This window comes from Lissotriton helveticus, chromosome 12 (assembly GCF_964261635.1).
Source record: "Lissotriton helveticus chromosome 12, aLisHel1.1, whole genome shotgun sequence".
Classification (NCBI taxonomy): domain Eukaryota; kingdom Metazoa; phylum Chordata; class Amphibia; order Caudata; family Salamandridae; genus Lissotriton; species Lissotriton helveticus.
The window spans coordinates 102223311-102295399 of NC_136073.1; the positions used below are offsets into that span (position 1 = coordinate 102223311).

At 43.0% G+C, this 72089-nt stretch overlaps 1 protein-coding gene across 1 annotated transcript; it reads right to left on the reverse strand.

Moving 5' to 3' along the window:
• Positions 1–17463: 17463 nt before the first annotated feature.
• LOC144797955 (vomeronasal type-2 receptor 26-like) lies at positions 17464–57349 on the reverse strand. Its single transcript, XM_078668760.1, has 5 exons — positions 57092–57349; positions 56321–56409; positions 34588–34819; positions 32000–32123; positions 17464–18386 (listed from the first exon to the last, which is right to left on the reverse strand). The coding sequence occupies exons 1-5, from the start codon at positions 57347–57349 to the stop codon at positions 17464–17466; spliced, it is 1626 nt and encodes a 541-aa protein (XP_078524886.1).
• Between the last annotated feature and the right edge of the window lie 14740 nt (positions 57350–72089).

Genomic DNA, 72089 nt, shown 5'->3' on the forward strand with positions numbered 1-72089 from the left:
CCTTGCTGACCTTGCCACTGGATTCAAGCTAGCCTGGCTGATGATGGCTGTTATCCCGAATCGATCCCAAGATGCTTGTTTCCGGTCCAGGAAAGACATGGCTTGGCAGTTTGGACTGGGCTGTTCCCAAAAAGCACAGGGTCAAGACTGATTTGCATATAGCTGTGTCTGAACTGGGGTGGCGACGTGAGCTAAAGAACGATGGTGGACTGAACCCAGAACTGTGACTGGTGGTGAGTGTCTGAAAAGTTCAGCTCTCTGGCCATCATCTCCTTGTGTATGTTTTGTTCACCCTAAGTTGTCAGGGTATGCCCAGACGTGGGTCCCTTGCTCACTTTGCCACTGGATTCAAGCGAGCCTGGCTGATGAGGGCTGTTAGCCCAAAACCAGTCACAGGATGCTTGTTTCCGGTCCACGGAAGGCAGGGCTTGGAAGTTCGGTCTGGACTGTTCCCATGAGGCACAGGCTCCAGACTGATTTGCATGTAGCCCTGAACATGGGAAGTTAGCTAAGAACGATGATGGATTGAACCCAGATCTGTGACTGCAGGTGAGTGTCTGAAAAGTTTCAGCTCTCTGTCTATCATCTCCTTGTGTTTTCTTTGTTTGCCCTTAGTAAATTTACTCCATTGGTCTGAGACGGACTATGGTTGTGTTAGGGTACCCCTGATCCACAGGCTCGTGAACACTCAAACGCTGGACCCCTTTTTCTTCCTTTGGATTAGAACTTTGCAACTTTTTCAAACTTCTTGACTCCCAGATTTTCACTGGGACCAAATTACTTGCTGTATCTGACCTAGGCTCCTTCACGTTCTGCCTCGAATTGTGTCTCGGTCCCAGTTTACCGTGACCACTGAACTTTGTGCTTCTCAGAGCTATTTTCATTTATACTTTTAGAAATTCTTAATCTGTCACGTGTGTTGTATGTGCTCCTCCAATTTTTTTGCAGCATATTCAGTCTTTCTTTCCCTGGGAGGGGGGGACAGATAGGAACAATAGACCCCAATCTGCCTCCCCAGGGGGCAAAAATCACTAGGCACCTGTGATTTTTTTTAATGGTAGATTTTGGGGTGGGGCAGTCTGATATTGGCATGCCAATATCTCCTCCACATAATTCTACAATCTTCCCCCCAATGAGACACATGGGGACAATAGCCTCTGATCTGCTCTGTGGGGGGGGGCAGAAAGCCCACTAGGCACCATAAATTTTAAGGTATCATTTTTATCGGAAGACTGGAGGGAATGCTGAGTGGTAGGAAATGTGCGCTGTGTGCTAATTTTCCAAACAGATATAGGAAAATGTGTCTTTTTATCTAAATTTGAGATTTTCAGCAGATTCTGGGAAGGAAAATGTTGGGGGATCAATGCAAGCCACACCGCCATAGATTCCCGCGGATGTCTAGTTTTCAGGAATGTGTGTGTTTTTTAGGTTCCACTAGATGTCTCCAAGCCAGGGACTAAAACACAGGTGCCCACCTAACTATCACAAAACCTGGTTTTTCAAGGGGGTCACTGAGTTTTTTGTCCCGGGCTCAGTGGCTATCTAGGGAAACCTACCAAACGCAGACATTTCTGAAAACTAGACACCCAGGGGAGTCCAGGAAGATGTGGGTTGCATAGATCTCCCAACAATTTTCTACCCAGAATCCCCTGCAAACCTCAAATTAGGTTTAAAAATCTAATTTTCCTCACTTTTCTTTGTGGGAAAGTTGTGGGATCACTAGGCTACAAGAAATGTCCTACCACCCAGCGTTCAATCAGGTTTCCCGATAAAAATGGTACCTCACTTGTGTGGGTGTGCCAAGTACCCACGACAGGCATGGGCCCAAAATCACCTATCACAAAACGATCTGCTTTCGCAAGCAGGGTCACCTGGGTTTTAGGCCTCGGCAGCCATCTAGGAAAACCTACCAAACTCACACATTTCTGAAAACTGGACACCCAAAGGAGTTCAGTGAGGTATGGCTTGTGTGCATCCCCCAACATTTTCCTACCCAGAATTCCCTACAAACCTTAAATTTAGCTGAAAAAATCTACTTTTTTCTCACGATTTTTTGTCGAAAGGTTGTGGCATCAACTGGGCGCCTAAAATGTTCAACCACCCAGCGTTCCATCAGGAATCCAAATAAAAATGGTACCTCACTTGTGAGGGCGGGCAAAGTACATGTGACAGGCAAGGGCCCAAAATGTATTGTATAGACATCAAAATTACCATTTACAAAATGACCTTGTTTTGCAAGTGGGGAACCTGCGTTTTTGGTCTCGGGCTCGGCGTCCATATAGGGAAACCTACCAAACATACACATTTCTGAAAACTAGACACTTGGTCAGCCCAGAGATATGTGTGTTGCATGAATCCCCCAAAATTTGCCGTCACATCCTCTACTCAACCCATCTGTTTTCCATGTATAAAGAAATCTCTTTTTGCTTTCAGCCACTTTTATCTTGTACTCAGACTGATGATCTCCATCAATTGAATCATGCCTCATAGTTAAGGAGTTTACAGTGAGGGTATCAGGACCCTAAATATACTAGAGAAGAGTGTAACAGATACTGAATTATGGAGCAACGGCTAAGCATCAGATACTGCTGCCTAGGATTTTCCATTTGATAAGGAACCACCATGACCAAAAGATTGGAACGCAAAAGACCAGGCATCGATGAAGGGTGTATCGTGTATGGATATCATGCTGATTTGAGCAGGATACCCAAGTAGGGCCGCTAGAAGCAATTACTGTAGCCAAGATGAATGGCAACTTAGGGCCAGATGTAGGAAGCCTATTACCAGTGGGTAAGGACTAAAATTAACGAATGTCGGCCGTTACCGACCGGTAATAGGCTTTTCTGATGTAGAGGCCTAAATTAAGGATCCGGGAAGTTCTGTAATACGTACAAAAAGCAAGGCAGGGACATTATCTTGATGAGTGCTTCTCTTCCTAACAAAGAGAGAGGGAGTGCCTTCCATGCTGGAGTATCTTGTTTCAATCATTGTACGGGTGGGGTTCATTTGCAGTTATAGCGGAGCTGGGGGTCAGACGTCAGGTATCTACCCAAATATATAAAGCCCTCTGTGTTGACTTGGATTGGGCAGTCCCTTGGAATGGCGGGACAGTCCCCATGCATTACGTATAGTAGCGATTTGCTCCAGTTAATGGAGTAGCCAGAGAATCTCCTGAAAATTGTGAATATGTCTGCCACTGCTATCAGCGACTTCTTGGGGGCGGGCAGAAACAACATGATATCATCCGCATACAGTGATATGTTGTCCTCCCATGACGGGCCTACCTCAATCCACGTATGACCGGGTCTCTGCGGATCCATGCCACTAGGGGCTCGAACGCTAGGGCAAAGACTAGAGGGAAGAGGAAACACCCCTGCCTAGTGCCGCATCCTAACTCAAAAAATCGCAAATGGTCTGTTATTCACTACAACCTGTGCCTAGGGCTTGGTATAAAGGAGCCTGATCTATCGGGTGAATCCCTCCCCAAATCCCAACTTCTTTAGTACTGCAAACAGGTTATGTTATGTTATGTTATTTTATGTTATTAATACTTATAGAGCTAGCCATTACCCTATCCTCTGTCCTGGCGCTAAGTACTGATTGCCTGGGAAGCATAACATAAGCCTAACAGTAAGAGAAAAGCCAGAAATTAGATCTGGGGCATTTCTAAGTTGGAACGGGAGTTCATTCCAGGCTTTAGCTGCACAATGAACAAAACTTCTCCCTCCCCAATTAGTTTTTTTAAAGAGGGGGGTCTGAACGAGTTTAGATCCAGAGGATCTGAATGTCCTCCCTGGAGTATACCAAGAACATTTCTTCCGCATGAAATCCGGACCAATGCCGTTGACCGCCTTAAAGACAATAGACAGTGCTTTAAAGCATCATCTTAACGGAATAGGAAGCCAGTGAAGTTTTTTAAGATCTCCCTTGACCGAGGTAAACCTTGATGTTCCAGTCAGCACTCTAGCTGCCACGTTCTGGACCAATTGCAACCTGTTCATATGTTGTTTTTGAACATTAAGATATAAACTGTTGCAATAGTCTAGACGCGACATTATGAGTGCTGTCGCCACAGTCCTGAGATTATCTTTGGTCAGGAAGACCTTTATGTTCTTAATAATTCTGAGGACCATAAAACATGCTTAGGTCACCATGTTAACTTGATCTGCCATGGTGAGTTTATTGTCCACGATGATCTCCAGATTCTTGGCTTTCCTAGATGGTTCAGGACACAAACCTAAATCCTCAGGCCACCAATCCGGTGTCCAGACCAAAGGGTTGTTACCTAATTTCAAAACCTCGGTCTTACCCGAGTTTAATTTTAAGCAGTTGGAGGACATCCAGGCTGAAATAGAACCCATACACTCATGAGCTATTCTATGGTGCCGAATGCTATTGTGGCGTCTAGAGAGACTACGATTGCTGGTTCTCTTAACGTGTCCAACTTCCCCATTACTCTATGAAACTGCCGGAGGTTTATGGCTGTGTTCCGGTGGGGATGAAGCCTGACTGGTCGGGGTGGACCAGGTCACGATCACATTTATCAATCGGTTGGCCTGCATATTAGCGAGAATTTTGGGCTCTGCGTTCAGAAGGGAGACGGGTCTATATGATGTACAATTCAGTCTGGCCTTGCCCTCTTTGTAGATTGTGACTATTGTGGCTACACGCTAGTCTAGTGGCAACTCTCCTCGCTCCTTACTCTCCGTGAACATAGCTCTCAGCCAAGGGGCCAATTTATCCGGCTCAAGTTTATACTGCTGAATTGACAGGCCATTAGGACTCGATGCTTTGCCCGCCTGAAGACTTCTAATCCCCGTTGCTATTTCGTCATCAGAGAATTCACTGTCTAAGACTGTTTGTTTCTCAGGTGGCAGGAGAGAAACGGCAAAATCCCTGAGCATTGACTGGGAGTCTTCTTCTGATTGGTGGGTGTGTGCTTCGTAGATACAACTATAATGGGCTGCAAAAGTGTTTGCTATTGCTTGTGGGTCAGTGAGTGTCTGGCTATCTTTATCGATTATTTCCAGAACTAATCTGGATGCCATATCTTCTTTGTCCAACCATGGCAGGAGTTTCCCGGCCTTGTCCCCCAGATTTATACTCTACCCTCCGATTCCCTAGCAAGAGACTTCGCCCTCTCCATTGCTATCGCCTTGTATTAGTCCCTTTTTAGCTGTAGGGTGTGTGTCTTTTCGGGCGTCACCCCCTCCACTAACCCCCTTTCTAGATCAAGGATTGCACTCTCCACATCCACCAGGTCCTTCATTTTGTCTTTTCATTTACCCACTATTAGGGAGAGTGCTTGCCCCGAATCACTGTTTTGAATGCTTCTCACAGTGTCTGGGAGGAGTCGACTGTGCCCTCATTCTCTTGGGAATAGTGATCTATGGTTTCCACTAGGGCCTTGCGTATGGCAGGTTCTCGGCGGAGCCACGGGTTGATGGAGGCCATTCTGCCCTCCCCTTTCCTCCCCAGCACCACCTGTGTCCAGACAGGGGAGTGATCGGAAATACCTCTTGCCAGATGTCTTATTTCACGGATATTTGTCAGCTGTGTGGAGGGGACGACAATGTAGTTGATTCATGAAAAACTGTTATGTGCCCCGGAATAAAATGTGTGTTGGATACTATCTGGCTGGAACACTCCCATGTATCAGCCAAACCAAGCACTTCCAGAAAATCCAGCAACCATCTCGCCCTGTACCAGTGTCTCGTGGGGGACTTCTGTCTAACTCTCCAGAAACAACCAAATTAAAATCTCCTCCTATTAGTAACAAGCTTTCCGGTAGTGAGAGCAGCACCGTTCCAAGCTCCTTGAATGTGCGGGCCTGCAGTTCCGGTGGGACATAGACTGACAAACAGGTGACCACACACCACTCCCACTGCCCCATGATGCCTATATATCACCCTAAGCCATCTGCCCAGGTAGATTGGATCATGAAGGGAGGGGAGTTGCGCACCATTATTCCCACCCCACAACAACCGGTGGTAAAGCCAGCAGGTGCCACTAATTTATAACCCCATTTGTTTAGTGCCCTACAAATATGGCCCATCAGATGGGTCTCCAGATGGAAGACCATCTCTGGCATTTGCCTCCTGTTGTATTGCAACACCACACTGCGCTTGATCTTGTCCCGCAACCCATTTACGTTCCATCTCAATACCTTTAGATTGCAGACCTCTTTCATGTGTAATTAGGTAGTCCATAACCGTCTTCTCTCCCCATGTAACAGTATTCCTCTGTGCTGATTCAAAACATACAAAACACACACCTTTAACCCAATAACAAAAACCCCCCTCCCTGCCCCCTGCACTTTGGGCTCCAACCGGTCCATGTTCCTAACTTGCAGAGTGCCTGTCGCCCAACGTAAACTAAAAGTAGTAATGTGGGTGTGTAAGAATCGTTCCGTTCCTCCCCCCCCCCCAAAAAAAATACAGAAAATATCTCATCTGCTCTTCAGGATGGTGAGTCCCACGATCTGTGCCTTGCTGGGCACTGCTGAACTCCTTAACAACGTCTGTCCTCGTGTCTTGAGTCGTAGGGCTCTCGCCGCTGCTGGAGGCCATAGAATTACACCAAGGATGTACAGTGTCCTAGTCCATTAGCTATGTTATGGCTGGAGTAGCGCATTAGTCCACAGTTCGGGGGTCACACTCTCCAACCAGTTTTCTGCCGAATCCGGGGTGTCGAAGAACCACGTTTTACCATCGCTTTCGACTCGCAGTCGTGCGGGATACAGCATGGCGTATTTCAAACCTCAATGTCTCTGAGCTTCTTCTTTACCCCAGGAAAGATCTGCATTGCCGCTGTACTGCCTGCGTAAAATCGGGAAAAAGTAAATAGTTGCGTTGTCATACTTGGCCTGCCCTAGCGTTCTGGAGGAACACATCCCTGTCGTGGTAGTTCAACACTCGTGCAAGCATCAGCCATGGAGGGGGGCTCCCGGTTTTGGCCGCCCATCTGGGACTCAGAGCACTCTTTCTATAACAAAGAATTTCAAGAGGCCTTTAGGTTGAAGGTGTTTGAGTATGAGTTCCTCAATGAATAGGTCAGGGGTCTGCTCCTCTGCGCTCAGACTCTCCCGAAATGCGCATGTTATTGCGATGGGTGCACCCCTGGTAGTCATCAAGTTTACTTACCGCAAACTTGCAAAAGGTTTGCAGCTACGGTATTTTGGTCTGCAACTGGGAGGTGTCGTCGACCAGTCTCGTTGTAGTGATTTCCAGTTGTTTGACCTTTTTGCTCATTTGCGCCAGATTCACTCATATTAGTGTTACGTTGGTGGATATCACGTCCGTCATCTGCTCCAGGGACAACCTCACTCCAGAAATGGCTCGCATGATGTCTTTAAGCACGGGCTCCATAGGGTTGTTGTCCGTTCCACTGCCTGTCTTATCCTTGGTCTGCTGGCCCTGGGGCAAGGCCTTCGGGCACGTGTAGCGATCCAATTTATTTTGCTGGACCGTTCTGGACTCCTTTGAGTTCGACATTACGTTAGGGTTCTGCTTCATCGCAAGGGTAGTTACAGGTAGTGCCTTTCGTGATTATTATTATTATTATTTTTTGCATTTGTATGGCGCTCAGCTACCCATCAAGGGTTTCCCTGGTTTACCTCCACTGCTCCCCTCACGCTGGCGGTCTGCACCCTCTAGGCCCGTGAAGTCAATGTGCTTGACCCCTCGCAGTCAGTCACAGTGAGTGAGGGGTTCCAGTTCTACTGTTCGTTCTTGTAGGCCATGCCGCACACTCACTTCTAGGCCTCAAGTGGAAGTGTCCTGTTTACCTTCCCCCCATTTTTCGATCAATCACCTTCACTTTCTCTCCTTGTTCCGCTTGCCTTGCATTCATTGCTGGGTTCGCCCCAGCCCCTCCGGGGAACGGGGATCTTGCTGGTAGATGAAGCAGGGATATTTACTCCGGTGGGCCGAGGTGAGCCGGGGTTGGGCTGAACGTCCCCTGCGCAGTTGCAGGCTCTCTGGTGGCACTGAATGCGGCACTCGTTTTTCACACTGCACTCACGTGTGGGAGGGCGAATGTGATCTGGGTCTTAGTTCAGGGCATGTCCAACGGGACCGACCCGACTGTCGGGGCTCGCTCTCAGCCGGCACCACCGTTCGTCGTCACATCAGCGGCCGTTCCCGTTACTCCACCACCCGGCTGCAGAGCTCATGGAGGTCGCCGCCAAACTTTGACGAATCTCCAATGTGCTTGGGCGCACAGCCACAATGAAGGCATCGGCATATTCAGTATATATTCCAGTGCTTGGTTGCAAGTTTTGGGATCGGATATTAGTGGCGGATCAATGCGGGGAAGGGGTTTGTAGACAGAGCTCATCTAACCAGCGGCCGCCATCGATTGCCACTTGGCCACGCCCCCCAGGCTGCACACGTTTTGTTGGCAACATGTTTATTTGCTTCCCAAATATATAGCATGGGTTTGTTTCTCATTGAGAATACAGTCTTTGTTATTATTCGAGGAGTCATATCTAACACTAGTGGATATACTTGTACTGTATAGACGTGAGACTCCAATAAAAATATGGTATTAGAAGTATTAAAAATAACAACAACATCCAAGTTGCTAATACATTCCTAGACACTGTTCTGCTTATTTATATTTCTCTGTCAGCAGTGTCATGCTGAGCTTTCAGATGTAAATGCTGACAAAAACGCACTATTGGGCATATCTCTCCATTGATATGTGTCAGAGGGCTGGGAAAAAGTTTTACTGAAGTAAGGAGCCAGCTTTAGACAATGGAAGCACCCCCAAACTAGTAGGAGGAGCAGGATTCTTTTCTTAAAGTCACATGAGCATAAAAAAAAATCAGTTTTCCTGAATTAAAGAACAAGCAGAAGTTCTATTCTCCCAGAGATGATGTGAAAATTATCAGAGATTTTCAGACTGACTTGTGAGAGGCTTGTATGTCACAAAATTGTGTACTGAAAAAGTGTCATTATTATTCTGTCCTAAATATCATTTACAAAAATATAGTTACATTCATTCATTCATTTCAAAGCTTTATTCGACTTTTAGTCATAAAAGCAAACCTCCTAACCATAGTACAATAAATACTAAGCATAAAAAACAGTTCATTAAAACCATATTAAACAACAAAAGTCGAATGCTGATAGGTTATAAAATATGTATACATACATTTTAAAAATTCATTAGAGAAGGTTATAAAAGAACAGGCAAGATTAAAAAAGGGGCAGTTGATAATCCATATTAACTAGTAGGCTTTAGAGCACGTAATCTTATTACCCACGCCCAGGCCAAAAATTTTGCTACGCCTATTACCAGTGTTGTAGAGGAATCAGATGTTAAAATTCTAAGGGCTTGCGAACAACAGCGAGTGCCCATATTTTTACAAACTGGTTTTAGCCACTTTCGACGAGGGGAAACATACAAAGGGCAAGAAAAAAGCAGATGTGCAATATCCTCTATTTGATTTTTACAATGATCACAGTAAGCGACCTGCAATGAAGACCAGTTATGTCTAAAAGCATTCACTGGAAGTGTTCCCACGCGAAATTGAAAATATAATTTCCTGTCAAATGGACGTTCAATTAAGTCCCAATATTTTTCATATAATGGAAGTTGTTTGGTGTCCAAAAAGCGTGATGACAGGGTAGATTGCAGGCCTTTGCGATACAATGTAGCATATACCGAGTCCCAATAGATGTCCTTCAGTTGCTTTTTTGTTGGGAATAAGGCGACATCCTTATTGCCCCACAAATAGTCTAGGCCCAGTTTCCCCAATGTACCCCGGAGCTCCTTTAGCCAGACAATGCAGTGAAAACGGTCAAAATTCACAACGTCAAAAAAAGCTGATGCATAGTGACTTAACTCTGGGGTTACCATTAGGCGCCTCCAATACAACAAAGGACGTAGGTGAGCAATGTCTTCAATATTTCTCCTGCCTAGTTCCATCTTTAGTGGGATTATGGGGGTACTTTGTGGGGCCCCAACAAGCCCTCGCAAAAATCTATTTTCCGCCCGCCCCAAATCACCTAAGGTTTGAAAATCCCCATAACTCAGACCCATATAAGCATGCGCTCAGTACCTTCATACTATAAATTTCGAGTGCACAGTTAATGGGTCTTGTCAAGGATGTGTTATGTTTAATGGAAACTGCACCTGCTAGCTGGTTAAATTTTAGGGATGCCATATTAATATGTGATTTCCATTTCATATCATGTTGGAGAATAATTCCTAGGTAAGTAAAGGCATCTACCTTTTCCAGTGGTTCGCCCTTGAATTTTATCACCCCCTTGAAAGCCGATTGGGAACTTAGACACATACATTTAGTTTTACTAGTGTTTAATTCCAGACCACGACTGTCACAGAAGTCCCCAAAAGCGTCGACCGCTTTCTGCAAACCACTGGGCGTACGTGATAGTAAGAGCGTATCGTCCGCGAACATTAGTACGGGGACGTGTACACCTGCTACGAGTGGAGCATCGGTTGGGGATTTATTTAAGTGCTCCACAATTCCGTTTATATAGATTGAAAAAAGCGTTGGGGCCAGGACACATCCTTGCCTCACCCCCCGTTCAACTGGAAAAGGGGCCGTCACTTCCCCCTGTTTGCCCCACCTTATTTTTGCAAAGTTATTTTCGTGGAGGTGGACAAGTAAAGTAAGGAGCTCTCTGCTAATTCCCACATCGGCCAGTGTTTCCCACAGTTTTTCTCTCGGGACCAGGTCAAATGCGGCTTTTAAGTCCACAAAGACTGCGTACAATGTGCCATTTCGGAGTGTAACATTTCTCCAATAAATGACTAGGAAATAAAAAACTTGGTCAACACTGCTAGTCAAAGGGCGAAAACCCGCTTGGTATGGCGACAATATGTTATGGTCTTCGATCCACTGCTGTAATTTATTCTGGACCAGTCGACCCATTATTTTCTGCGCAGTATCAATTAGGCTAATGGGTCTATAATTTTTTGCCTGTGTTATATCCCCCTTTTTGAATATAGGGATAATTTCAGCCCCTTTCCACGAGGCTGGGACTTCTCCACCCATAGCTATTGCATTAGCCAACCAAGTAAAATATGTGCACCAAGAAGACCGGTCTGATAAAAAAACATCTGCTGGGATGCCATCCATGCCTGGTGCTTTTCCGCATGACACGCAGTCCAGTGCCAGGCTAACCTCCTTTTCAGTAAATATTTGATCGTTATAAAGGACAGTTTGGGGGAGAGATATGGATGCATATCTCGGGTTTCTGGCATACTGGGGTTGAAAAAAATCATTCCAGCCTTCCTGTGACACATGATTTTGTGGTTGGGCTGCTACCCCACCTCTATTCCATTTAACCAGGGCCCAAAACCGCTTTGAATCTTTGTTAGAACAGGCCTGTTTTAGCTCGATCCAGCCCTCTTCATCCCAGCGCCTCTTTGATTGCTTTTGTGTCAGCCTATAGATGTCTCTTGCCCTTTTAACGGCTATAGGGTTTCCTATTTTCAATTCTATACTTAATTTTTGTCTTGCTAATCTACAGCTTTTATCATACCAGCCTTTAACGGCTTGGTATTTTTTAGGTACAGTTGGGTCTACTGTTTTAACGAAAAAGCTTTGGAGTTTATTAAATAAATTTTTGTGGGCCTCCATCATGTATTCCACGAAGTTAGAGTTCCCATGGTGCATCTTGATAGCGCTAACCTCTTCTTTTACTAAATTTTTCAGATGTTCTAATTTTCTTTCATCCCCTAGCAACGTTCCCCATTTCAGATGTCTTTGATTATTGGAACACACAACATCTTGTGTTACCATCTGCTTATTATTTATGGGTACATTAGATTCTTGATAGGGGTGAAATATCATATACAGAGGATGGTGGTCACTCTCCAAGCGTAATACAACTGCCATGTCTATTAGTTTGGACCATGCTCTTACATCGATTAAAAAGTAATCGATCCTGCTAGTTGCACGACATTGTCGAAGGTAAAATTCCCTTTCAGATCAGATTGTGTCCTCCCGTTCGTGGCTCTTAATCCTCTGGAGAGGCAGAGACTCTTTATCCTGATAGCCGTAGCACTCCATCTTTTTATGGGAGGAATCTCTAGTTGCGGTATTCCCCATCTACTGTCTTCCTCCGCTGTTAAACTTCTATCCTCTTCTCCCAGGGGCTCAAAGGTTGAATTGAAATCACCACCTAAATAATATGGGAATTAGGTGGAAGGGTTTCAACATCTTGTTCTAATGTTGTAAAAACTTCAGATGGGATACCTGTACCAACCCCCCTAGCATAGAGATTGTACAAAGCTACCTCTTGGCCATTAGGCCATCTGATGTTCAGTGCTAGGATGTCGTTGGATATTATATGCCTTTGTGATATGGTGCAAGTTAGTGCTTGGCGGACCCATATCAACAGTCCTCCAGAGGGACGCCCTTTTTCTCCTCTAGCTGCAGGTTTATAGAAGTTTAAATACCCCATACGAAATACTGGGTTAATTGACCAAGTTTCTTGCATCATGACTATGTCATGTCTGTCAATATACTCCACCCATTCGGGAGTTTCAAGCTTACTCGCTATTCCTGCTACATTCCAAGATATAAAAGTCAATGGTCGTTCTCCTAGAGTTGGACCAGGTGTTAATGTCACCTCCATATGTTCCCTGGGGTCCATAGTTAGCAATTCCCCCTGCTCAGGGCTTATCTCATCCCCAACTGTTAGGCTGATATTAGTTGGACCATCTGGCCCTGTTATAGGTATATTGCTGTTTGGATTTATAGTGACCTTATGATCTAGTACTGGATTTTGTATATGTTGGTTTAATGATTTGTCTAGTTGACACATTGAATGAGTCGACTGATGTTCCACTATTAGTCCTTTATCTATTGTAAGTCAGTCGCACTCGTTCAGATTAGACAATGCTGAAAATCTATTATCTAGGTTTAACCCCCATACATTAGATGGACCCTCCCTTGTTCTTCTACTGGCCACTGTAGACCATTTGGTTCGCAGAACACTCGGTTTTGATGCCAGGCCTTTCCTATTGTAGAAAAAGTCCAGGGAGAGTGGGATTAGTTCTGCCGTTCTCCGTTGAGGAGGGAATAGATTGTTCAGAATTTCTGGCAAAACTTCGGGGCTTTTAAGGTTCACAACCACACAGTCCCCAGAAAATTTCTTGGTCCCGCTCCCTATCCATTTTACCCGTCTTGCAGTTAGCAAATCTTCTGCCAGCTTATGTTTACCCCCAGGACACATATGCATGTTGTTGCTTAACCATTGAAGTGCCTTATTTAGTAATGATTCAGGGTGTTCTATCTGCCCTGTATTTAGAGGGGGGACATTGGCGAGTACCAGAATAAGGGGTGAAGCTTCTACAATTAGCTCCACAGGATTATTTTCTGGATCGGATCCCTGTAGTGTCCAATCCCCTGTAGGCTCTATGGGGACAGCACCAGGGAGATTAGTTTGTTCCGGACCAGGCTTCTGATTTTCCTGCTGAATTTGTGGTGGCTCTTCTACACCTGAGCTTGCGCTTTCTAATGGAATTTTTTCAGCCAATTTTTCTTTAAGCATTGTCGGCAATTCCTCCACTCTATCATTTGTTATTTTTAAATTGGCCTCCATTTTATTTATTTTAGCCGTGAGGTGATCAATTTTTGACAGTAAGGGTTTTACTAGCTGACTTAACTTAATGTCCAGCATGCCCATAAGTTTTTTTAGTATGCCATCATCCCACCCACGGCTCACATCTCCTTCACTTACATTCCCATCTACGATATTCTTGTTTGGCGGGGTAGCTGGCCTTTTCCTACTTGACCTTAACCCTTCCCTTTTTGAAGAAGTCTTAGAAGTCACTTTTGTTACTCTCGGAGCAGGAACAGGGGGTGATGGAGAGCTGGTATCTATTACCTCCATGTCTGGGGCTAGGTCATGCATAGAGACATTTAAAGGGCCCGGTATCGTTTCCACATTAGTAGCTAGATTTTCCTCAAGTGACACATTTTGTGATAGCCCCACATCCGGCCCTTGTGGAGCTGAGGAGAAGTCAATTGGGGTATCCAGAAGAATTAAGTCTGTTTGTAAGTTCTCATTTTGAGGCAAAGTCAAAGGGGTACCAAGACCCAACGAGGACCTCCGTTCATGGTTTATTTTTTCAACAACTTGTACCAGGTAGTTATCCATGGTATTGGCCGGGGCGATGAAATTCCTTCCTTTAGACATTTAGGTAACTAGTAACTGGTAATGTTCCTATTAACCTTGAACCCAATATAATCAGTATAGTCAATAGAAATCAAACAGGCCTCGTTACCTTCCGGTGTGACTCTCCCAAAGGACCTGGTTCAAGACAGGCTTAAATGAATAGTATGGAGCGATTTTTAAAGACTGAAGGTAGGTCATATATCCAGGTTATCTTAATGATGGCTCTTGTCTCCAGTGCATTAGATGACAGGGGGGTGGCCCGTCCCGTCACCCTAGGACCCCTGAGGGCCACAGAGGGCCCGCCCTTTGCCCGGGCTTCGCTCCGGGCGTCCCGCTCGCGTCCCGCGAGGCTGTGGTGACGTTGTTTTTATGCGCCTCCTGGCGCTTCCTCTACACGTGGACCCCAGCAGGGCTTCTGGGTGTTGTAGTCCCGCCCCTCGCCGGTCTCCGCTCAGCGGCTCCCGCTTTAGGTGGTAGAAGCGGTGGAGCGGCGGGAGACTGGCGGGTGGGTCCGCAGAGGGCTAGGCAGACACTGGACGTTTTTTGCTGATGCAGAAAGAGAAACACAGCGAGATTTGGCGCGACAGAGCAGGAACAGGAAACCCACAGTCAAAGGCGGTGACGCTGTTTTTATGCGCCTCCTGGCGCTTCCTCTACACGCGGACCCCAGCAGGGCTTCTGGGTGTTGTAGTCCTGCCCCTCGCCGGTCTCCGCTCGGCGGCTCCCGCTGTAGGTGGTAGAAGCGGTGGAGCGGCGGGAGACTGGCGGGTGGGTCCGCAGAGGGCTAGGCAGACACTGGACGTTTTTTGCTGATGCAGAAAGAGAAACACAGCGAGATTTGGCGCGACAGAGCAGGAACAGGAAACCCACAGTCAAAGGCGGTGACGCTGTTTTTATGCGCCTCCTGGCGCTTCCTCTACACGCGGACCCCAGCAGGGCTTCTGGGTGTTGTAGTCCCGCCCCTCGCCGGTCTCCGCTCGGCGGCTCCCGCTGTAGGTGGTAGAAGCGGTGGAGCGGCGGGAGACTGGCGGGTGGGTCCGCAGAGGGCTAGGCAGACACTGGACGTTTTTTGCTGATGCAGAAAGAGAAACACAGCGAGATTTGGCGCGACAGAGCAGGAACAGGAAAATATAGTTACATTGTATGTCCAATTTCGATTAATAACTTAGGGGAGGTATTATTCTTGAAATCAATAAATAGGACATGATATTTATTAAGGACAATATTATTACAACAATTTTCTAGACATTCCCCTAGCTCCAATACCCATGGCCAGATTTATCAAAGGATTACGTTGCCCTTGCGTCACCTTGAATGATTCAAGGGCAGCCCAATCCGTAAGTCAGATTTACCAAGCCACTCAAAGCCACCTTGTTTGAGTCTGTGTGACATAGCAAATCTGGAGTGAAGCCACACATCTCAAGTCACTTCCTTGCATTATTGTGGACCAGGAAGGTCTTGTGCGAGTGGAGAGTGTATGTTCTCACGCAGCCACCCACATATTTTGCCGCAATCTCAGGTTTACTAAAACTAGTATACACAATAACATATATTTTGGCACATTCTCAGATTTAATAACAGTAGTAAACTTAGGAATGTCACAAAATGCTATGCCTTCCAAAGAGAGGCACAAATAGAAGACTTATCTTTATTTCTCTTGATCTGTTCCTCTTTCTAGATGTGCTGCATTCTGATAAAGCCTCTAAGGATTGTTTTATGCATGAAGGTGTCCCTTCCTGCAGGAAAATGTTGTGGGCCGGGAAGGCAGCGCCTGACTATGGAGGGTCCAAAAAGAACGCTTGCAGAGGAAAGGGCCTGCCGGAGCACAGAGGCAAAGTCTGTGAAAAGTTAGCTTGGAGTCTGGGACAAAAGCGGGCAGGCAATTGGTAGCCAGGTTTGATACCCCCTCCCCCCAATGGTAGCAAAGCACCTGGTGGGAAGCCAGGAGAAGAAATGTGGCATGGGGCAGGAGGCCCATACCTTGACCTCTGCTCATTGGCCCACCCAGCCACACCAAAGAGTGGGTATCACAGTCAGAAGTTGGGAGAGGGCAAGGAGGTCTGTGTAAACAGAACAATGTGGACAGTCACGGTACTTACAGCCCAGGTCGGGCCACCCACTCAGATATCGGTAGCAAGGGAAGCCTGGCGACCGTTAGCGAGAGACAACAAAAAGGCGGGCTGTATAGCAAGGGGGGGGTGCTCTGCTGGAAGTGCTGGAAGAAGCTAGGAACCAATGAATCAGAATGTGATATTTTATAGATATGATATTGTGTGAAATCATGGAGCACGCGGATGAAAAGAAATGTGTGTGTTTATGTTTCATATTTCAAAATAAACTGTGGCCCTTATGCAGTGGCTAAGGATCTGACTTTGATTACCCAAAGGTGGGTAGGTTGGTGCCGGAGCAAGGCCGTAGATGAAAGTGGGTCACTCGTACATCTGGGAGGAGTTACAATCGTGCATGTACCACAGAAATCCTTTAAAAATGGCCTGAGCGTGCTTATGTTGGGCTAGGGTGCACCAGAGCAAGGAGAGAGCAGGGATGCTCCATATCTTAGTACATATAGTGCATTCCCATCTTCTCCCTGTCACGAAACGCAGCACAGCACGTTTCCTTGCTGTGTTGCTTTGCGTGACATTTTAGTAAAAATTGCCCCCAGTGTTTGCACTTTATCCCTGACTGGAGCGTTTTGCTTCCCTTCATCTCAGTTTGTTTGAGTAGAATTACATTTTTATTAGTAAAGCCAGCCCCATCCACTATTTTGGGTTTTAAATCCTGATCTACAGACCAAGCCCTCTTAAAATATACTGCCTACCATTATGGATGACATGTGACTTCTATCTCCTGTAGTCTTCAATGTCCTATGAGCATTTCTTACACATTGATTTTGACGCTTGAAGGATTCATTGTCTCCCTATAATGTGTGTGATATAAAGTGCTCTGACACCCTATACTGGTCTGATAGTACTGTCAATTGAATTAAACACATGTGACAGAGGGGCTATGGAAAGATGAAAGGCATAAATGGAGGTTGGTAGTAAGAGAATCTGTGTAGCAAGAGGTCTTTGGAGGGCCCAGGAAAGATTGCCGCACAGTGCACCACTAGCACAAAAGCCGTCCCTGCATAACATAGTTTTTTTAACATACTCCACATAGGGATCTGTCTTAGTTAACAAGTCAAAGAACCTCTTGTCTCACATTATGGAATCACACCAGCTAAAATTTGAGTATTGTATCACAAATATAGAAAACAGTTAGAAGGTGAATATTTTCCATTACATTGTCCACAGAGCTTACACATTTACACACACTCAAATTTGTTGTATTGTCTTTTTCCTATTAGTTGGTTCCTTGTGTTCTGAGTAGGTCTTAACAAAATGATATAGCATTTTGGAAGAAATATGCAGATGAATAACCCAGCGCTGGATGAGATGATTCCAAAGACTTCCACGGCAACCATGTATTTCCCTTGAGTGCTCAGATAGCCTGGGATGAAGGACATCCACACACTGAGGAACACCAGCATGCTGAACGTGATCCACTTTGCCTCATTAAAGCTGTCAGGCAAATTCCGTGCCAGGAATGCCATCAAGAAGCTAGCACAAGCCAAAAGACCCATATATCCCAGCATGCACCAAAGAGCAGAATCTGAACACTCATTGCACTGGAAGATGATTGTCTCAGTCTTCAATGTCATATTCTTCTCTGGGAAAGGAGGGCAGAGCAGCAGCCAGGTGGCACATACGAGGACTTGGACAAATGTGCAAACAGAGACAATAACCACAGGAACCCGGGGGTCAAGCCACCTCCTCATGTTACTGCTGGGCTTTGTGGAATTAAAGGCAATGACTACTATGATTGTTTTAGCTAAAACACAGGATAGACAGAGAACAAATATAATCCCAAATGCAGTTTGCTGCAGTAAGCATGTGATTACCTGTGGTTCTCCAATGAAGAGCAGAGAGCAAAGGAAACTGAGTGCCAGGCTACCAAGGAGAAGATAGGTCACCTTTCGATTGTTTGCTTTCACAATTGGAGTTTCTTTATATTTGATAAAAATGCGGTACACAATAATTGTAACTATGGCACACAACATCCCTGTAGCAGTCAGAACCAATCCAAGAGGCTCCTGATAAGAAAGGAATTCAATTTTCTTCATAAAGCAGTCAGTTCTCATCTCATTTGGCCACTGGTCTTCTGGACAACTCCAACAATTACTAGAATCTTGGGAAGAAATGTACAGCTTATTATTTTAACACTACTGCAACACAAAAATCACTGAATAACATTGTGAATTCTGCCTTTAAGAAAATGCATGCTGCAAAGGTCTGGGGAACCATAGATGAGATGTCCCTCCTGTAATAGGCATTGCATGATTCTGGTCTTGGGATGTGATATTGTAATAACTGATAGGACATTAAGGGCTAGATATACTAAGGGATTTTCCTGTTGCATATTGCAGAATCCTAATATCACTTAAGCAGGTCACACTGCCATCCCCTCCCATTCCTTAGTGTCAAACCAGAACTATTAATACGTAGGTTGCAAAAAGATGGTGCACATTTCATAACTGGTTGTGAGAAATCAGGACCGGTTTGCAATGTCCCCCATTTTTTGCCGCATTTTGAGTACTAGGTGCTGGTTTTCGACTGTGATTGTTTTCTAGACTGTGCTAACTAAACCCAGGGCCTGTTCTCTGATAAAAAGTACATGGTTAGGGTAATTTAATATTGGCAATGGCAGACCCCTGTAAGTCCCTGGAATATAATAAGGCAAGGGGTAGTCAAGCAATATATAAGTCCCTAGTATATAATAAGGCAGGGAGGTTTAGAGATCCAGAAGATTTCCTGCAAAAACGTGTGCATTGCTGAATTGCGTGCTGTCATTTTAAAAGCCAACCCTGCCTTGCAGGCTGCTTTTAAATTGAAATGATATGCAAATTTAACTTTGGAATTTCAGGTAGTTCCAAAGTCCCAAACAGCATTATTTTTACGTATAAGTCACCCTTAAGCTCCCCTCTGGGTGCCCCAGGTGTAGGGTACCTTATAACTATAATCAGGGACATTATAAATGACGTTTTATAAGCCCAAGCCCTGCGGAGGGAAAAACTGCCAATTCTGATTTTCGCCATTTAAGTGAATGGCTCCATACGATAACATTGAAATGTTTAACTTAAGTAGAAATATTGACACAAGCCATCTGAAATTATACATCAAGGTATCTAATTAATAGTTAAGATAAATCCAACAACTTGCCACTGTTAGATTTGTAATACCTACTACAGATAAGAAGTAATTAAACTTTATTTTCTGTGATCCTAAATCCTGCATTCCAGCTGCCCTCTCCTGATTGACCGGTACAAAAGGGGGTGGTGATGGACGGAGCATCTGAACAAATCAAACACACACACCCAGTCAAAAGATCTGGGTTTGATCCATCACCGTTCTTTAGCCCACTCTGCCACCCCAGTTCAGACATGGCTATATGCAAATCAGTCTGACCCTGTGCCTCATGGGAACAGTCCAGCCTGAACTGCCAAGCCATGCCTTCCCTGGACCGAAAACAAGCTTCCGAGGACCGGTTTATGGCATTCCAGCCGTCTTCAGCCCAGCTTGCTTGAGTCCAGTGGCAAAGTGAGCAAGGGACTCACGTCTGAGCATACCCTGCCACACTTATGGCGGCAAAGCGGTACAAAAGGGGGTGGTGATGGACGGAGCATCTGAACCAATCAAACACTCACACCCAGTCAAAAGATCTGGGTTAGATCCATCACCGTTCTTTAGCCCACTCTGCCACCCCAGTTCAGACATGGCTATATGCAAATCAGTCTGACCCTGTGCCTCATGGGAACAGTGCAGCCGGAACTGCCAAGCCATGCCTTCCCTGGACCGGAAACAAACTTCCGAGGACCGGTTTCTGGCATTCCAGCCGCCTTCAGCCCGGCTTGCTTGAATCCAGTGGCAAAGTGAGCAAGGGACTCACGTCTGAGCATACCCTGCCACACCACCCCCTTTTGTACCGCTTTTGGCCGCTATAAGTGTGGCAGGGTATGCTCAGACGTGAGTCCCTTGCTCACTTTGCCACTGGATTCAAGCAAGCCGGGCTGAAGACGGCTGTAATGCCAGAAACCGGTCCTCGGAAGCTTGTTTCCGGTCCAGGGAAGGCATGGCTTGGCAGTTCGGGCTGGACTGTTCCCATGAGGCACAGGGTCAGACTGATTTGCATATAGCCATGTCTGAACTGGGGTGGCAGAGTGGGCTAAAGAACGGTGATGGATTAAACCCAGATCCTTTGACTGGGTGTGAGTGTTTGATTGGTTCAGATGCTACGTCCATCACGACCCCCTTTTGTACCGCTTTTGGCCGCCATAAGTGTGGCAGGGTATGCTCAGACGTGAGTCCCTTGCTCACTTTGCCACTGGATTCAAGCAAGCCGGGCTGAAGATGGCTATGATGCCAGAAACCGGTCCTCGGAAGCTTGTTTCCGGTCCAGGGAAGGCTTGGCTTGGCAGTTCCGGTTGGACTGTTCCCATGAGGCACAGGGTCAGACTGATTTGCAGATAGCCATGTCTGAACTGGGGTGGCAAAGTGGGCTAAAGAACGGTGATGGATTAAACCCAGATCTTTTGACTGGGTGGGAGTGTTTGATTGGTTCAGATGCTCCGTCCATCACCACCTCCTTTTGTACTGCTCTCCTGATTGACCAGCCTTTCTGGGACTGAGCCAGAGCTGCTTGATGAGGTGTGAAGTATTCTGTCCGAGTTGACAATGGATTTACTGTGGGTCAAGATTTTAGCTGCAGAAGCCAAAAGGCAGGAAGAGGGTGGGTAAGCCAAACTGGTCTTCAAAGGGAGAATGCCAGTTTGGGACCAGGACAGGGTGACCCCCACATTTTGCACCCCCAGTTACAATGAATGAGTCAGGTGGTTGGAAGAGATTTGCTACTGAAACTTAGCCACACCAGTGGGTTGGCTTAGCCAGATCTAAACCCAAAGAAGAGACTTTCTCCATGTTCGGTTTTGAGAGAATGGTGCTTTCTGGCAAAATAATATGCCACAGTTTAGAGGTAGTGGTCATAAATCTGGGTGACACCCTGTATCCCATTGGTCAGGGGTACCCCCCCCCCTGTTTAACCCCCAGAAACTGTGAATACATGTGGGGCGGCTGGATAGTTCCTCAGATCTGGTGAGTGGTACATCAAAGAGAAGAAGGACTCCCCTGCTGGAAACCTGATCTGCACCCCAAAGGCCTGCACTCTGAAGGCCTGCACCTGCTGCACATTGTGGGACTACAGGCTTAATGACTTTTCCTTGCTTCAAGAAGGATTAAGGAGTGGACTCCTGCAAGCTACAGGTTAACAAAGCCCATCTGCATTATCTCCACCAAGAATTCCCCATCCTGGAGGGCATTCGTTTGACTTTTAAGGATTTGGCCAGGTGCACTGTTGGAATTGTATTCCAAACATACTATGGACCATTTCAGTGATTCTAGGCCCCCGGACTGGTTTTGTGGACACTTTGAACTCTCAAGGACACCAAAAGCTCAGAAAAGTTTGGAGCATCTTTCATAAAAGCTCCATTAGCTTACAAAGTGGATTGTGGGAGTTGTACTCCCAGACCCAGGAGGCAAACTAGAGCATCTGAACCTTTGGCTGGTACTGTGGACCAATTCCCTGCATCAAGAAACACTTCTGGAAGTAAGTGTAAATAACTCTTGACTTTGTCCCAGTCCAGCACGACCTTTTCTACCCTTTGAGTGCTCTTTGCTTCTAAGCTCCAGTGTTACATTTAATCTTTAAAAATTCATATCTCTGATTCCTTCCTTTGGATTTTTGTTGTTTTGTTGTCTTTGGGTTTGTGAAATATATTCTATTGTATAAATTGGAGTTGGATTTTTATTGTGTCTTGTGTCTTACTTATTTAATGTATTTTTGTTTTTAAATGCTTTACACACCTGTTTGCTACGTTACATGTACCTACTCGCAGCCAGCTACAAAGGGTTGAGAAATCGAATCATTTATTAAGATCCTAAGTGAACCTTTTATTGTGGCCTTATTACTAATGGTGAGTCACTACTTATCACTACTAATGAAACACTTTCCAACACTGCTTTTTAAGACCAGAATAGTTTGTTTGGCCGTTGGCATTCTTCCTCATAGTTCAATTATATTTTGTCTGTTAGGATGAAGTCTTCTTTTTTCATAGATCATTCCACCTCTTGCTGTTTATGTGTTTGACATTTTGCTGAGAATGAAAGGATCTATACATGGTGCATCCTAAATGGGTTGCTCAGCTGTGCATTCCAGCGGAAACGCTTTACTGCCCTGACACTTGCGCATTATCTGGGATCGAGTGTGGGAGTCCTTGACCGGGGCTTTTGTCTGTCGCTGCTCTCCTGCTGTTTCCCCCCGCCGCCAGCGCCACCCAACATCAGGCGCAGCTGCAGAGAGGGGGAAACAAAAGAACTTCAACTCCCAGGAGACCTTAGCCATCAGCGCATACACGCCCATAACGCACCCGGAGGCACTTAAAAAGCAGCGTTACCTCCGGCTGAGCGGGTTGCTCAGCTGTCCATTCCAGCGGAAACGCTTTACTACCCTGACACTTCCGCATTATCTGGGATCGAGTGTGGGAGTCCTTGACCGGGGCTTTTGTCTGTCGCTGCTCTCCTGCTGTTTCCCCCCGCCGTCAGCGCCACCCAACATCAGGCGCAGCTGCAGAGAGGGGGAAACAAAAGAACTTCAACTCCCAGGAACCCTTAGCCATCAGCGCATAAACGCCCATAACGCGCCCGGAGGCGCTTAAAAAGCAGCGTTACCTCCCGCCTCGCGGGACGCGCGCGGGACCAGCCGGGCTAAGCCAGGGCAAAGGGCGGTATGTCTGTGGCCGTCCGGGGCAGGACGAGGCTGGGCCAGGCCCCCCCTTTTGGTTCTGCCTTCCCAACCTGATGGACCTATAAACATTCAAAATTAATGGACTTCGTGGTAAGCTATCCAAGTGGGATTTGGTCCCTCTTCTTTTGTTTGTTTCTGTACTGTTGTAACACGTCCTCTTGTTAAAATGGGGAGAAAGAGAATTCAGCCAATCCAGGTGGATACATATAATACATTAGATAACTATCTAGTGAAAGCTGTGAGCGATCTTGCCGATGAAATTGATCGAACGGAAAGGCGCCTCTCACTGGGATTAAGCACAGTACCGAATGAGATAATTAATCCAAGCCCAATTATGAGAATAAGCACTGTTGCCACTCCAGGTTTTGATCAAGAAGTGGTCTCAGAAGACAATAGTTCTCGCATGTCAAGGACCCCCATATTGGTTTCAGATAACACCCCTGTCACTATGGTTGTGCCCGCCGTTATAGGAAAACCCAAGAGTAAAAAATTGGGGGTTCAAAAAATGCTAAAAATGCGGGAGTGAATACGGTTACTAGCAAGCCCCACCAAGGCAATATGGTAACAACTAGGTCAAAGCCCACCAGTTTGGTACCCTTAAGTACTATAGATCCAGAGGATGTTTATATTAAATTAATGGAGTTAATGAAACCCATCCACGACAAAATAGACAATATGGCAAGGGAGGTTCATAAACTTAGAAACCAGATAGAGAAATCCAATACAGCAGCTCATCTGGATGTTCTCATGTTAGCTCAAAACAGGGACATTATACCGGCTATGGAGAGCAAGAATAGGACTAGTGCACCCAGTCAGGTAATTATCCATCACCCTACCCCCAAGGAAAGCCTCCAAAAAGAAACAGCTCGTAGAGAACCTAGGGGTACTACGAAGTCAGGGACAATTAGCCTAAACCCCATTCCTAAAAAACTACCTTTTGACAATCCCACTAACGTTACAGGGCAGACAGTATTACAAGAGCGGAATAAACAAGACAATTTAGTGCCTAAGCATGCAGCTAAACCAGAGTCTGCGGGCCATAATCAAAATACAATTCCTGCTGTGATTAATTTACCCCCAGAATGTGGCCCTTATGTCGCTGTCCTTGCTAATATTCCAAAATTGAAGCCCACACAATTTGAAAGTCATCAAATGCTTAAAAATAAAATTTTGCACTGGCTTTCTAAGTATTGTGGCTTTCCTATGTATGGGGCTAATCAGATAATTATGACCCAGAGAGTAGGTTGGTTGGGCCCCCTTGAAAAGAAAATTGAGGGTGACTGTGTGATCATCAATTACAGAACACCAGATTGGGCAAGAGATTGTATCCTGAATGCACCGCCACCTTCCAAATGGGAGTATAATACAACTCTACTCCCATTAGTTTTTTTCTATGGACAGCAGCCAGGCAAACATATAAATGTACAAACAATTGACCATCCCGGGGCTACCTACCATACTAATGTCTATTCTGTTTTTGCCCAACAAAAATTCCAAGATGGTTTTTGTATTCCAACTTCTAACAGATACCAACTCTTTGGGTCAATGGGAGATAACGACTGACTCACGAATCATATCATACAAGAGTATACAACTGACATCGGAAACCCGATAAGGAGACCTAAAGATCGGACGGATTTAATTAATCGAGTAGAGTCACTGTTACCACCTATTATAGAAACTGACCCTAATGCAGCCTCATCCAATAATATGGGTAGTAAACAATGTGGGGCGGCCTCAGATAATGATACACTGGAGGTTGGAGCACTGGTACAATACAACAACACGCCAGTAGCTGACATTACCTTACCCAATAATATAATAACATCATTTATACATCATACCACACATGATATTATGGAAGAAGGAGTTAATATCACTACTTGGAATATAGTGGGCATAAATGGGAAACCCACTACCCCTTTTTGGAAGGATTTAATTACACAAGGGTATGACATAATTTGTCTCCAAGAGACATGGCATAGAGACCTAATCCCTGTCGAAGGTTATAGATCCTTTTGTGTAGATGCAGTGAACTCCGCTGCAGGTAGGGCAAAGGGTGGTCTGTTGACTTTGATATCTACCAGGCTAACAGAATTTAAAATAGGAAAATGCCTCGAGGTTGGGCCATATGCACAGTTAATATGCTTGGAGCATCATAAAGCCAAGGACTTGGTTATTGTCAATTTCTATAATAATATGTTTGATGCTAGCAGAGGATCCATAGTACAGGATATAGGAAGAGCAATAGATGAAACCCTTGCACAACATAAAGACCCCCCGGTTATCTTCTGGGCAGGAGACTTTAATTTACAGGCCTGTAGAGATGTCCAAAAGGGGATTTGCGGCATTTTGTCTGACCATGATGGCAGAGGTAATATTATACATAGTCATTTTCCCCATAACACATACGGATCGGAGTTGAACAGTTTAGCCACTAAATTAGATTTAGAATTACTAGACTGTACTAAAAAAAAGGAGTAACATTAAGTGCCCAACCTTTAAAGGAAAGGACTCCAACTCTAACATTGATCACATACTTGTTTCTTGTGGTACGGCCTACTCTAATCTATGGATAGTCGAGCTGGCCGTGAGCGACCACAAAGTATCTCTTTGATATTACTGGGTTGGGGTTGCAAATCCCAAGTTTATAGTAAACCAATCCGGGATATCACGGCAGTAAGACCAAATGAACCAAGAATCAAGTGGGCTAAAGTTAATCCTGACAAACTCCTAGCGGACGTTAAAGTCAAATGCGGAGCAGAAATAAGTTATTGTATAAGTGATGAGGCGACCCCGGCCACTGTGCTCTCTATGTTTAGTAAGATAAATATAACAATAGAGGGATTACTGACAGGCAAGAGCCGTAAACAGAGGACTACACAAACCGGATGGTTTGATAAAGATTGTACTGAAGCTCTGTCCACATTAAAATTGGCTCTAGCGACAAAACTAAGAGATGTGGTACATATTAGGGAAAAGCGCCACATTTATAAGACCACCCTAGAGGCACGGAAAAAAGAACTTCAAAATGAGGCATGGTACAATTTTGATATGGCTGTAACTACAAAAAATAACAAACTATTCTAGGAGATTATTAACTGCCCGTTTTAAAAAAATGATACCATACCCGTAATAACTTCCCATGTTAACTGCAATGCATGGATAGATCACTTCTCAAAGGTTTTTAATTCGGACGGGCCGATTTTAGATTGTGAAATAGACACTGATGATAAATGGCCGATTATTCCGCTATTTATTGGTTTGTATGAGGTCCGGATGGGTCTGGAAAAGAGCAATGGTGGCAAGGCCCCGGGCCCAGATGGTGTGCCCATGGATTTATACAAGCATGAGATGAACCTATGGGCACCCATCCTAACACGCTTTTTTAATGCTGCAATTGAATTGAACCTTCCACTGACTTGGGGCCAATCAATCATTATACCCCTTTTTAAAAAGGGCTCCAGGTCAGAGGCATGCAACTATCGTCCCATCTCCCTTCTGGACTCGTCGATTAAAGTACTAAGTAGAATCCTCCTAGATAGATTAGAAACATGGGCAGAGGAGGAAACCATCTTATTGCCGGTACAGTACGGGTTCAGAAGGGGGATGGGTACAATGGAGCAATGCATAAAGCTTGATCTCATCATTAACAAATACACAACAGTAAAGGAAGGAAACCTTTTTTTATGTTTTGCGGATTTAAGTTCTGCTTTTGATTTAGTTGAACACTCACTTTTATGGCCTATTTTATTGGAAATGGATGCACCAAAAGAGGTTATATATTTCCTGGCTAGATTGTATGAAAGACTGACGTGTAAAGTGCGCTTCGGTCCTGCCGGTGAGTGTACTCCATTTTTTAAAGTCAAAAGAGGCATTAGGCAAGGCTGCGTTTTAGCACCGCTTTTATTTTCTTTATTTATTAATCAGATAGATTCAATTCTTAGAACGACCGCAGCGGACACACCCCTTTTGATGGCAAGCCCATTCCAATCCTGTTGTACGCAGATGATGCGGTCCTTTTATCACGCACTCAAATTGGCCTTCATCACCTCATTGACAAATTTCAGATGTTTATAGCCAACAGAAAATTGCTAATTAACAAAGATAAAACTTTTATAATGTCATGTGGGAAGAAGACCAAGCAAAACAGGACCTTTTATTTAGAAAATGTAAGGTTAGAAACTGTTAAAAAAATTCTGTTATCTTGGCATTACATTTTCTGGAGACGGGGGCTGGACCAACGAGCAAGAGAGTGTGCGGCTAAAAATGGTTAGGAATACTAATAGTGTTTTTAGATTTGCCACCAAACTGGGGAGCCGTAGAATAAAGGAGATGATCTATATTTACAATACAAGGTGTTTGACATCTGCACTATATGGGGCAGGCGTATGGGGGCATCACACCCATAGCGGTAAGCTGATCCAGCAACAGGAAAATGTATTCTTGAACTGCCTGTTGTGCACCCCTGCATCTGCATCTATTGAGCTCATTCACGGGGAAGTAGGCCTACACCACATGAGGGATTTAGCTCCCTACGTCTGCTGATTTTATGGCGGTCTATATGGTCCAAATCCGAAACTAAATTTACACAAAACGTAATTAAAGATTGTCTAAAACTTGAGTGTTGTATGCACATCCCATGGCTTAGACACATTCGGTTTTGGTGTAAGTTACTTTTTGATTTAGATCCCTTCTTGGAAATGGAACAGGGTGCCCCCGTATCCAAAAAAGAGCTAAAGGAATCCTTTTTAGAACATGCAGGGAAGGTCAGGGTTGTCGAATATGCAAAACAACGCACCTTTGTTTACTACCAGGAGCATAATGTAAGCGAAGGTGTCCAGCAATATTTGACAGAAGTTACAAGAAGCTCTCACCGCTTTGTACTGACACGGTTAACATTAGGTACTGTGCACCATCTTGTGTCCTTCCCTTATACCAGACGGAACAGTACCTCACCTTGTCCTTGTGACGGGATATCCAAACAGAGCTGCTGTCATTTTATGCTTTTCTGTAAATTTTATATCTTTCTAAGAAAATTATATTTAAGCCCATTCTTTTAAAGTATAAAACAAGAACAACTAAGGATGCACTGCAGATAATGTTTGAACTGAGAAGCACGGATGCATGTTTTTATGTAGCTACATATATTTTAAAATGTGTATCTGTAACGAAAGCAATCATTACATGATTATGAATTATTAGATTCCACATTATGATACTTTTAGCATGAGAAATGAGCCTATATGTGCTGTTTATTAGCACAAGCCACTTTAATATTGCAACTCTTGCAAATGCATTACTGCGGAAACTGCACTTTATTATTGCGAGTTTTGCACATGTGTTTTTTAGGAATCCGCATATATTCATTTCTAGGTTGGCACGAATCACTTTATTGCGAACTTTGTACATGTATTTCAAATGTTTTCTATTTCATACTTGCTTATTTCTGGGAAAATTGCTTAATGCTTATGTACAGACACTGTAAGGCTTATCTCACCATAGAAAACTGTATTTTATTTTCTATATGTACTGTAATGCAAAGTTTTATGTTTTGTTTGCTATATGGTTATATATATATACCGAATAAAGCATTTTTGAATTTGCATCCTAAATGGAGCAAATCTTTGCCCTATGTAAATCATATTGCTAATAAAAGTGTGGTCTCCTGGTGTGCACTTGGTCACCACTTTTATTAAAGATACACGTCACAAAACAGGTGCATAGTTACCAGTGGTGCAGCCGGTAAAATGCACCCATGTGCACAAGTGGAAGGGGGCTCAACTAGAACAGCTATAGCCCTTTGAGCCATGAGATTGCACCTAAATAACCATGCTGACGTTCTGAAGGTGAACAGGCATTTATGATGACTTTAAAGGTGGAGCCTGAATCAAAAAGGTAAACGTACACCTTTCTATAAGTTTATGTTTGTTTTAGAATTCACAAACTTCAATTTAATAGTAAGTTTATGACTGTGGAGTCTCTGGAGTCGGGCGGAGAGCTCCGCACATAAAAAGATACGACATGGTTATCTTTTATTTGTGGAGCTCTCTGCCCCGACGAGGAGCCTCAGCAGTTTCAAATGTACTATTAAGTTGGAGTTTGTGAATTACAAAGCAAACCTAAACTTACACAAAAGTGTAGGTTTAACTTTGTGAATCAGGCCATTTTTTATTTGATCACATTTCCTGTGTACCCAAAAACAGAGGTCAAATGTCAAACTAACCTATCCTGCAAATTGCTTCTTATTCTTTTACCCTGGAGACTGTTTACTTAAGCGTAAGGATTTTGTAAAGTCAACTATGTGAAACATTTTATGGTGAAAAAGGAGAGGCTTTTGGATGTCATTTTCATTTAACAGACAACAAAATCTAAATATCTAAAAATGAACTATACAAATATTTCAAATGAAATAAACAGAAAAACACACATAAAACACTTTTTAAAATTCTAAAGTGAGATGGGAACAAAGGTTTTAATTGAATCAAAACAAATCAAGATCATTTTCTTGGTGTTGGCCAATGAGAAATATTCCCTGAAACCCAATTTGCACAAATTATAATTTGGGTACTATATAGTTTTTTTAGTAAAACTACATCTCTACAAAGTTAACGGTAATTTCAAAGGAAAATGTGTTTTTTTGTAAACGACAGTGGCTACCATTCTATGCTTTAGTAATATATTTGTGTCAGTGTACCCCATATATGCAACCCCAGCTACATACTGAATGTATACCCCTGTCCTTCTGAATGGTCATGGCTCATTTGTGACACTAGTTTTTTTTGTTATGCTTGGATTTTTCAGAATCAACATCAGTAATATAACATTGATGGCAGAGCCACCCATATGAAAATTATGACAGAACCACTTTTTACTAGGGCTATAGGAGCTCCTATGTCAGCCCTACATTAATTTATATCAGCTCCTGGGAGGTGGTGGTCCCTGGGGCTGAGGTGGGGGGGGGGGGCTGTGGGTCAGGCACAGACTGGCTAAAGTAAGAAGAGGCCAATTTTCTAAAAGTGCCATTTCAGACGTGCAACACCATCTTAAATTGTGATTTTCCATTGTGAGTCTAGAGACACCAATCCTGAACAGTGTATCTCTGCACAAGTGGGAGCTACACTTAAAATATACCTTAAAGTAATCCCAATGTTATCCTAAGTTAGAGATAGGCTTTGCAACAGTGACAAACAAATTTGGGAGGTTTTCAATATCAGGGCATGTAAAATTTAAAGGTACATGTCCTGCCTTTTAAATACATTACACCCTGCCCTCTGGGTTACCCAGGGACTAAGTTAGGGGTGATGTATATGCATAAAAAGGAACCTTTAGACATGGCAAGAGGTTTATCTGTACAGGTCGAAATGGCAGCATGAACTGCACAGATAGGCTTTTCAATTGCCAGCCTTAGTCACTGTTAGATGGCTAGATAAGTGGGTGGCAGTTGGTCTTGCAGGTCCACTAGTAGCCTTTAAATTACAGGCCCTAAGCACATGTAGTGCACTTTAGCAGGGGCTAATTGGTAAATGTAAAATGCCAAAAGGGAATGAGTCAGTGTTTCCATGTGTAAAGTAGAGAACACATGTACTTTAGCATTGGAAAAGTGCTCAAAGTTCTATGGCCAGCAAAAATGAAGTCAGAAAAATTAGAGGAGGAAGGCAAAAAGGTTGGGGATCACCCTGCAGAGAAGGCCATATCCAACAAACCCGTTTTTTAACTTTTGTAATTTCTCCATTTAAAGGTTGTCTTTCAATTCTTTGCTTAATCTTTTTTTATTTAATTTGTTTTCCTAGAGCATCCTGCACATCCCAAGGCGGTGCTGATATACCGTTTGCTTGCAACACTTTTAATCTGATTTGCACTGTATTCTGTGTGACCATTATTTCCAAACAGGGATACCAAATTCAAATGGTTTGCACATAGAAATATATCAGTGTTTCATATTCAAAATGGCCACCATATTGAGAAGATTGTGTCTGCCATTTTTGATTGATATTTTGAGAATACATTATGCATAGCAGCATTTCAAAATGGACACACAGTTTTTATATATCAAACAAAATAATAAGTTTCATGACTGCACTGCTTGTTTTAGCTTATCTTTTGGACAATTCATCAAATGTACATGCTCCAAGGGATGTCCCCTGCTCAAAAAGTCAAAAGGCCATTGATGCACCAGTTTTTGTGGCCATCTTATAATTGTATAGTGCAGAGTCTATCACAGTTTTACATCATCTAGAAGGCAAAAAGGTTGCTTCTGAAGGTGATTGTAATGTTGAAACTTTAAAATAACAATAAACCATGCACAATATAATTTCAAGATGGACATTTCCTCTATGTCCACTTTTATCTTTTTTGCAACCATATGCTCACATTTAAATTGCAGCATATTTTTTCTACTATTTTCTTTTTACTTTATCTTGCATTCAAGAGTTGAGTCTTTGTGTGTGCTTTATTGTGGGTGGATAAATGGGTAACTGTATAAATGAGTAGTTGGATGATAAATAGATATATCAGAACACGGGTAAGTGACAGAGTACAGGTCACCCGACTTACTGAGTGTCCAAACAAACCAGTTACTGAAGAAACAAATGCAGTTATAAGCCAATGATGTAGGCGTGTAGTATGCATCTAAAGCTTTAATTTTTTTAACTGTATTTAATCTTTGATTGTTGATGACATTTTTCAATACTTCTTCAAAACCTTCCTCAGAGTACGTTTTGATTACGCTGTTTGCTACCTATGGTTGCGTCTAAGATATTTCAAAGAAATCCTATGTTTGACTCCATGTTCCATCTGTGAAAAATGTTTTAAAGGAGCATAGCTTAAGGACCTTTAAGTATCTTTAGCAACAGCCTAACCTAAGTTTACCTATATCATTCCCCAAACCATTTTCCAGCTCTGATTGTTTTCATCATTCCATGAGTATGTTTAATTCTCTCTACCTGTCTTGTTAGATATGTGCCCTGCAGCACACGGGATACAGTCAAAGCAGCAGACAGGATGACCTTTCTGAAGAGCTTTTCTATAGCCAGCAGCACAGCTTTCACTGCACACAGAGCGTGGGGCCTGGGGAACGACATGTGAAAGTTTATTTCAAAACAATTATGCGTTAACCACAACACTATCAGATGAATTAAAAATATATATTCATAATATATACTACAGTAATTGTATGCTAGAATTTATAATCATGGTCACAGACCTAGAATACATTTTTATGATTGATTGCTTTACAATGCATTTAGCCTCATGTATGGATAAATAAGTACTTCTAGAAACAATGCTAACTGAGACAGTCCATTGTTGGGGCACAGCTAGGGGTGAAGCGCAGGCCCCTGCAGCCCCTGCGGTGCAGGGGTCACCTGTGTCACTAGAGTGCCAAACATTCAATGGGGGCATCTAACCTTTAGGGGAGGTGCAGACCTTCAGTGGTTTTTAATACGCTCAAGGATAATACATATTTTTGTGAGATATGGAATACTTTGGGGTCACTCATCACATTTCTGCAGTGGTCCCCATTATTTTTAACTACACCACTTGGCATGGCATATTGAGATTGGAAGAATTGAACTGTGGCCTTGACAAGTTCTAAAGTGAAACAATAGTGCATTGCCAGGAGTGGGCCCTATCACTGAGGACAGAGACATCCTTTGGAGCAGAGGGGAATTTTCGTAAGGTATTTAATACATCATTCAAAACGTGTTTTTCTGTTTTCGGTGCATATTGGCATTTTTACAAAGGTATCTTTAGGTATTGCTGGAGACTAACTCGCAAAAAGAACACATTTATTTTATTTTGTTGTTTCACTTATATCTTTGCCCTTAGTACAGACTGAAGGGCTCAATACGATGCAGATTGGAAAAGCCGTCCGACTGGCAAGGTAGCAGGAAAAATCCAACCGCAGGGACTATCAGACAGCCCCATTAATATACATGCATTGGAAAACTCCGACCGCTGCAGTCGGAAAGACATCAATTCCAACCAATGGGGTCAGAAAAATTTCAGCTCCGACCAATATGGTTGGAAAGCCAGTGATTTCATATTCGTCAGGAGTGGTGGTGTTCACTACGGCGTCGGATTTTGCAGTAATGGAGCATTTAGAGCAGTGGCAGGACTTGAAACACAGGATCCACGGCGTCCCAAGATGTATGTGGAGTTGAGTTTGTGCCATCTGTTCCTCTGTTTCCACCAACTCTGATGAGCTGGTTTAACCACCTCGGTCGGATGGCCTGATAGGCACATCTTAATAGGGTGTGCGGTTGGACGGCTATCTGCCCAGCTGTCTGTCTTCATTGGCCCCTTCCAACACCGATATGGTCTTAATTTCCTGTTGGAGTCAGAAAGACCGCATCGGTCAGAAAACTGCCTATCTGTGCCCATTGTAATATGGTGGTCAGGAGGACTGACTCGACTGCACCCGCCTTTTCCGACTCCGACGGGACAATGGTGGCCCTTCAAACCGCCATCGGAATCAGGCCCATAATTCTATTGTGCAAACCAGACCTTTAAAAGATATTTTTTATTTGTGTTAGTTAGTACCCGTCTACAAAAATAGTTGACATTATCATTTAGTTATGTGTTTTGCAGTTTATTTTGTATAAGGGGTCCAGGGCATTAGAGTACTTTGCAAGAGAACCAGACATTGCACATTTTTAGCACAGGAAGATTTAGGGGCATATTACCAACGATGAGAGATATTTATCGCTAACGATGCCTAGCAACGAATTTTTTAACGCTAAGCATCACCGGAAATTATCGAAGAGATAACTTGCTATTAGCAAGGTTTATCTCAGAAGTGATAAAAATCCTCGCACTAACTGCCAATTTAGAGATTATCGCTGGAAAACCAACGATAATCTCTCGAAGTTTGGCGTTAGCTTGATGATGGGGCTCACAAACTTAGCCATGATATCCACCTTCCATAGGAAAATACCAGGTGTAAAAAAGAGCAGTGCTAACCGCGGTTAGCGCTGCTTTTTTTTATCACTAACAGGGTTAGCGAAATCCTTGATAATAGGAGAAATGTCGCTTAACAACATTTCTCCTCCTATTTTTCTCTGGAATGCCCCCTTTGCATCTCATTAGAGATGCAAGGGGAAGCGTAGAGAAAAAAGGTGCTAACATGCGAATTTGCGTGTTAGCACCCTGTTGCTGATAGGGAGATAATGTTATCTCCGCTTTCTTGGCTTTTAAAGACAAAAAAGCGGAGATAAATCCCTTGGTATTATGCCCCTAAGTGATTTGGCCAGAATTATAGTAAGTTGAGCTGCTGTGATGGTTCACTCTAGTTCTTCAGTTCCAATGTTGGCAGCTTAGGCTACTTTGCTGCATCTAACCATAGTATAAGGAATCAAACCCCCTTTCCTTTGACAGCAAGGAGAATTTGAAGTCAAGTTCAGGCAACAAGCATTATACAGTTTACTTCCTTGGTCATCAGCAGTGGAAGACACTAGAAAGCAAATAGCAAACAGACAATGGTCCATCATTTTAAGAAAAAACACACTGAAAGCCACGTATTTTTGGGCATTACCTCTTTACGCTTTTTGTTCCACTGGATGGCACTTGTATTGACAAATAGCTTCTGCCCTGATGGTGCCCCGGAATCAAAGTTCCCCACATTCATATAGTAGATGGTCCCATCTGGCTTAAGCTGCCAGTTAATCACATCATACAAGGCCGGTGGGTCACCATTTACATCAAAGTACATCTCATCCCCAAGGCTGTTCTTGAAGCGCACATTCCTCAAGTAATGTAAGAGCTGGAAGACGGTAAAAACAAAGTTATTGTGAATGTTAAATTTACCCTCCCAGTTGTAAAGCTGGTTGTTATAAACCTTAATTTTAAAACTCCCTTATTTATTTATGCATGTCTTTCTGCTAAGTTACTTGTCCATTCTAGCATGATGAGTTCTGAGACTTTTTACTTCTGATTGTGGGGATTCCCCCAGATTTCTGCTTTAACTATTTTTGCTGAGTATAGAACTCTGTGCACTTCCCCCCTGCCAATCCTTGGTAAAGTGGTATGTGCCACCTTTAAACAGGATTAAATTGGCATATTTAATTTACCTAATTTCCCTAGTATAATTTACAAAGTGTACACAGGGCCTTTAAGTTAAAAGTCGCTAGTGGGCTCAGCGCCTATTTCGCCCCCACTGCAGCGACTTCACGCCTACCATATACAGCCGGGCTCAAGCAGTTTTAAACTGCAAATTCAACTTGCTAAAAAGAACCTCTTTTCACAGGCCTAAACCCTCAGTTTAAATATCAATAAATCAAACATTGATAGGCCCCAAAAGATATTTTCAATGAAGCAAGGTTGGCTGTTCAAAAGGAAAGCATTGAGATACATTATTAAATATAATGATGTTACCTTCTGATAGGAAACAACAATCCATTAATTGTTTAGACTTTTTTAAATAGTTGTTACAAGCTCAAGCCACTTGTGTAGTCAATTTTGTAATAAATATTATAGATTGGGTATTTTTAGATATTTACCCTTTGCCTGCCTAATGCCTCTGGGTGCTCATTTGCATGAACCTAACTGTCACCCATGAGCAACATAGCTCTCTTGTTGAAATGAAATGTGAACTTGCTCCCAGAAATAAAACAAAGGTTTTGTGTGTGGGTATGTGTTTTTTTGCCTTAACATGATGGCCTGTAAGCAGTGCCCAAGAACTTGATTAACTTGAAAGCGGACTACCTTGTCACAGGCAGCATTAGCTTACAACACCTGAGCCACCTTCTATTCTCTACTAGCTAGTTATGCACCAGAGGGAGGGGAGCTGCCCACAGGACTGGTTTAGAATGCCCGCAGAGGAGGCACTGCTCATTTCCATGGTCACACCTCTGAGTGGGCGCAGGTGAAGTAAGGTTCTGCCATCTTTGGTTTAGGTAATGAGGGGCACTGTGGCATTGCAGTAGGGCACACATGAAATGCTGCTGGGTAGGGTTACAAACATTGATAGGCCTTAGTGCCAAGTGCATTGTGGATTCCTCTTTTAGGGGAAACTAGGGAAAAAGTATTACACAAAAAAGACTCTGTTTTCCTAAAAATGGTATACGCCAAAGGTTTGCTGTGCTCAAGTCACCATCTTACCAGATTTCAGCAACAATAGGAGCTGAGTAAAATAACCTGCTTTTTTGTACCAGTCTTGTAATTTTTCAAAGTGGTATCCCTTGTTAAATATTTTTTCTGCTTTCAATCTACTTCCAGTTTGTGGTGGAAACCAGTGTGAAACCCATGTGTGATCCAAAAAAGCTAGATATTTCTGAAAAGTAGATTAGAGTCTGAATTCAGCAGGGACTCATATGTGTATATCCCTCCAGGTTTTCTTGAATGAAATTACAATTGAAATAAAGAAATATTGAAAGTAAGTAGAAAAAAATGGCTATTTATGCTAACGTTTTCCTATGTAACTTTTTGTCACATGTCCAATTTACAAAAACAATATACCATTACAACTGCTAGACCCTTCTAGTTGAGGGCATATACGGGCATGGTGAAACTAGAGGTACACAGAGTCAACAACTGAGCTGTTATGTACCATATATACCAATTCATATGGTGAAATGTGTAGAGTAAAAAATGAGAAATCTATGTGTTTATGAAATGGGCATCAAACATGGACTTTAATGGGTGCGGTTAGTTGTACATCTCTGAATTTGAGGGCATCCTTGCTAGCATGAGATTCAGAGGGCATTTTTCAAATTGTTTATCTTTTACACACTGGCTTAGATTTGGAAAGTGCAGCAAAATCCAATTGGTAATAACAAATATTCTACCAAAGGATGTTGCCACATGTCTTCCCAAAAAAGTAGTACCTCACTTGTGTGGGTATTCCTAGTGACCACAACAGGAAACTGCCTAAAATTCAACATGGATGCATCACCTTTTTCCGCTGAAAATTGACCCTATTTTTGCTATTTGTGCTGCTGTGGATGTTGGGCCCTTACTGATAATCTCTTGCAAACCTCAACTGTTCCTCACATTTCTGTGATAGAAAGTTCTGGAGTCTGCTTGAACCCACAAATTTCCTAATGCCTACCATTTTCCCAAGTCCGCAAATAACAATGGTAGCTCACTTGTTATGAGTTCCTGCAACAGGCACCTGGCCAAAATGCCTAGTGCCTCCAACAGAGAATGAGACAAAACACAACATGGACACATCACATTTTTTTTTAATGAAAACCAACCCTTTTTTGTGGATACTGTGGATTTTGGGTCCCACTTCAGTCAACACCAAGGGAAACCTAGCAAACCTGTACAGTTTTGGAAATAAGACACCAAGTGGAACCCAGGGAGGGGTGACTTGCGTGGCTCTCTAGACGTTTTCTTACCCAGACGCCCTTGCAAACCTTAAACTTTGACTAAAAAACACATTTTCCTGACATTTAATTTCGGAAAACGTCTGGAATCTGCAGGGAGCCACAAATGTCCTGCTACCGAGCTTCCCCCAAGTCTCTGAATAATAATGGTACCTCACTTGTCATGAGCACCTGCAACGAGAAAAAGGCCAAGAGGCTTAGTGCGTGTAACAGGAAATGAGCCAAAACACATGGACACATCACACTTTTCCACTGACAACTGAACCTTTTTTGCAATAATTGTGAAATTTGGGTCCCGTTTCATCAGGCACGGAGGGACACCTAGCAAACCTGAATGTTTTTGGAATCTAGACAGCTAAGGAATGCAGGGTATGATGACTTGTGAAGTTCACCAGAGGTTTTCTTACTTAGACACCCTTGCAAACCTTAAACTTTGACTTAAAAACATTTTCCTTACATTTCTGTGCGGAAAACTACTGAAATCCACAGAGAGCCACACATTTCCTTCCACCCAGGATTCCCCCAAGTCTCTAATTAACAATGGTACCTCACTAGTTATGAGTGCCTGCGACGAAAAAACAGGCCAAAATGCTAGTGCCTGCAACAGGAAATAAGCCAAAATGCAACATAGGCACATCACACATTTCCACTGAAACTTGACACTTTCTTTGCAGCAGGGATGGATTTTGGGTCCACTTCATTAAGCACCTAGGGAAAATTAGAACACCTTTCCATTTTTGGAATCTAGGCAGCTAGGGAAATCCAGGGGGGGGGGGGTGGTGACTTGTGTGGCTCTCCCGAGGTTTCTTATATAGACACACTTGCAAACCTTAAACTTTACTGAAACAACTAATTTTCCTCACATTTCTGTGAGAAAAACTTCAGGAATCTGCTGGGAGCCACACATTTCCTACCACCCAGCATTCCTTCAAGTTTCTTGATAAAAATTGTACTGCACTTGTATGGGTAGGTCTAGTGTCCCAACAGAAAAAGAGCCTAAAAAGCAACACAAACACATCACCTTTTTCTGATGAAAACTGACCCTTTTTTGCAACATGGTTAATAGTGGATTTTGGTCCCTAGATCAGCTGAAACCAAGAGAAACCATGCAAACCTGTACATTATTTAAAACTAAACACCTAGCGGTATCCATCTTGATATGGTTTTCCTGAGGGTTTCTTACCCAGAAGCCTTTGCAAACCTCAACTTGATTAAAAAAAAAAATTTTGCTCATATTTCCTTGCATGAAAGTTCCGGAATGTGTGGGAATCCACACATTTACTACCACTGAGAGTTCCCACACATATCCCAATATCAACTGTTACCCACTTATATGAGTGGGCCAAGAGACAACCACACAAAAGACCATAAAGCGCTATGTGGGGAGATCAGTGATGGGGTATTTGGGGTTGTATTGGGGCGTCCATGTGGATACCTACCACCCACAGACATTTATGAAAACTAGACACCCATGGGTTTCGATGGTTGTTTGTCTTATTTGAATCCCACAAGGTTTTCTTACCTACAATGCACTGCAAAGCTCAAGCTTTGGCAAATAATATCTGGAAGTAGAAGGAATCCACACAATTCCCACAACACAGATTTCCCTACTTATCCCGATAAAAACAATGCCCCACTTAAGCGTTCAACTGTGGAATTTCTTTTGACCCTGGTTTGCTGCTTTCCTGTTGCAGACTCCTCAAGGTGTCAAGTCTTCAGAAATGTGTGGGTTTAGTAGGTTTCGGAAGGTGGTGGATGATGCCGGGCCCAGTTAAAGAAGCTACCCCCATTGCCAAATCAAAGTAGTTTTCTGACAGGAAATGTTGATGTCTCCACATTATGTTTTGGGACCTTTACTGTTGTGGACACTAGGCCTACCCATACAAGAAAGGTCATGTTTTTATTGGAACAAGTAGGGGAATGCTGGGCAGTAAGAAGTTTGTGGATCCCGGTTTATCCCGAACTTAACATCACAAAAAAGCAAGGAAAATGCATGATTTTAGAGAGTTTGAGAACAGCAGAGAATTGTGGGTAAGAAAATATCATGAGATGCACACAAAGCACACCTGAAAAGTGTGGGCATGGAAGTTTTCTCCAGCTGGCAGCATACCAACCACAAAAAAAGTGTAGCTGTTCACCATGGTAGGTGAAATGATATTGGGATTTAGACCTCTTGGTTGCCTGTGGGATAGGAGGTTATAGTCCGCAGGAGAGCAGAAAGAAAATTGAGGCTTTAGGGATGAGGCTGGGCCTGATGTCAGTACGGGCCTCTCTGCCTTCAGGGAGGAAACATGCTTGTTTGTCCCCTCTTGAGTGGGAGTATGGCCTAATGCCAGAGTGCAACACCTGTTCCCCTTTCTTCTGCCCCAAATGCAAAATCCTAGGGGCAGATTTTTGATGACTGGCGCATTCCCAGGGATGCGCCAGTTATTTTGCGCTGCAGCTCCGCCACCCATGGTGCGCCGCATTTACAATGCGGCGCACCATGGGGCAAAAACGGCACAGATGCGTGATGCATCTGTGCCGTAAAGGTGGCGCATTGCTGGAGTTGCGTCGCAAGCGCGATGCAGCTCTAGCAAGGCTCGGGGGTGCCCTATCTGTCCAATGCTGCGTCAAGCCTTACGCCTGCTTCAAGCAGGCGCAGGGTTTTGACACAGCATTGGCCTGAAAGTGACTGAGTGAAATCTTATAGATTTCACTCAGCCACTTTTGCGAGGCGCACCTGCCCCGGAACGCCCACCCTGCGCTGGAACGCCCACATATGGCGCAGGGCTTTACAACGTGACGCATCTGCCTAGATGCGTCACGTTGTAAATGGGTCATAGGGATGCGCCACCTTTACGCCGCAGTTGTGTGACGCAAACGTGGCACATGACCAACATAAATCTGCCCCCTAGTGTTCAGTGGACTTAATATTCCCCCCGGGTACATATTTGGGGCAACTTCCTCAATTCGGACATGCCTCCTGTCTGCCCCCAGGGAGGCAGAATTACGCAATTGCCCTTTCTGGGGCAGGGTGATGGCTGGATGCAAAGGTAAGCTGTCCCCTCCTCTCATTTGCTATAGAACTATTTAGAGTTCCCTGGAGTCTAGTGGACTTTCTGCACCCTGCAGAGGGGCAAATTGGAAGCAAACCACCTGCCCGCCCAGGGGGGAGGACTCGTTTGTGCTAGGGGAATGGCTAATGCCAGAGTGAAACACCTGTGCAACTTTCTTTTGCCCCAAATGCAAAGTCTCTGGAGTTTAGTGGATGCCTACCCCACAGGGGGGCAACTTTGAGTCATCCTGTCCAATTCTGACAAATGTCCTACCTACTTCCAGGGAAAATACACACTCTATTGCCCCTTCTGCGGTAAGGGTATGGCTTCCTCCACTTTTGTTTGTTTTGGGGCCATTTTGAAATCCCTGGGGTCCATTGGGATTTCTGCCAATAACACGAGGAAGTAGGGGGGAAATCCTGTCTTTCCCTGGGGACAGCAGGAAGACTGGATTGTACCTTTTGGGGTGGGGGTGGCCAATGCCGGAAAGCACACCTGCGCCCCTTTCATATGCCCCAAATGTGAAATCCCTGGTGCCTCTGAGGCTTTCTTTTCTACCGGGCAATAGATTTGGGGCAACCTCCTCAAATCTGATAAAATTCCTATCTGCCTCCAGGGAGGCAGAACAACACTATTGCCCCTTCTATTTGCTTCAATACAATGGTGGGCATCCCCATCCCTTTGTTTCTTTTTGCATGCTTTTGAATTCCTTGGTGCTTTGAAGTCAGATTAGGGCCTAATATCATTACCCACATGCTGGGGGCAGAATGTTTATTGAGCCCCAGAGTGGGAGAGCACAGGCATTTGCCCAAGGGGGGCTGATCTCCTCCAAATTAAAATACTGCATAAATGCAGTCCCTGGTGTCTTGTGGGGTTGCTGCTGCCCTGGGAGGGGCAGAATGGTGTAATTACCCAATTTGCCTCCCAGGGGAGGCAGAAAGAATATTAAGCCCTTTTGGGGTACAGGCATGGCCACGCCCATGGACCCCACCCTAAAGTCATCTTTTCTCTTCTGTCTGCCTCACCTATGGAGGCATATTTGGGTAATCACCACCCACCTGAATTTGGTATGTTATGTTATATAGGGATTTGTATCGCGCTCAGTGTCCTGGCGCGTGCGTGGGCTGTGGGGGAACGGGCAGCAAAATTAAATAACCATTTTAAACAGATAGGTTTTTAAAGTTTTTTTAAAAAGACAGATGTCCTGTGTATGTTGTAACTCCACGGGTAGGGCATTCCAGGCAGCTGCTGCTTTAACAGAGAGGGGCTGGCCGCCCAGACGCGCCCTACGAAACCATGGGATGACTAGCCAGCACTGGGTGGCAGATCGTAAACGGCGGTTCGGCGTATACAGAACAAAACGTCTCCTAAGATACCGCTGGCCCTTGACTATGAATGGTCCTGTGAGATAGAATGAAGGCCTTAAATTGCACCCACTGGGCAACCAGTGGCCAATGCAGATCACACAAATGTTGCCAGACACTAGATCTCCGAGAGATGTTGCACAGGACTCCTCCCACTGCATTCTGTATGATCTGGGGTTTCCTAAGCAGATAGCCCGGAATGCAATGAACAGAGCATTGGAATAATTGAGGTGGTAGAGGATGAGGGCACGAACTACCATTTCTTTAGCCTTCCTCAGAAGCAGGGGAAAGAACCTTCGTACGGCCTTGAGGGTACCGAAGCAGACTCTTGTAAGTTTTTTAATGTGTTCTTCAAACTGTAGATCTTCCCCAATGCATACCCCCAAGTTCTTCGCCGGATCTCCCACGGAGTTGAGGCAAGGAACATTGGGAGGCCACAGCGATTCTCTGAAGGCGGGGGGGAACTGGCCATACAGGAGAACCTCCGACTTTTCCTCATTGCTCTTAAGTTGGGCATGTGCAAGCCAGGGGAAAATAGATGAAAGGCAGGTCTGAGCGATCATGGTATCCAGATCTGAACTCCACCAAGTAAATAACAGCTAGAACTTAAAACTACTGCATCCACAGTTCAAAGCAGCTGGAATAGAAAGGTTACAATGGAATTGTTTGCTTCAGACCACCGGGCTTTTATCGAAAGAGTACTTGCTGCCTTACTTCTTACTGGCTATGACAGAAGAGGGGTTCAAAAATATGCCACAGGCTGTTTTGGTTGTATTAAAAAGTGAAATTTTGCCAAATCTGGATGGGTTGTTTTTCATCATTAGATTTACATCCCCCATGACATGTCAACCTCATACCAACACATACCACTTAGTTGCCTAACTCCAGGTATCTTTAACACACTTGCTCTGCATCTGCCCCACTGTCCTAGAAGAACGCATAAGACTTCTCCGGTATCTTTTGATTAAAGAAGAGACACACAAAATTCTAGCAGCTGTTATTTATCTCCTGAACAACTTTGAGCCACAGGCAATTTCCAGACTTCTAACATTTCTGGATATAGTAGATAAATTATTAAGGAAGAAATCCACTGTTGTAAATGCCACAGCACCCGATTGTGAGTTTTTAAAGACAAAGGTACAAATTATGTAGTCTTGAAGTTTGCTGTAGATTACTTGCTTTACTCAGATCACAGGTTCTCACTTGCTATACAGTTAATATAAAAACACGTAGAAACAATAGAAACAATTGGCCCTCTTAGAAGTTCTGCCTGCTAAAGATTTCTAATCTGGGCTGTTAATGATTAGTCTAAATCATGTGGATGCACCAGGAAATAGTATCATGGTATGCAGCCCATAAAAGATGCCATAATTGACCATTTAGGGTGAAAAATTCCTATCTTATATGTCATCAAAAAGATACATTTTAAATACTATATATTTCTTATCAAAAATGTGTGTAATATGAATTCATAGAATTTGTATGACTGAGATGCTGCTCTTTTCCAATCACTTTTCAACATAATATGGATACATTTATGTAATGCAATGTTGTGTTTCTATTTTTTACTTTTTCTGGAACTTTAATGGAGCTGATTGTCTAAATGAAGAATTTGAAATCTGTAAGGGATTTTTACCTTTCTCCCAGAGGGGCCACGTCAACCATGAAAGGACAACAGCTGTTATTTACCTAATTTATTCGATGTTTGCTTACCTCCCCCTACCTCCCACAGCCCGCGTCTTGGCCCTAAAGCGACACCAGCTGTTATTCAATGAATGTATTCAATGTAATTTATTTTTTGCCTGCCTCTCCCTGTCTCCCACTCGGGTGCAATTTGTCCTAGAAAAACAGCAGCTATTATTTAATTCATTATTTGGAATTTTTCCTGCCTCCTAAGAGGACCCATTAGCCTTAGATGGACACTAGCTATTATTTAAATAATGTATTTGATTTCTATCTGCCTCCCACAGGTATCCTTTTGGCCCTGATGGATAACCAGTTATTATTTAATGTATTTGATTTATTCCTGTCTTCCTTAGGGATAGGGGTGGGCGATATATTCTGTTTCTTTGCATTTTTGGCCACATATGTTACGCTTGTATTGAGGAGTACTGGTCAAATTCCACCAACCACCAGGGAGCAGATTTTTTTCTTATACGTGGCGTGCCTACGGTAAGATGCTGAGAGCGAACGAGATTTAGTGTCCCGTAGCACGATTTACGGTGTCACTAATTAAGATTTCTCCAACTTGGGCAATCGCTGGAGGGTGCAAACGTTCATGGTCAGAAAACCCCTGCTCAAGTAGAAAATCTATTTCAGTGGCAGAAAAAACAACTAGAGAAGATGTGGCTTCTGGCACGCCGCGAGGTGCTGTTCACGCAAAGTCATAGAACAAGCAACACAACGTGCCTATTTCTGCCTGTTTGCAGAATTCTGCAGAATCTTGCAAGGTTTTTTGTAATTCCACAGAAATTCATGGAGTAATTCTCTGCGAGCTCCACTCCAGGCCTACGTAGCGCTCCCATGAGCCTTGGAGCGACAACAGCTGTTATTAAACAAATCACAGCACGAGCAGCACAGCATGCATATTTCTGGACATTTGTGGAACTCCGTGGATTGTGGCAGAGCGTTTTTGTAACTGTAGATTTCCACAGAGTATAACTCCACGAGTTCCACCCAGGCCTACTTAGGGGGTCCCATGGGCCCTGGAGAGACAACAGCTGTTATTCAATTAATTTATCTGATTTTTGACTACCTGTTATGGGGGCTCATATGATCTGGAGTAACGCCACTTATTAATCAGTTAATTTATTAGATTGGTGCCTTCTTCCCATTTGAGTGTTGTCTACCCTTGAGGGACACCAGCTACTATTTACTCAATATATTCAATTTTGCCTGCCTTTCACAGGGGTGCTATTGGCCTTGTAGGGACATTTGTGATTATTTATTCAACATTAATAATAATATCCACATTTGTAAACATTTGTCTGTCTCCCAGCCCTGCCTCTGTCTTACCAGCTTTTATTTAATTATTTTTTCTATTTTTTCTCCCTTTGCTGCCTCCAGGGGTCAAATGGGCCCTTGAGGAACACGTGCTCTTAGTTAATTATTGTATTCTATGCGTCCCCTGCCTCATGGTTTGATCCGGTGAGTCACTATTTGTAGCGAGGGGGCTGAGTGATGTCATAATATATGTTATCCTAATTCAGAGAATGATGGATAGGGTAATTTTTCAACTAATTTGAAAATTCCTAAGTGGAATTTGCTCTATGTTATGTGCTGAATTTGTCTGGGGTTGCAGACTGATGCATATAGTCATTCAAGTATAATTGAGCACAATTATTAACATAAACTGAAGTTGCACTACTTGCATAAAGGTGTCTGATTCAAATTTAATGAAGAGAGATTTGTATTCATCCTGGCTGGAGAGCCCTAAGTGGAATATGATGTATCGTCACGATTGCCTGCCGGGCAGAACAGGACCAAAATATGGTGGCGGTGCCTTGCAGCCACTGCCATCCATATTATGATGAGTGCGGTGGGCATGCCTTTCCATGGCAGAGACTCAGCCATGGAAAGGCATTTGGGGAATGACTTTGGGGCCCGTTGGGGGCCACCGGGAGAAGTGGGGTGTGGTGGCTGCACTGGGGGGTACCTATGGCACCCCACTTCATTGCCATACACAAGGTGACAGGCACTGCGCCGTGCCTGTCACGTTGTGCATTGCAATGCACAACATGCACCTTTAACATTGAGGCGGGTGCTGTTTACAGCACCGCCCACCGCAATGTTAAAGGCAAGAATTCGCTCAACAGTGTGGTCGGCGCATCCTAATTTGCCTCGTGGGACGGCCGCACCTCTGGCGGTCTGTCCTGTTGTCCGTTACGGTGGCGGCCATCGTAAATGGGCCCTTAGTTTTTAAAAAAACATTGTGACTTCTGTGATCTGCAGACAGACTGAGCATTCTCCTCTTTTGTTATGTCCTTGAAACAGTTCCATGCGTTACATATCTCAAATAGCGCATTAAATCTATGATGTAGGTTTGGTGTGTGCTCGCAGTGCATGATTTTGGATATTTTTCTTCTTTTTTTAGGGCTAAGATGGGTTTGCTAATCAGAATTTTCACAGTTCATGGAATATGCCAATTCTGATTGGTCATTGATGTGTTAAGGGGCTGAAGGTTGTGACATATTCCATGGTTTGCTGTTTTCCAGTAGAGACTGTCTGTAAATTAAGTTATACCTCAAGCTTCGTACTAGGAAGCTGTCAAATCGAAGACGACTGTTCCCATCAGTTGTCGTTGTGTGTGGTGATGTTCTAGATGTCCATCTCCTATTAATATTGTAACATCCAAAAAATCTATCTTTGTGTTTTTATTGGTCAGGTTGAATCTGATGTCTGGTGATCTATCGTTTAACAACTGTGTGAGTTTGTAGGAGTTCCCAGTACAATACCAGAAGATGATGGTAATGTAAAGATCCTACGTGGTTATCATCTCTGCAAATGAGTTGTTATGATAGATGTAATGTTCCTCAGATTTTGTCAACTTTAGCATAAATAATGTTGGTATGTGATGTGGTCTTTCTCTTTTGTGGAGGTAATGTTTAACAATCTCTAGTCCTTCTTTCTGGGGAATAAATATATTGAGTATGAACAGAACGTGTCAATATGATTAATGAAGTTAGTTGTGTCCTGAATATATGATTTAGTAGTTCTTGGGACTGTTTTGAGGAAGAGATCAAACTATTTGGACAATGATTCCATGACAGGATCACTTTCAAAGATGATTGGTCTTACCAGTGGAGTTTTTGACTCTTTATATACTTTTTGTAAGCAGACATAAGACAAGAGTTCTGGGTGTTTTGTTAAGGTAGAATTCAAATTCTTGTTTGCCTATCCAACCATTTGTCCTTCCATTTCTGTAGTGATTTGGCTCAGAAACTCATGGAATCCTTCAGCTATGTCTTAGTATTTATTCTTTATAACTATGGTTCCCTCTTTATCTGCAGGATTTATGACTAACCTTCTGTTGTCTTTTGGTTTGAAAAGGGCATGTGCTTGTAGTTTTGAGAGCTTTGGTTTGTAATACTTTGATATTGTCCCCATTTAGTTATTAGCTGATAAAACTGTCATACAAACATGATAAGATATTCTGGTATTTCCAAATATGTGAGGTACAGAGGCAGACCTCCAGGGCAAGTCAGTTACTTCTTCTTACATGTGGGGATCATTTTCCTGACAATAAAGTTGAAGCCTAATTCAACAGAAAAAATGGATAGCTTTCATTTTCAGTTGCACAAAGTGACTTGGTCCTGATGGGACAAAGGAAAGCCTCTTGGGTATTATTGCTAATTATTCAACAGTTGAGACCAAATATTATATCATTTGATCCAGACTCTGTCCTATTCCGTGGGAAACCAACACCAAGCTCTAATTTCCCAAATTTGCAGAACAATACATCTTGTATGTTCATTACCGTATAACCCTTCTCATGGGTCTTGATAGTTCGTGGAAACTGATGAAGATATTTTCGAGAATGTGATGAATTGCTTTCGCGAACAACCTCTGAAACCTGTCAGTGACTATGGTTCTTAAGTAAACATATTCTTGTAAATGGGGATAAACAACTTCAAGTTTTAAGTATTTCTTGTCCTTCCCAATATTGATAAGCTGTGAATCTAGTGTAAATTCTCTAAATTATTCAAGTAGTTTTCTATTTTTGCTGGAAGTTCCTTACTCTCTGCTAAAAACTCACTGTTTTTTATCACCTTTAGTTTCTGAATTTCCAAAAGTCCTAACTTACAACTATTCTGGGCAGTTTCTATGTGGAGAATCAGTCAGTCACTACTGCATTTTGTGCCAATGCAATTAAAGTCTTATTTTCCCTATAAACCAAGTCTTTGGTAAAAATGACTGGGATGTTTTTAACTTGTAGACCAAATGGTACAGTGCCCATCTGTTCAATGAGGATATTAGCATGGAGTTCTGTGCATACATTTCTTTCTAAGTCTCAGTAGTTTGTCTGGCTAATTTGTTTTCTAGATGTGACTGAAGGTTTTGCACAGACAGGGAGAAAGAGTTGCAAGACGTTTTTCTAATATGGACTTCTGTGCAGTATGAGAAATCTTTTTCCGACATGACTTAAGAAGGTGTTGAGAAAGGAAAGGATGTGTCTCCCTGTGGAAATTGCCTCTGAGGATCACTGAATGATCCTTTTCATTCTGTTTGTCAGCCTGAACCAATACCCTCATGAGGAAAAACCTGCTTCTGGAGTTAAGTTAGCAGTGGCGTTGGTTTCTTGTTAAACAAAAAAGAGGGTTGACTGTAAGATCAATAAACAATACAAAAGTTCCTTTTCTGCTGTGTTTTAGAATCACTGTTTATTGAAAAACACACACAAATCTATTGCATCACATGCAGAAATCACAATATATTTTTCTTCTCTGTGTATAAATACATAAATGTATTTTTCTTTAGCTTTGGGAGAAAGGATTAAAAGAGAGTGCATATTTCAATACTCCAAATCCTTAAAGAAAAAAGAGACTATATAGAGCCTCCAACAGTGATTGTAAAATGAGTAGAAATAGACAGAGAATATTCATGAAATATGTATTCAAGTTCATTTGTTAAATGCACGCATCATTATCTGTCACTGGAACATATTATTACTTATTACGTTTAGCCATTGGGAAGGCACGAGTGGGGGGGTTTGGAGTCTCTACATCTCACTGTGAATGCCTTATTTCAAAGATATGGACAAAATGAGTTCTTATACCCTGTCTCCATGTATTTCGTTGTTTTGAAGGGTAACAAATATAATTAATTTAAATCATTTTGCAGATCATTATCCCTTGAAGTGAAATGTCGACTCATTTCAATTATTATCAATTCTAGGACCTCATACCGACAGGGACTTGGCGCAATGGACCTTGAGAGTGGAGGGAAATATGAGTTAACAATAAGTCTTGACACAAAACAATGGAATGAGGTAGAGTGACTTTAGGAAAAAGTGAGGGTTACTTCATAATGGTCACTTATATGTGGAACCTCTGGTGAACCTAGAGGAAGAGAGAGAGAGGAAGCCAGGTCATGTGCCCAAAAGCCAGCAGAGAACCAGCCCTCTGTTGTGCATGGCATTTGGCTGTGCGCAGCATGGAGCAAATCACAGGCCAGGTAGTTAACCAGGCCCTGCACTTAACCCCCTTTTGGTGGTCACCCACTTGCTACACACAATGTGTGGCCATGCGCAGCGGGGGCTTCTCCACCGAGCCTGGCCAGAGACCAGTACCTGCTATCTACCCCCCCCCCTGGGCTGCCAACCACCTGTTGTGCACTGTCACAGGCCCTGCACAGAGAGGGGCGGGATTCGTAGGGCCTGTTCAGAAGCCAGGCCTATTTCCAACCCTCCATTGGTTTCTAACCCCCACTTCACACAACTAGAGGCCATGCACAGCAAAGGGCCAGTTGTAGGGCCCAACAGCCAAACATAACTCATTTCCCAACAGGTATTTAGTTTTCTTTTTATTCTTTTGTGTTACCCCTGTATCAAAGAGGAAGATTCACCCCAATGGTACAGGGGTAACACACAAGCTAGACCTGATGAAGCTTGCACAGTACAGTAAAACCATTGGGGTGTACTTTGAGCAGGGACTCAATACTGAACATGAGTGCAGCACTCAGTACAGTAGTACCATCTGTCCAATTGTTTTTCACTTTTAGCCCCTGAAGGGTCACTGTGGGTCCCCCCCACAAGTGCTTGGGGCAGTACTGAAAAGACCAACAGGTAAAAAAGCTCCCTCAGCCAATCAGAGAACACTGTCTTCTGAATGTATGATATTGCTGAGCTTCTTTGGGACTCCCGCGGGACCAACAGTCTGATGTACCTTTTTTTTTTAAACCCGCATGACCACTCTGAGGACCTCTAATGCAAATATCCAAGAAACAGCTGAATGGGTTTTACACCAAATAACACAAATTATACTTAGCTGAGTAAAGTTCTAACTTTTTGTCAAATTTTGTACAATTCTGTTCCGGGTCTATTTCTGTAGTTCACTATTTCTATGGAAACTCTGATTGAATCCTGGGAATTTTGTTGAACGGGTGGTACTCTGGACTGGATTTAGAGATGACATATTTGTCATCTGGAAAGGGGATGAGAAATTTGACTGTGAGTTCATTGGCAATCTCAACAACGAGTACAACCTTCGGTTTACCAGACATACCATTCGGTCCAAAATGTAATTCCTGGACATTGAGCTTACAATCTAGGATGGCAAACTGAACACTAAGCTTTTTCACAAACAAAGTGCTGGCAACAGCCTTTTGAGTCCCTCCAGTGCTCATCCATCTAGTCTGATTTATAGCATCCCTTATGGGGAACTTATGTGTGCTAAATGCAATTGCAGTACCACTGAATCCTTTGAGAAAAGAGAGGCTATCATGGGGCAAAGGTTCAAGGAGAGGAGGTACAGCCAGAAAGTTTTTGCTCAGGACAGTGCCAGGGTTGATTTGGCCCCAGAACACAACTGCTACACCCGAGTAGGAATCCCAAGGATGGGGAACTTAATTATGTGAGATTTATTTCCACTTACTCCAATCAGCCACTCAACTTTAGGCGGTTTTCCAACAGGAACTGGCACATACTCTAAGCAGATGGAACACCAGCCAAATACATATATGATGCTCCACAAATCACTTTCAGAAAGTGTACGTCCTTTATGGACATTCTCAGTTATAACTGGGTCACACTGCATATTGAAAGTAGTGAAAGACATAGCGGATGAGGCTTCTTCTGCAACATGAAGTGTAAGGCATGCAGTAGTAGTTTCAGTTGCAACTGCATCAAAATCCTCAATACAAGGAAATATATAATTAAGAAGATCTTTACATGTAACACTCAGTACTATGTCCACTGCCTCATTTGCCCTTGTGGAAAATTGTACATTGGGAGCTCAATGGACTAAACAAAGAAACGTGCATTGGAGCACCCATGAGAAATGCGACACAATGACCACCGGTCCTGGTAGCACAACACTTAGCAGAGATACACTTTCAAAATGAAAAACTCCCCAGATTATTGGTTATTGAGGTCATTGAACAAGACATGAGGGGAGGCAACAGGGAACACATATTGCTTGAATAATGTGTCCAATCCCAACTTTGTGCTCACATTGAAAACTTCCAACTCCTAGACAATCACCAATCTGGCACTGTAAATCATGACAACCTATTATCAATTCTGGAACACAGGATGGGCTTCTCTGGTCTGGTGCTACAATGGTTCTCGGCCTTCCTCCACCACAGATCTCAAAGAATAAAGGTGAACCACTCACTATCCCAGCCCACACCTGTATCCATGGGTGTCCATCAAGGGTCCGCCATATCCGCAAATACTATTCAACCTATTCCTGGAACCTCTTGCAAATGCACTAAACTTAATGAATATTCTCTTCTACATGTATGTAGACGACACACAACTTTACCTGAAAATCTCCTCCCCTGACAATCTCACATCACTCAACACTACCCTCATGAACACTCAAAACTGGCTAAAGTAGAACCACCTCCTACTCAACACTTCCAAAACTGAATTTTTGATCATTTCTCCTCCGAATCATACCCCTAAGGTGGACCTCTGGTTGAACCATCTCACTGCCTTCAACAGCCCCCCTGTCATTATTGATACAGCCAAATCACTTGAAATCACCTTGGACAAACACTTAAACTTGAAGAACCACATTAGTAGGGGTGGGTGGAATTTGCAGAATTGTGTTACGCAAACGGTAAAAAATCAACGCGAAGACACAGAAATTCCGCGAACACGTGGAAGTGCTTGTTCCCAATGCTTTTTTTCTGTTTGCAATCGCTACTTGCGTGCTCGCGGGGAAATATCTTGCGAACACGCATTTTGAGAGCGCGAACAAGCAAAAAATGTCGGCCTATTTCACATTCTCCGCGGAACGCAAAATTACCCAAATTCCACAAACGGAATGGAATTTACTGCCCAGGCCTACACATTAGTTATGTTTGTAAGGGTGCGAATCACCTGATGAGACTACTAAGGCATCTCAAACTTTCCGCCCACAAACTGACTTCAAGCAGGTGGTTCAAGCGCTGGTTCTGCCAAGGATAGACTATGGCAGTGCTACACTATGTGGCCTCCCGCAAATCACCTTGGCACCCCTTAAGGCTATATTGAAGGTGGTGGCCAGATTGACCATAGGCATAAAAAGATCTGTGCACATTTCCCCAGTTCTAAAATCTTTAAACTTGTTGCCTTTTGATGCAAGAATACAGCTAAAGATTGCCTGCCTGACTCACAAGGCCCTCCATCTCAAAACCCTCAATTACCTATGCCAAAAGCTAGAACTATCTGGAGGTGGTAGACCCTCAAGAAGTGCAAACACCTTCCTTCCTAAACCACAGATATTTCGCAAAAGGAGAACTTGTCAAAGAGCTTTCTCTGGCTCTGCTCCACGGATCTGGAACTCTCTCCCGCCTGAAATTTGCAGAATCACCTCCATTGTTGCCTTCAAAATGGAAGTGAAACGATTCCTTATGTGTAAGTTCTTACCCTAATTTGGCTCTTTTCATTTGCTTGAAGATACTGGTCTTATACCTTCATCTTTTGTACTGATTTTTTTTTATCCCCTGTCTTAATCTTGTCTTCCCCTCCCATTTCCCGCTAGTTTTGTTTCTTCAACTATTGTACTTCTTTGTGGTAACCTCTGTAACTCTTGTCTTTGATTTGTATTTGACGATTACCTGACCATTCTTAATTGTGAAGCGCTCTGATATCCTTTGGGATCATGTATGCGCTATATAAAACTTTATAAATAAAAAAAAAATCCAGGCTGAGATCATCTTCATGCATTTTTGGAAGTTGATCTTTGTTGAGCTGGGGTCCACTGACAATGAGAGCACAAGTTGCATGTCATCAGCGTTGGAGATGATGTTGATGTCATGTGACCTGATGATAGCTGTCGCATATAGATGTTGTAGAGGGTTGGGCTGACAGATGAACCTTGGGGAGCACCACAGATGGTGCACTTGGATTGCGATGTGAAGGGAAGGAGGCAGACTCGTGGGTGCATCCCATGATAAAAATGATTGTGTCATCTGTCACAACAATCTGGCATAAGCGATCAATGAGAGTGTGGTGGGGGACAGTGTTGAAGGCTGCGGGGCGGTCAAGGACGATCAGGGTGGCTGATTCTCCTCTGTCGTGTATGGGTCGGATGTCATCTGTTGAGGTGATAAGAGCTGCCTCGTTGCTGTGGTTGATTCTGAAGCCTGATTGGGAAGGGACCAGTAGGTTGTTTAAAATGGTAATTTATCAAGTGGAACTGGCAGGATAGGAATATTAAGTAAATATGTGTATAACAGCTGTTCTTATTTTCACCAGTGGTGTATTTTAATTTGTTGAGAAACCATCTTTCCTACATCTAATGAATATTGGAGCTTTGCCTTACTGCTTCCAACATGCATACACATGTAGAGCCTTATTTAAAGGATGGCAGTTAAACAGCTGCATCACAGGATATGCAGAACTAATATCTTTTCAAACTGCCAGTTCAAGGGGAGTCACATTTTGCTTTTGCGGTTGTTAGCTGCTGATTCAGGGACTCCTGACTCACCACAACTTACTCCATTCCAAAGTTCCCTCTTTAACGTACTTCCCCTAGGACTTCACATTATTGGAGAGATGTACAAAAATTTTATTTTGCATTTCCTAAGTCAGGATTCCATAGATATCGCTATTTAGTAAATGTAAAATGATATGTACCAAATTTGCGATTTACTGATAGGGATTCCTATAGCGTTGGAAACACTATTAGGAAATCGCAAAAAGGAAATGCTCTTGCATTCCCATCAAAATAGGAAATTACAATTTAGAAAATACAAACCCAAGGTGCCTGTGGCCTTAAGAAGGCACCCTGATATTCGTAAGACCTCATTTATGAGGCTGGTCGTCACTTTAACGCCACTGGTGCGTCACAAAAAGTGACGCACCAGGGGCATAAAAAATGCACCTTGTTGCGCCATATTTACAAAGTGACGCATCTAGGTAGATGCATCACTTTGTAAACCACTGTGCCACATTATACCTGCGCCATGTATAATGTATGCAAGGGGGGCATATTGACGCAAGAAAGGGTCGTAGAAGTTACGCAGTGAAATCTATGAGATTTCACTGCCCCACTTCTAGGACACAAATGCGTCAATTTCTTACGCCTGCCTCACAGCATGCGTAAGACTGACGCAGGATACATTGCTGGAGTTGCGTCACTTTTGTGACGCACTCCAGCAATGCGTCACTTTTGCGCCATACAGATACGTCTGAAATACTGACGTATCTGTAACTCCTTGCGCAATGATGCGTCATACTGTAAATATGACGCATCATTGGTGTCGCAAGGAGGGCGCAGTGAAAAGTGACGCAGCGCTGTTTTCACACAGCGATGCGTCACTTTTCATAAATGAGGCCTGTAGTGCACATCTCAATGTACAAATGCTCTAGGGGCATATGTGCACTTCATATCACATTAACAAATGTATTTTCAAATGCATTTTTAAATTTTGCACAAGGTTACTATTGGCTTTGAGTCAATGTTAATAGAATTACTTAATTGCCCAATTCGCATTTAGGAAATGCCTTACACATGTGCTTTAGGAATCTCAAATAGGTAATCCCTATTTGTGATTTCCTAAATCACGGTCACAATTTGCTATTTCTGCCTTGTTGAAATCACAAATTGCACCCACGATTTGGTCTTTGTACATATCAAAAGGCCATTTAACTCTCCCTGTCCCTTTGTGTATCTATCCAGTGTCACCGCCCCTTCTGACTATACAGCTAAGAATCTGTTCACCTTCCTCCGATTCACTGTTTGTGGATGTAGACTGAATTTGGTTCCTGGGAACCCAAGAACTGCATTAGGCGTTTTTCTAACAAGCTGCCATTTTTTCTCCCTCTAGATCAGGTAACATCTTCACAGCTTCATGAAGGAACACAAACATTTACTTGCTGCATTGTCGTGAACGTGCAGCCAATGAAAATGGCATTATAATGGTCAGCCTAATTTGTCCTCCAATCACCACCATTTTTGTTCATACTTAGGGTCCTAATGACAAAGCCAATGGGAGCTCCCCCATCAGGTACTCCTTCTAAACATATTTTAAAAATGGGTCTTGTAAAGATAGAGGAGGGTGTAAGGGGCATCTGCTATTTTTGATGAATGTTCAATAAGAGACCCCCTCCAACTGAGCCCATCAATGAAACCTTTTTTTGATAGATTGTGATGTGGTCCTACGTTGGTACTGGCATGTGGATGACCATGTAACAGGTCTGTGAATAACAATACAAATCTTACATTGTTGGTTTTCTATGCAGTTTGCAGGCCAAACAACATAACACTGCCTCTTTTCCACCACTAATTTCAATCTTTTGACCTGGGAAAACCTACCATACTAGAGAATGTTGCACTCAGGTGTGATATATGGTGTCCATCTGTGCTACTTCTGTTTCTGTGCATCAACAACTACATGTAATTTTATCTCGCAATCCCAAGGTGAAGATAGGTGTGCAAATCTATTAATGAAAAGAGCTTACCAAGTTAAATATTTCGACATTCATATTGGTCACCAACCAACTTCGCTCTCATCAGTCACAATCATAAAGTTTGTCCAGACACTACTCTTTCTATTACATTTGCCACCAAAAACTCTTCGAGCCAAATCTCAAGGCACCATACACGTTTTTGAGTTTAGTTTGGAATTACAGAGTAAAGGATCCTTATTCACATACCTGCCATGGTGTGAAATTGCTGAGGTTGGCACACTCATTATGAGTGAAGGGCCCGTGTCTTGGCACACAGGAATGCATGTTGTGTAAGGCATGTGCCACAGCATAGATAGCATTGTAGATATTATAGGTGATTCTTTGGTCATAGTCATTTTTTTGCTCCAGTTTTTCTGCTCCAGTGCACCAGCCTGTACTTTTAATGCCGCTATCTCTTGAAGTCAGATTACTGGTTTCCCATTGGCATCCGAAGGCATCCTCCCAGAAGAGTTTAATAAATACATCACTGGGTGATGTGAAAGGATGAGCTTTGAGGAAGAAGTCTTCCATCCCTGGTACTTTACCCTCCTTTGCAGTCAAACCAAGTGAGCCACTCATGATGTTGCCAAGTTCAGCGCTGGCGGTAATGGTGGTAGTGAACAATGCATCACTAGTAATCCACAACTTCTCAGCGACGTTTTCTCTGACAAGCGACTTGAGCACTGGAAGCAGGTAAAGATGATTACAAAAGGCCAAGATGACATTGACTGAGGATCTCTTGACTACATCACTGATCACAGTGTTTCTATTGGCGGAAGGGCTGATGGGGACAGTCTCATGGAATGCTATGCAGATTCCAGATGCCAAGAGGTTCTCTTTCAAAACTTGCGAGCCCAGAGTTCCATAGTCATCCTCACCAGAGAGAAGCCCCACCCAGGTCCAACCAAAGTTCACCACCAGCTCTGTGAGTCCATATGCCTGAAAGTAGTCACTAGGGAATGTCCGTAAAAAAGATGGAAATTGAGCTTTGTCACTTAGCAGTGGAATTGATGCAAAGTAACTGACCTGTGAGATAAGAAAAAGCAACTCAGATTTAGGCAAAAAAAGCAAGATGTTCAAGAAAACCTGGCTTTACCTGACATCATAGACAAAGAGCAACTTTGAATGGCTATTTTAATATTTCTTTTAACTGAATGTTGTATTTTTTTAGCACATTATCTGATGCAAAATCTTTTGTCAAACCCATTTGTCATCTGCATTGGCATTTATGGAGGATTGAGTGCAAAGAATTGATGATATTGAGCTTAGCAAATATTCAACTAGGGAAAATAATCTTCCAGAAGAAAAGTATCCAGATCAGGAAGAATGTATATTCATAACACATTTCTTACAAAACATCACATTGACATGTTCGTTTAAGAGGTTTTGATGGGCTAAATAACTCTAGTCTAATAAGTGGGACACACGTCATCCTAAGCAGATACCAAAATATAACTACTATTATTACCCTTGATTACAACGCTCTTGTTTATGTATGTCTGTATTCTATCAATGAGGATATGATATGTGAATTATTTTATAATTTGCAGAGAAATGGGATTGGAGTAGAGGCTTTGGGTTTGGGAAGTGAAATGAATGAATCTCCAGCCAAGTAATAATTGAGACAGTAATGATTAGGGAAACCTTACAAACATCCTAGTAAGAACTGCATATCATTGCCTCTAAGTACTTTCCCCTCACCCATTACCTGTGGCATCCTATAGAGTCCCAGAAATCTGGCCATTGAAAGTGAGGAGGTAGAGATAGATTCCCCAATGACTGCAGTCATTACAGACTCCTTCTGGCACCGGTAGTTCAGGATGGGCTTTCCTCTACCTGTTAACAGCCAAGCAGTCCCCTGCAAACTTCTTTGTACAGATAGACATGAATCAAATATCTGGAATCCCAATGTGATATTTGGAAGTAAAGCCTGATGTTTGTTGATTTCAATGATGGTGAAGACCATGGCTTGAACCCAACTGTATGCCATAATGTAGAATCTGATGAGGAATGATAAAGAAGGAGATACATGTTAACATCTCAATTGGTAACCTTTCTTTGTATAGTTTTCATGGACCAGCAGATATTTCTAGATTGATTTTAACCATAGAACTAGTACTTAATTTGCATCCATAGTTGAGATATTCATGGATTGTAAAATTTGCAGTTGCTTATGCAAACCCTGTATACCAAAGAGTACTAATACTTGCAAATTATGTTATTATAATGTGTTTACAAGAGGGTAGAAGTGAGGCGGGCAAAGTTCTGGTATCCCCTCCAGCAACTATGCAAAGTTTGTCAAACTTTCTAAGGTCTTAAAGGGTGAAAACATCTGACTTTATTGGTCCTTATCAACAACAGGAAACTATTCCCACATCTGTGGATAGCAACCGGTGGACTTGTGTGCTTGATAACTGTCTGTCATCTCCGGGACACCAATCAAAGTGCAGACTGATAGCCACCTTGCCTTGCTCTTTCATATGTTTCTCTTACTTGTCGAAGGAAATCATCATTGCTGTTGGAACAAGTGCAGAAACTTAACCATGGTAAAATTTTGACAAGCTGAAAAACTTTCTCAACTTTTCCAAGTGTGAGGTTCCATGCTGGACTGGCCGTAGCGGGCACCGTGTGTTTCTCTGGTAGGCCGGAAGGGTGGGGGCCAGTTTTGTACTGGTGATGGTCGGTTTTGTTGCTGGGGGCTGGTTTTGCAGCAGTGCTGCAAAATTGCACCTTTGTAACAATAGCGCAGCAGGAGTGTTCCAGCCCTGGCAGTTATATATGACTGCCCCCTCCCCAGGGGGCTGGTTGGACGTAATTATTTTCAACTTCAAGTAAACCAAAACTAAAGAACATTGTATTACCCAGGTCAGAAACCTAAAACTACAATCTTTCAAGGTGTCTGTTTCCAGGCACCTAAAAGAAAAGATGGACGAAGACAAGAATGCAAACAACCTGGACCAGTGTTGGCTATATAAGAGTCAAACAGCAGGAAACCCTGTGTCTTGCATCACACTACAGAGCACCAAAGCTACTCTGATCGATTCCTCCATGTGCATCCTCTCCATGCCTCATCTCGGCCAATTCATGTACACAAAAACATCACCAGAATGCACACAGCTTTCCCACATCCAACTCACTTGTCACCTCACACTGCAAGCATCCTGAACTCTTTGAACTTCATGCTGAATAATGCTCATGCTACACTCTAAAACCATGCATGAAGATGACAGAGCTACTAAGATATGACACATTACTGCTCGCTCCCTGTGCTGGTACACTGTGTGTTGCCTAGCACCAAGGCAGGATTGTTTTGTACAGAAAGGGGCACATCAGTGATATTTTTTCCTCTTTCTCTGTGTGCTGCAGAATGCAGCACAAACATACAAATGGGAAATAACGAGGAGAAATAAAGATATTTATCCTCATTATGCTGCTCTTGGGTTGGTGTACCAATCGATGCAATACCAGGTTTACTGACCTCGACTGTTTTTATTTGATTGTATTTGTAATAATCTTTGAAAATGTATTTTTAAACTCTTTTTAATATGAATGTACTGAATGCAATTTTGGAAATGCGCTTTTGCACTTTTTGTATGGAATGTATGTCTTTTTATGATTTTATCTAAAATCGAATAAAGTATTTTGACTGACTGACTGACTGACCTCAGTAAGTCTGAGATTGCATCAAAATCTTTGGGTGGATGCATGGTAAAGCCCATTCTCCATCCATAGAATGCCTTATTTGTGGCGTTGCTTGGCTTAGTAAACTGCACTTATGAGCTTGCATTACCTTATATCACCATGTGTGATCCAAGGGCACTGTAACTCCTTAGTTAATCTGCCCCCTGGGTCATAGCAACCACCATGCATATCTTCAAAATCATGGTAAATCAACCCTAAAGTAGCAACACTTCAGAAGCATGCAACTGTCAACTACTTTGAGACTCCCCCATGCCATTTTTCTAAGCCAAATAGACCATCATGGCCTACCTTGTCTACAAGTACCAGGCCAGGCCTAAATGCTTAGATGTGTAGATTTATCTCTGCAGTCTATGCCAGTCATTGGGGAAAACATCCTTCTCAGTTAATTCAGTTCAGTTCAGGAGCTGCAATACCAGGACCATGAAGGATTCCATCTTCAATCTACTGGCAGCTGGCAGACAACCTGTAACACACATCCCCCTCTCCACTGTGGTGAGATAAACCCGACAAAGAGTATGGTCAGATTCTTTAAACCCTTCCCAAACATTGCTCCCCACACCTCCATTTGTGGTACAATCAATTGGTAGACAACAAATGTGCCATTAGACATCAGAATGCAAATTGCCCATGAATACAGATTCAAGAAGGCCAAATGATCCCAAAGACCAGCACTCACAGGCAGTTCATCATATAGGTAAGGCCATCTACCACAAGACCAACCTATGCAAGGCTTGCGACAGCTACAGATCACTTATAGTGGGGACTAAGGGACTGGGGGCCTGATGTAAGTCTCCGAGTTGGTATGGTTCTCAAGTACTTCTATTACTACATTTTTAAGGGCACTTTTGTGTTCCCATGGGGTTTGTACTGCTACCATGGTTATATTATAGTATATTTTGATATAACAAATTGTGTATTGCAAAAGGTGGCATTATGCTAATTTTCTTGCAGTTATGTATTTCATTCATGTGATCAGCTGGCATGCTTTGCAAGGAGTTTGCATAATCATATAATCATTTACCATCTCTGCAAACGTAACAAGCACAATTGTTGTTGGGCATGCCTGAATTGTATTACAAGACCAGAGGCTTAATTATGATGTAACTTCTTTAGAGTAAAACTCCATTAGCAGGGTAATGTGTTATCAATCAAAATGGATAAAGATTTTTTTTTTATAGTTCAACTATGTTTATACATAAGTAAAAAGGTTATTTTGAGAACTACCTTTACTGTTTTAAAAAGAGTAAAAAACGAAAGCAGTCAATTTTCAATAATAAAAGGTGAACATATATTTCAAAACTTGCAACAATAGTTTTGTCCTACATTTATAAGCATGTTCTATTGGGTTTGCATTACTTTTTTAGTGCACGCCTAAAAGAAAATCCATATTGCAGCCTCATAGCCTGTTATAGCGCGCTTTACCTCACCCATTGAAGGTGTGCTACAGTGTTATTGGCCAGAGCCAAAAGTAAAAGTCCTTTCATTGCTGCTATAACCCTCTATAGAGGGCTATAGGTCTATTCGAACATGTCATTCCATGAAGGCAGCATTTTCCAAGGGTAAAAAACAGCCACTTAGGAGACATAGGAGGTTTTTAACTTTTTGCAACTCCATGAGTTTACACATGTTAATATGGGAATAATTCAGTGAGAGAAGCAGGAAATTACTCAACTTACTTGCATAGATAATACTGAGCATCAATACTTAATTTACCACTACGTTAAAAAACTTGTAAAAAAGCTTAAAAGGCTGGTGAAATCCGTTCCACATACAGGTATTGTTTTTTTATACACTAAGCCTCTGTAGGAATTACAGGATTAGTTTGAATTGGAAATTGAATGTCTTGGAGTGCCTAGTTAATAGACTTATCAGAAATGTGCTAAACCTCATAACATAAGCCAAAAACTAAGGGGCATATTTACAAGGAAATGGTGGAGTGCTGCGGCAAATTTCACAGTGCCACTCTCTGCTATTTCCAAAACACAGGGATGCGCTGTATTTACAATAACATGTCACACCCCTGTGTTTCCCATAGCGCTAGTGCTAAAAATCACTTCCAAGCCCCAACAAAAACACTCTTGCACCATAGTGCAAGGGTGCCTGTGCTGCAAGGAATGATTGTTTATGTGAGGGAATGTGTTCCTTTCTGCACATAAACAATCAATAATGTTGATTTGTTACTTTTAAGTGTGGTGCATTCTGCAGCACACATAGAAGTAACACATCGTCATTATTTAATGATTATGTGGAGGAAGAGACACTTTTCCTGCATATAAACAATAATTAGTGGTGTTTTGCTCTTTCTATATGTGCTGCAGAATGCAGCACACATAGAAAAAGCAAAAACGAGGAGAAATACAAGTATTTCTCCTCATTCCGCCATTCTAACTCCTGCTTTTGCATGGCGTTAGTTTTTGGCGCTGCCTCAGATTTATAGATTTTGTAAATCTGGAACAACGACAAAAAGAAATGGGTCTATAGGTGGAATGCCCACATCAACACCCATTGCACGTCCCTTTCACGCACATAACTGCCTCAAAGGGTACCATATTTACAAAGTGGCTCAGTGCCACTTTGTAAATATGGTGCAGGGCGTTGCACCCCTGGAACATTTCACAAAGCGGCTTAACTCCACTTTGTTAAATATGGTGCAGGGCATTGTGCCACAGGAAAGTCGTCTGAAAAAAGGATTTTCCAGTGGTGCATTCCTTTTGTAAATGTGCCACTATTTAGGGACAGTTTTGATTAGATTTGACCACTTAGAAGAGTGAAAACAAATATGTAGGTGCAGTGCTGGGTTGAGTACGTTCCTCTTAGTAAAAGATCTCTGCTTGCCTAAAGAACAATTTCTTCTTTGTTTGGCCTATGCTGTTACCATTCATAAATCACAAGGATTAAGTTTAGATGCAGGAAAGGTAAATATCGGCCAAAAAGTTTTCCAAAAGGTTATGTCTTATGTTGCCTGTCACCTGTTAGGCCCTTTTCAAGGTTGTACATTGTAAATTTTAATGAGAGAAAAGAAACTGCAGACAGCTGTTGAGTTAGAGAATACAATTGTTTGAAAGGTCTGTACGCTCCTCATCTGGATTTATACCCAATAACCATCAAGCATTCAATCTGTAGCAAGCAACAAGTATACCTGATCATTTCAACCTCCGTATTGGTGTGACATACTTTACTTTAAATTCCCAAGAAGATGCCCAGGAATTTCTTATGGTAGTGTTTGGTATTCTAATAACTGAGGACCGTATTCATCAAATTTTCATGCCTAGCAATGCAGAAAGCCACTTTGCTGCCATGCGCTGCACTGTGTGAAAGGGAGAGGGAAGGAATGCCCCATATTTAACATTATACGGCACATTCCTGCTCCCTGCCTGCACTGGTTCACAAACTGCTGCCTAACACCAATGCAGGCACTCTTGCACCATGGTGCAAGGACACCTTCTTGCACAAAAACAATCCTTTGAGAGTGTTTCCTCTTTGTATGTGTGCTGCACAGGAGGAAAGAGGAAAAACAAGGAGACATAAATCTAATTAGGGCTCCCGGTTTTATGGTATTTATTTTTTCGACATTTCCTTCTGTATTTATCCATATTTATTTTGTGCTAATTTTTTCTGTATTTATCCATTTTTATTTTGTGTTTTCTGTATACAGGAAGCTACAATGGGTATTTTTTCACATTTATTTTACTGATAAATGTATACTCGCATTTGAATGCCCAAAAGGTTTCAGCAGTATACAGTGCAATAGCGTTATCTGAAAACACTTGCATTGTAGAATAGCATAATTAACTGTAGATATCCCCTTAATTGGGAAATCTATGGTCTTTTTTCATTTCCCCTACCTCTCAATCTGTACTCCTACTGACCTGGTACTCATGATTGACAGTAGAAAAAGTCATCCAAAGAAGACCTATTTTCCATATTTTTCTGTATTTAAAAATAAATACAGACAGGAAAATAAATAGTTTCTGTCTGTATTTATCTGTAAAAATCAGTAAAAACAGAAAACTGGGAGCCCTAAATATAATCCATAGATGGATGCATGGGAACATCCAGGCTACACCCATGGAACACCTTCCTGTGGTAGAGTAACGGAAGGCAGAAAGTTGCGCTGCCTTGCGATGCTCCACATTTACCAAACCATGCAGGGCCTAGCATGGTGGCCGTGTGTGGTTTTGTAAGTGTCTTTCTAGGTTTTGCATCACCCATGTCCCTCTTACCTGGCACAAGACTATCACAATATCATGATAAATATAGCACTAAGTGTATTCCAATCAATCTATTGTTTGAATTCTGTTACTCCTGTTCACATGAATGCTGCTGCAGACTGAATGCAGACAGAATGTCCATATCTCCATTCCACCATGACAATCCTAGGAGATTTGTCAGTCACAGTATTTCTGACTGAAACCATACAACTGTTTACGTTACCTTTTGAGAGAACTAGCCTAGGAAATCCAAAGGGACACTTTGTGCAGTATTTCCCTTTTACTCTGTATCTGTGACAACAGCACTTTCCATATTTGTGAGACTGGAATTGCAACACTTGCTGCCAAAGAATTCTGCTTTGAGAACCATATGGAATCTCACAGGCCATTTATTGCTCAATTAATACAAATACTGATTTATCAGTGTTCGTTTTACATTTTGCTGCATATTTTACCCACTGTAACATATCTGGGGCGTCTCTAGCTAGGTATTCTTACCTCCAATATTAGTAAACAACCTCACCTAGAGGAGGATGGTGTAGTTGCAGATAAAGACAATATCTGAATATATATGCTTACAATCCCTAAAACCATTTGCTTAATCCATTGAACATAATTCTCCTGGAGTTTTAAAGTTACAAACCATTATACTGGATCTGTAGTTTAATGAGCCTCTCGCAATTTGCAAGCCCATTGTGAATGACAGGCCCTCCTAGGTATGGTGGCCTGCTTGTCTCAGCAGACCACCATGTCTGGGACTGTTTTTAAATAAAGCAGTTTTTTTTTAAATGCAGCCCTTTCCAAATTACGACTGCATTACCACCCTCTTGAAGAGGGTGGTAATTTGTGAGTGTTTTGCGACCGCAATTGCGTCACAAAACATTTGTACATTGATTTGTGGACGCAATTAGGAAGGGAATGTCCCTTTCCAATTTGCGACTCCAAATTCCTAAATAGCGAGCCGCAAATAAATTGTGACTCGGTATTTAGGAATTGTACATGGCCCTGTAGGTTTTTGCATGCACAAACCTGTTTGCGCATGGAAAAACAGGCCATACATCTGGTCCTAGGCAAAGAGCTGGACGTTTGACAAAATGCAACTTTCCCACTAGATTACACACTTTCTTGTGATGAATAGATTGCATCCAAATGTGGTGGAAAGTACTATCACAAACTTGCTTTCATAAGAAATCGTTTGCAAAAGTCTGTTTCTGCTTTACAATTCCTCTGCTGTACTTATTTGAGGAGACCTTAATTTATCAACAGGCTCATATCTTACACTGAAAATATTCCAGCAATGACACACAGGGGAGCTGGAAGATGTTGCTATAATATCTTATCCCTAATTATAAATTCTGGGCCTGATTCACAAAGTGTATCTGTACCTGTGGCGGAGAGGCCACAGTCATGCCGGAACATCTGCATTTAGAAACTGCAGTTCAGATGTCCCGCCACGACTAAGGGACCTCTGCCCTGAGTGTGGAGGCCCTTTGTGAATTGGGCCCATTGTGCTTCTGGTGACTCGCCTATCAATTTTAATTGGTGTACATTGCTTCATTTCGTATGCACGTGCATTGGTGTCAACTGCAAACACAACATAGCTCTCCTCATAAAGGAAAGCTTTCATACTGAAAGTATGATTCAGTCTCCCTCAAAAATGACACAACATTTTGATATATTGAAATGTTGCTCTTGGTGGAAAGTCTTCTTAAGTCAAGTCACTAACCTGCCCAACAATCTAATTTTCTTAAGAATAAGAATGAACAACTTCCACTTTTGAACAAACGTGTTGTCCACAAGAGTCTCTACACACTTTTCTGCCTATGTCTAGCTACTCTTCTGGCTACTTCTTTCATAGATCTTATAATATTACTTACATTACTTACTAACCAAGTGCAATAGAACTTCTCTTCTTTGCAGTAGAATGCTTGCCTCTATTTTTGAATATAATTCATCCTTTCAATAAAGTTGCTGGGCCTACTTTTGATGCTGGTATTCTGTGCATCTTTGTAGTACTTTTACAACATTTTTAGTTTTCTTAACTAACTTTATTGTGAAATCCGAATACTCTTACCAACATTCTTTATTTTGTTTTCTTTTTTTCAGTGGCTTTCTTTCTCTCTCTTTCCCTAGCTTCTTGATGGCAACTATCTTTAAGTCTCTTTCTCTTCAGTTCTCTTGTAGGCATTTTTGGAGAATTTGAAGACCAGCAGAATAATGATTAGACAATAAAAAAGAAACATTTTCATTTAATCTATATCCCTATATACCATTACAACCTTCACAAATAACATTGTTTGCAAAAATATATAGATGAAGTTGATTTGATTTGAGTATTTGTTAGATTAAAGGCTTACTTACAAATAGTACATAAAAGAGGCTTACCAACAGAATAGGTCTTTGATGCTTGATAGAACTTTCCTCTTCATAAAGAGTACGCATAGGGCAACGTCTGAGCATAGTAGCTACTTGGCTATGTAATGGGGCTTACTTGTGTGCCGGGACTATCATCTATCTGTACTCAGGGCAAACACTGTGTGTAGTAAAAGCTTTCATCTCATGAGCCAAGAATGACTAAAGGAAGTGCACTATCCAAAAAGAACTGTGCACTGAGTAAATATGTATGTAGAAGAACCTTGCTTTTCAAAAAACAGCTTGGGTGACAGTAAGCAATGGCCTCTCTTTAAAGAGCGTTGCAAGGGGTAAAGACTATATATAGTAAACACATGGCCACTTGATGAGGCATGTGGGGCTGCAAATATTGACTTCTACGTAAATGGCTGTACACAGAGTATAAGCTCTTTGTAGAACGTACTATATCATCTAATGGGTCTTCATTACCTCAAAGGACTTACTTCTCCGTAATGAACTGTGTAAAGAAGGAAATCTGTGCATTGAACAACCCGTGTTTACAGGGATTGGCCTCTTAATGGCAGTGCAGAGGAAGATCATTGTACATAGTAGAGGCTTACCCACTTAATGGGGGCTTGGATGTCTGTAGGTACTGATCTCCCATGAATAGATGTGTGCAGAGGGTGCAATCTATATATAGTATGAGCTTTGCTGTTCAATGATGCTAAATTCTGAAAGAACTGGGCTTTTGTTAAAGATCTATACACAGGGCAAACACTGTGTGTAGTAGAGGCTTGCCCACCTAATGGGGCAGTAGTATCAGGAGGGGCTAGACTCTCCATGAAGAGCTGTACACAAAGTAAAGGCAGTGCATACTAGGGGCCTGCCCACCTAATAGGGTTTGGATGTCTAGACACTTTGTTACATCTAAGAAGGGCATTGCACAGGGGCATGCACACCTAATGATGCTTGGTTGTCTGGAAACACTGTCCTCTCTAAATACAGTAGGACACAGTACAAAGGCTGTGCATAGTAGGGACAAGGCCATCTAATCAATATGTATTGTCTGGAAGACTGGACTCTCCATTGAGGCAGGTACACAGGGAGAAAGCTGTCCATTAAATGAGCTTGATTAGTTAATAGGGCATGTTTTTCTGGAGAGAGAAGCCTTTCTGTGCTAAGCAGTACTGATGGAGAACACTGTATATACTGTGTTTGAAGAGACCGGTCTTTCCATAAACAGCTGTACACAGGGCAGTCTGTCTGTAACAGATGCTTGGCTTTTTAATGGGCTTATTTGTATGGAGGGACTGGCCTCCCCATGAAGATCTGTACACTGTGACAGCTGTGAGTAGTTGGGACTGGGTCAGCTAATGGGTCTTCATTATCTGGAGCAACGAATCCATCTATGATGATATGTACATAGAGAGAAAGTTGTGTATTGAAGATGCTTACAGCTCCATATTTACTAGGGGTTTGACCAAGTAATTGGTTTTGAATATCTGAAGGGACTGGCCTCCCTATGAAGAGCAACACACAGGGTAAACTGTGTAAGTACTTGGTGATTGACTATATAATAGGACATAGGATTTAGTTGTGTAAAGGGACTGGTTTCTCCATGAAATCCTTTACACAAGCATAGTGGGGGTTTGCCCACCTAATGGGAATTCAGTTTTTAGAGGGAGTAGGCTTTCAATGTAGAGCTGAACATATAGATTAATGACTGTACATACTAAGAGCTTGATACATAATAAGGCTTGGGTGCCTGGAGGGACTGGCCGCTCTGTGAAGTGTGTTGCAGGAAGTGAAGACTCTGCAAAGTATGGAAATGGTCATGTAATGGGGCTTAGGTGTCTGGAGAGACCGGTCTCCCTTTAAAGAGTAGTACACAAGGAGAAGGGTGTGTAGGAGAAACCTGGTCAACAAATTGGTATCTTTCTCTGGAGGGACTGACCTCTCTGTGAAGACCTTCACTCAAATATGAAATTCATTATAGTTCCTTGGACTTCTAATGGAAAATATGTCTCTAGGGATACTGGCTTATCCATGACTGACCTGTACAGAGAGGGAACAGTGAGCCTCATAGGAGCTCTCCCACTTAGTGAGAATTGGGTATTTGAAGAGATTGGCCTTTCCTTGAAAACCTTTACAAAGGGCAAATGATGTATGATAGATGTTTGGCCATGTGATAGGGCTATTTTTATGGAGAGATTGGCATTTCTTTTAGATCTATGCACAGGAAAAACACTGGGTATTGAGAGTGACTTGATCAGCTAATGGAGCTGAAGTGTCTGTGCAGAGCTCATAACAGAATAATGGCTGTACATAGTAGGAGCTTGCATGTGTTATATGACTTGGTTGTCTGGAGAGACTGGGCTTTCTCCAAAGTGCTTTCGAGGGCACCCCAGATGCATCAAGCATCCATTTTGCGATTCCTTATTAGCGAAAAATAAGGAATCGCTAATAAGGAATAGCAAAATGCTATGCAAGAACTCGCTCAAAAAATAGCGATTTCTTAAAATTCCTTAATTGCGACTCGCAAATTGCGAGTCGCAATTAAGGAATACCTCCCCATTCATTCCTATGGGACTAGAGGCCCATAGGAATGAATGGGAAGACATTCTCAATTTGCGAATCGCAATTAGCGAATCGCAAATTGATAATGCATTTTCAAGGGTGCAGGGGTGTCCAAAGGACACCCTGTTGCACCTCTGAAATTGACCTGTGCACATATGTTGCGCACACACATGCCCTTAGGGCATATGTGTGCGCAACATGAAACTTTGAAAAATGCACAAAAGTGCATTTGTCAAAGTTTTTGCAAATTACCATGAAGTTGAACTTCATGGTAATTTGCTACTCCTATTAGCGAAATCGCAATTTTTTTTAACTTTGATGCATAGCATTTAAGGATTCTCAATTTGAGATTCCTTAAATGCAAGTAATCGCAATTTAGCAAATTCTTAATTTGTGATTTTTGCATTTGGGATGATGCATCCCAAATGCAAAAATACCAGTCGCAAAGGGGCAGATTTTGAGATTCTGCCCCTTTGCAAGCGGATTTTACCTTGATGTATCTGGGCCTTAATGTACTTGGGACAATACCACGTAATGGGATGTGGATGTTGTTGGGAATGGTCCTTTTTGGAAGGTCACCCCCAAACATTTTGCCATCATCCTTTCCTTTTTCATGAATTTCTTTTGTTGGCTTTTGGACTCTGGGCACTTTACCATTGCTAACCAATGCTAAGGTGCATGTGCTCTTGTCCCAAAATATGGTAACATTGGCTTATTCATAGTTGGCATGTTTAATTTACTTATACGTCCCTAGTAAAATGCACAACATGTGCCCAGGACATAAATTAATTGCTACTAGTGCGTCCTACATCACTGATTGTGCTAGCCCTTTAAACATGTCTCAGGCCTGCAATTGCATAACCTGTATGTGCAGTTTAAACTGCCATGTCGACCAAGCAAGTTAAAGCTCTTTTCAAACGCAAACCTTCCTTTTTAATGCATATATGACACTCCTTAGGTATTCCCTGGACAGTCCAAGGGCAGAAGTCAATGTATTTAAAAAGTAGGACATATGCGTATAAGTTTTACATGTCCTGGTAGTGAAACTCATTAATTTGTTTTACTAATAGGATTACATTGGGATTAACCTATCACATTTTAAGAGTGTAATTCTCGATTGTGAAGAGATGGGCAAGTTTGGTGTTTTTGGAATCACAATTTAAAATTCAAACTTATTGTGAAGTTGGTGTTTAAATTGCCATTGTGAAAATGCCACTTTCATAAAGTTGGCATTTTCTTGCTGTAGCCATTTGTTGTCTGCTGCTTGTCTCTGAACACATATCTGGGGTGGATGAAAGGTGGTCTTTGTGTATTCTCTCTAGAAAGCCACACACAATACTAGCTTAGGTGTGACATAATGGGCAATCCTGGGAAACTGGGAGGGAGGAGCTGGGCACAGCATCACACTTACACCTGAATAGGCTGTGTCTTGTCCCCAAACTAAGGGCTATAGTGAGTTTGGAGCTAAGTCTGGAGCCAAGGCAGGAATAGAGAACATCTGTGCACTTCAAAGGCCCCTCTTTGAAATCTCCCCCACTTCAAAGTCACCACTGGTTATAAGAACTTGACCTCAGACACCATCACTTCTGTATGCTTCTGGACCTGTGAAGAATCTGTCAAGATGAAAAACAGCTGTGCTGCTGAAGGACTGCCACTCTGCTGGACTGTTGGTTTTCTGGACTCCTGCCTTGCTGTACTGCCCTGCTGCCTGATGTTTCTCTATCTGGGTGAGAATGACTTGAATTGGTGAGAAGGACTGGACTTGCATCACTTGCACCCTGAGTGACTCCAAGAGCTAGCTGGCTTGCCTCCTGACCTGAGGTTTCAGGGATATAAAAGACTTCCAACTGTCCTGTTTCTAAACTTGAATACTGCCATCTGTGAGTCTACCCTGCCAAGAGGTGCCACAATAGTCCTAGACCCTTGGAAGTGGACCTACGGTGCTTGTTCAACACTTAATTCACCAATGCAGGGAGGGACCTGGTACATTGCTGCTACTGTGTGGTCACCACCAAAGTATCTTCGACACTGCTCTGATTGGAACCCTGTTTGCATGGATCAGAAGTGGTGCATTGGTGCATATATGTGGCTTGGAGCCTCTGCCCCGCCTTCGGAACCACCACTGGGCGATGCTGTTCAAGTACAACCCTTGCATGTCCCTCAAAGACAGCATTGAAGCCAAAGCAGATACTCCACATTAAAACTAAGCCTGCACACCTTCACTGGTGAAGAACTAGGACCAGTGCATCACTGCTGACGCATGGATCGACATTGGTGCATTGCCCCTTTTGAACTCAGCAGCCTCTCCATTGATAAGATCTTCGATGTTGAAGCAGACCGACTAAGGTCCTTTTGCTCCCTGCAGCTGGCCAGTGCTCCATCGTGATTGGCCTGAACTTTTGACATTGTCACGGTCCAGCGCAACCAGATGTCCCTTGTTGGCACTCAGTGTTAATATTTTCACTTCATTTTAAAAACATAACTCAAGTTCTATTTGGTGGATTTTTGTCATTTTGTTTAGTTTTATTTAATAAATTAGTCTCTAATTTTTTTAACCTAGTGTGGAATCTTTTTGTGTTGTGTTTTCACTATGTTACTGTTTAACGTGTTGCACAAATACTTTACACATTACCTCTAAAGTTATATCTGATTGCTCTGTGCCAAACTACCAAACAGTGAGCACAGATTAATTTAGGGGTTTTCTTCCTCTTACCCTGACTAAGACTGCGGTTTCTGCTTGCCTAGGGCTCATACCCCAGTCAACCAACAACCCAATTTCTAACAGGTGTCTAGAGAGACTGGCCTTCCCTGTCCACAGGGCAAATTCATAGTAAGTGCTTAGTTATCTAATATGGCCTAATTGTGTAGTGGGACTGGCCCTCTGTCAAGATCTATTCACCGGGTGAACAGTGTGTGTATTATTGACTTGCCTATTTAATAGGGCTTGCCCATATAGAGGGAATGGGCTGTCTGTATAAAGTTGAACACAGCATAAAGGTTGAACATGATGAAGCTTTTCCTATCTAATATCGTTTATTTGTCTGGAAGGACTGGCCTCTCTGCGAATATCTAGTCACAGGACAAACACTTTCGGTAGTAGGTGCTTGCCAATCTAATGGAGGTTGAGTGTCTAGAGGGACTGATTCCTCTCCGAAGTCATCTGCGGCGTCCCGCACGGATCTTCACTCAGCCCCCCCCCTCTTCAACATCTACATGAAACCTCTCGCAGCCATCGCATGCCAGCACAACCTCAACATCATCTCTTACGCCGACGACACCCAGCTGATCCTCTCCCTCACCAAAGACCCCGACACCGCCAGAACCTGCCTACACGAAAGGATGAAAGACGTCGCCGAGTGGATGAAGGACAGCCGCCTGAAACTGAACTCAGACAAGATGGAAGTCCTCATCCTGGGATCTTCGCCCTCCGCCTGGGACGACTCCTGGTGGCCCCCAGCCCTGGGCACCACACCCAAGCCAACCGACCACGCACGCAACTTGGGCTTCATCCTGGACCCCTCCCTCTCGATGACCAGACAAGTAAACGCCGTCTCCTTATCGTGCTTCAACACTCTGCGTATGCTTCGCAAGGTCTTCCGCTGGATCCCGACCAAGACCAGGAAGACTGTCACCCAGGCACTCGTCACCAGCCGACTGGACTACGGAAACGCCCTCTTCGCTGGAACCACAGCCAAGCTACAGAAAAGACTCCAGCGCATCCAGAACGCCTCCTCCCGACTCATCCTGGATGTCCCCCGACGCAGCCACATCTCCAGCCACCTGAGGAACCTGCACTGGCTCCCCGTCGACAAGAGGTTCACGTTCCGGCTCCTCACCCACGCACACAAGTCTCTCCACGACCTG

What these genes read in the sequence shown, in the direction of transcription:
- LOC144797955 (XM_078668760.1), bottom strand. Translation starts at nt 57,349, where the DNA reads ATGGTCTTCACCATCATTGAAATCAACAAACATCAGGCTTTACTTCCA. An exon ending in GACTCTATAGGATGCCACAG is followed by an intron (nt 56,410 to 57,091) that starts GTAATGGGTGAG and finishes CTTATCTCACAG; the next exon opens with GTCAGTTACTTTGCATCAAT. An exon ending in CCTAGTGACTACTTTCAGGC is followed by an intron (nt 34,820 to 56,320) that starts ATATGGACTCAC and finishes TTTTACCGTCTT; the next exon opens with CCAGCTCTTACATTACTTGA.